This window comes from Miscanthus floridulus, chromosome 6, assembly GCF_019320115.1.
Source record: "Miscanthus floridulus cultivar M001 chromosome 6, ASM1932011v1, whole genome shotgun sequence".
Lineage (NCBI taxonomy): Eukaryota > Viridiplantae > Streptophyta > Magnoliopsida > Poales > Poaceae > Miscanthus > Miscanthus floridulus.
The window spans coordinates 136,843,938-136,916,026 of NC_089585.1; the positions used below are offsets into that span (position 1 = coordinate 136,843,938).

Sequence of the window (72,089 nt, forward strand, 5' to 3'; positions counted from 1 at the left end):
ACATTGCCGGATGATCTGGCAGCTCTGCGGCTAGGAAAGTCTCCCACCAGGCACCTGTGGACCCCAAAAGCTGCTGGGACGCAAAGTGCACCTTCTACTCGTTGGCCACTCCAAGCAGCCGAAACTTCTGCTCCAGCGTGCGAAGCCAGTGCTCCGCCTCCAACGGATCGTCCAATGGTGTGAACGTGGGCGGGTGGGTCTTGAGGAAGTCTTGGTAAGAGGACTGTCCCTCAGGACGACGAGCACCACCCCCATTCCCACCGTTGCCTCCGGGGCCTCCACGGGCGAGACCCACGATGGCCTGTGCCATAAACTCCAAGGCACGAGCAGTCTCCTGTCGAGCAGTGGCTGACTCCCGACAAGCAGCCAACAACTCCACCATGACCTCCGCGGCGGACAGCGGCGGAGGCGGTGGTGGCGGCGGGAAAGGATGAGGAACCAAAGGTGGAACCTCCCGAGCTCCCTCGTTGTCACGCTCAAAAGCCCGCGCACTGTCACCATGGCCCTCGTTGGCCGCTCCCGAACTGGTGCTCCCACGTCCAGACCTCAGATTCATCTGTAAGAGAGACGAACCATCCATTAGGACACCCTCCCGATTAGAATCTAGGGATTAAAGAGATGGCAGCACATTTATTAAGGCATTCATTAAGTTAGTCCTACCAATTTACTACTTTCATTATACGTGAAGGGGGACTCCTAGTTCAATAAGATGCTATTATATGATGCATGCTTCGACCTATACGTTCACTCAAGCCAGAATATAGCGGCGTTCGTAAAATTTTCGGCACACCGCACACTCGCTTTCCGTATACTAAGCCGATTTCTTACGCAACGTAAGTCAGTGTACCTGTAGAAAACTGATTAGGTAAAACCAGTGCCGCTATCCTAGATATACCATATAGCTAGGGCTTATACTTATATAACGTACTTAATCGCATCCTACTTTTCGCAAAACTTTTGTTGGTCAACTTTTAGTTTTGTAAAAGAGTGAGGAACTCATGACCATTATTGGCTCTAGTACGAACTGTGGCAGAACCACCCGAAATAGCGTACTTACAGAGGCGCTCGTCTTCCACCAGACAATAAGCACCCCGAAAGCCACTACCGCGAGCGGTATCCGTCGGACACACCCAGAGGGAGAGCCTGAAAGATCCACATTTTTCCCCAAGGATCCAATAATGAAAACGAGTTACAACACCAGTCCATCTCATACATTGGAGTTTCTGAAAAGTACATTATTACAATACCAAATACAGAGTTCGAAATGATAAACAGCGGAATATTAAAAGATAACATCTAGCGATAAGATAACGAGGATTTCGTCTGAGCCCACCAGAAGAATCCTCCACACAAGGTACTCCTCAAGCATCTCCTGCAACAGGGGTAAGTAAACCCTGAGTACACAATGTACTCGCAAGACTTATCCAATAGTGGGAATACTTTCCCGACTCCAAGGAATATGCTAGGCTTTATGGTTGCTGGTTCTCCTTTAGCCAAAAGTAGTACTAATAGTGAGTCCTTATTTATATATTATTATCATCAGCCGTATTAAGTTTTTATCTAGTCAAGCTATATAAGCACCTGTGCTACTTTCAAGCAAGAGTTGAGCAATCGATATTGTTCCTTCTCCTTTTCCACTTCCAGTTCTTACTACGGTGCTAAACCGCAGACAAGCCGTACCGGATAACCCAGCGATTCGCGAATCAATGTGCCCAGCTGGGTGCTTCGAAGACACACGCCCCGCTTGTACCCCGGGCACAAGCGGAACTAACCCACCACTCTCCTGTCCCGGGTGTCCAGGTCCCCATCCAAACTTGGACTCCAAGCCCCCACCTCTGAATCCCGGACTCAGTGCGGCGCAAGGACCTCCACCACCTCCTCTTCCCATCAGTCGGTCCGGAAAGAGCCGGATCCGCGACAAGAGAGCGGCAAGTCTTCCCTGCGCCCATATCCAAGTATGTGCTCGGGACAAAAGTCTGTGACTTGCCTAGAGTCATATGCAACGACCGGTCCTTAACCGACACAGACAGGGAAAAAGTGTAACCGAGCTATGCCCTGTTGGCCGCAGGACACAACCCCTCACACCCACTAGTACCAAATCCACATCCCTGTCTGGTCACCATTTTCCCTTTCATTAATTCATCATGATATCATAGTGTAATCCCTATTTGCGAGTAACGTCAGGTTACTCACGCTACCGATATCCTGAGCATAGCAGCTACTCGACCTACACTAGTAGGACTCAGGGTGGATATATCTATGCATGTAGTTTCCATAAAGTGCCTATAACGTAAATGCACATCAAATAAATATATTCAGTGATCATTTAAAAATAGGGGTTATGCACTGGGGCTTGCCTTGGGCAGGTGTCGGGTCAGCAAGGTCAGTACCAACACGCTCTTGGGCTCCCTCCTGTGTGAAAAGCTCCTCCTCGTACTCCTCGATCATCTCGTCGTACTTCGGATCACCGACGGGTACGAAGTCTACCTGTTCGTGATCTACATGAAATGACGATGCAATGATTACACTATGGCAACAGCAATTCTCAATGCAAAAGTACCTCCATTACATTACTAAGTGAGGTCTACCTATTAAAGTCTCAGCCACATACCAGTACTACTAACAAGTATGACCGTGTCCTACATTCTTACGATGACTACGGATATTCATACTCCTAATGTCAGTTTATGATAAATCAAGGATAACAACTACATCATCCAACGACTCGTTCTATGATTACCATTTGTACAGCAAGTATATAAATGCCTAAGGAACCTACGGTAACGATTTCAAAGCTAAAGTTATCGTTGGTTCACCACAACAATTCTTGCAATTAAAGATCGATATACCGCTAAGCCCTCTACTTCAAGCTTATGGGCCTACCATCCTAACCACTAATGGGGAACCAATTGTAATAACAGGTAGTCGACATTTTTGCGAACCTAACAAACTTTGTTTCGCTATTTTTGGACAACCATGCAATTTACTACTAATTATTGAAGTTCAGCTCATAACCTAAATAGATAAACAATTTCTAATACAATGAAATAGAGAAACCGAAATGTTCTTGGCCGGCCCATGACGCGCGGCCCGATCCAACTCGTCATCCCGCCCGCACACGACAGCAGTCAGGCGCGCGGCCCACGCGGAGGCGCGGCCCAGATGGCCAACGGCCCCGCGAAGGGGATGGCCTGCGCGCGGCGGTAAAAATGCATGAACACCCCCGACGAACTCAGCATTTACCATGAGCTCAACGGTACTGTTTCGCTAGTCTACCGTTTTACACCAGCACCCTCCCACTTCATCTTCTTCACCGCGAGGAGGTCCCTGGCCATCTAGAGCACGCACCGGCACGACGGCGCGGCACTGGACGCCTACGCCGGCCACCCCGGTCCTCTCCATACCAAAATAAAGGGCCGATACTCACCTACGTGCGAACGCAACCCACCCGGCGGAGACACAGGCGCCGAGACGTCGCAGCGAGCACGGACCACGACGGTGGGCAACCTGCAAGGACGGCGATGCTGTTCCGGTGAACAACAGCACTGCCGGGACAAAACAAGGAGTGGACGAGTACCAGCGACTCACCACAGAACTGGAAGACGGGAAGAAGCGATCGGAGATGGCTCAGGCCAAGCCGGCCACGTGCGCGCGATGAGAGCAGCAGAGCACGGCAATGGCACGGCCGCGCCACGGGATGCACTACGGCGGTAGGGTCTAGGATAGGGCGAGCATGGTGACAACCGACAGAAGGGGAGGCTAGTGGCGCGAGGAATTTGGCCGAGCAGCTATGGGGGCGATGAAAACCGACGACGCAGCACCTCGGGTCTTAATGGCCCGAGAGCTCGGCCCTTCAAAATTGGCGCACAGGACAGCGCTATAGGCTGCCATGAGGGGCGGGAAGGGTTACCGGCTGCCCAACGGAGCTACGGGCAAGACCAATTGGAACGTGGTGCAACCGCATCGGTGAATTGGAAAGAAACGTGACGGCGGCAAGGGGACAGCGGAGACAGAGGAACACCCGGCGCGGCATGGCTTGTCTACGATCGTCAACGCGAGGTACAGCCGTGCTTGGCCAAGGGGAACCCCAGGGCGTGCTCCTGACAGCCGTCCACACGGCCGCTGCAGTAAACAACGAGCCTTGGCATGGCATGTCTGCGGCCGGCGTCAGGCAAGGACACGGCGGACGCGACACCGAGGCGACAGCGCAGCGGCAATTTTCTAAACGCGCAAGCGGCCAAAGGGTCAACTGAGCGGTGCCGAGCGCAGCCACTAGCGACGCGGACGCGGGACCCCGCCCGACCACGGCCACAGCGGGGGCAGGGCAAGGCAGGCAGAGCACGCCCGGCGTCCGAGCGCGACGCGTCGGTTGGCGAGGCGAGCAGCAGCGAGGCAGAGCGCGTAGGCGGCAGCAGCGAGTAGGTGGTCAGGACGCGTGGTTCGTGCGCGTGGACGGCATCATGAGCGCAGCCGAGCGCGGCAGTGGCTCAGGCCCGCGCGACAGAGCGCGCTGGCAAGCCACCCGAGGTGGTGACCACGCCCAGCGCTCAGCCAGATGGCGTGCACGATTTTTAAAGCAGCTAGAAATTTCGTACGCCATGTTCCAAACGCTAATCTAATTACTCGATGCGAATAGGAGTACACCTAGCCATCACCATCAGTCGCGACATTGCTCTCCTTCTTAGACCAATTGTTCTACAACTAATGCCGAAGATGGCTTCGTCGACCACTTCAAACACTTACGCGGAGGACGTCGATTTGAAAGGTTTCGCGTCGAATCCCCAAACCCGACCCCCGGAACGTACGCGCTAGCCATCCATGTCATCGGCCGCAACCTTTTTATCGTCATTCACGAAACGTTTTATAACATTTAGCGTTAACAATAATTTAATTAAGGTAATAAACGCGTTATGTGACACGAAACATAACCTTATGCTTTCCCGTTTCGTAAAAATGTTTCCAAGCCAAACATGGATTATAAAATCTATCATACACCAATGCACATAAATCAGATGCTTACGAAATGTTTCAGCAAAATGTTACAATGTAACACTAGGGTGTTACATTAGCACTGCTGGGTAAATACCGAACACGTCCGGTATTGCCAGACTAGCAAAAATAAAGTTAGCTCTTTTGTCGCTCAAATACTCAAAACTCATATGGGTTGGCTTGAGCACTTATGAAACATTATCTATCAACATGATGCATCCCTCTTAATAGTACGGTATACCTATTAAACTCAAGATAAAAGAAAAAATGAATTTATACCACTTGAGTTGATCTATTTTGAATTGATGCCGTCTCTTTCAATCTTCATCAAATAGGAGTGCTAACATGTTGATAATGATCTTTTCACTCGAGCATACCCATCTTGAGCACGTGACTTGATTCCATTCATCAAATTTGAATAATCACAAATATATCAAGTCACTTCCATCAAACACTTCAATAATGATTTGATCCTCCACATAAACGTGGCCATCATAGCTTTATTAGTACCTCAACTAAATACAAGTACTTCCTTCTTCACCCTAGCTTGGTTCTTCGGCCGCCAAGCCATCGCTTGCCCTTCACCCTTGCTTAGTACCTCAAAGCCTTTCCTTGCTATTTTCACCATCTCAAGCCATCAAGGCACATCTTGTGTTGAATCATCCATTCATGTATTGTTATCTTTTTCATTTCAATTTAGCAAGCTTCAAATATGAGACCAATCCATATGCAATCCCTTATGTCTCATTAATTAATTCTTATAAGCTTGCTTTCACATAGAATATGAAAAATCCCACAATAAATAAGCCTTTGCATAAATACCATTTGCATTGTTGTCTTGTGCTTGAACTAGATTGTTTACATAACAACACATCATTTTGGCTTTCATTAAATACATGTGAGATAACCTATTACCTATCCACACTTAGCACATGGGTTAGTCCTTTAATCGTGTTGTCATTTAATCATCCAAAACCCACTAAAGAGCTAGATGCACTTTCACTAATACTTTTTGATAAGTTAAAAAACTCTATAATTTTGGGAAGAAAATATTGGAAACTCTTAGAGATGCTGTACATAGAGTTCTATCAGGATAATTGATAATCCAGTTGAAGGATTAACATCTACCATCCATTTTTTTAACCATGAAAGGGCTCTAACCTTTTTCATGCTAGTAATATAAACACCCTGTTCGTTTTGGCTTGTTTGGCTTATAAGTCATACTTCACCAAATCAGCCAACAGTATTTTCAGCTATAGCTTATCAACCAAACAAGCCCAAACAAATAGGGCGTTTATCTTCCAACAAATAGTAGCTTCAAACTTTAATTATATATATTAATATATACACCGAGACCATATACCCATTTTGTATATCTGTTGTAGGCCCCCTTTGATGTAGCTCCGGGCGGCTCCGGCTCCTCCTCTCATTTCCTATGACATCACTGTTTGTCACTATAGCAAGGAGCCATTTCGCTTCTTAAGAAAAAAAAATAAACTACAAAAGAAAAAGGCCAGAGTTGCAAGGAGCTGTGTCAAACAACCCCGTAGTCTATGCTACCCACGTCACCAAGGAACTAATCTCTCGCTCCAACGCTTGCTTCAATGTCCTTGAGCTTTTAGTCAGACCAGGCCAGTGTTGCTTCTGCAGGCCACTAGCTCAAATGACGTGAATACCCGGGCCCAGGTGGAGCTTGTGGCAGTACGCCCCGTTGGCGCGTTAGACAAGGGCTAGAATTGATACTTTTTTTGGAAAAAGAATTGACGCATTTGTTAAAGGTGGCAATCAGCGTTAGTTTTAACGCCGGCTTTTGCCCGGCACCGGCCAACGAAAAGCAGCACACCAGATTTCTATATATCAGGGCAAAAATGAAAAGCCTTAGAGCAACTTCAACACTCGGGTAAAAAATCTTACTCTAACGGGACCCTTACTACGGACCTCAAATTTGTGGGGGCATCAAAATTCTCCCACCGGCCCCAATCGCTATTGGCCCAACAAACCAGCCCCCATCCTGCTCGCGCGTACGGAACTGCGGTTCCCTTCCTCCGCCACCGACCTCCACCGCCCCCGATCTCCATCGGTGTGCTGCCTCCCTCCACCGGCGGCTTCACGTGCTCCCTTCCTCCGCCGCCACCGACAATCGGATGGGCACGCTCGCCTCCGTGCGGGCACGCAGGAGCGGCGCCGGCCTCACGTGCTCCCTCTGCTGCCCCGCGAGCTCCTTCCCCGCGGGCTCCCTTCCCAGCGGCCGCACGATATCGATGCCGCTCCTTCTTCCCCGCAGTCCTCTCCTCGGGCACCACTTAGAGGAGGCAAGCGGATGGAATCCGTCCACTAGTCCTCTCTCTCCTTCGGCGGCCACATGCTCCCTCTCTCCTCCGACGCACCCGCATGCTCCCTCTCCCCTCCGACAGCGCGACACGGAGTTCCAGCAGGCGGATTCGCGAAGGACAGTGACGGCGCCCTCCATTGCCGGTCAAAACGTGAAGAAAAGAAAGGAGCCGGTCAAAACGCGAAGAAAAGAAAGGAGTGATAGTCTCAATGATAGACAGGTCCCATGTGTCAGTGACTATTGGAAGAAATTTAGGGGTCTTTTTTTTTTGGATGCTACTGCTAGAGTGGAAAGAGAAATTTAGGTCAATAAAAATAAGGTTGGACATTTAAATAAAAAATAGAGGTTAAGATTTGAGGCTATCGCTGGAGTTGCTTTTAAAACGTGGAACGGAAAGCCAAAAGATGAGGTCCCTGTTTTGCCGTCTCGAAGTGTCAACCTCTTGCCCTCGTCCAACGTGGCAACGGTAGCAACATCGAACAAAGTCGGCGGCGCCCTCGTCCCTTCGCCCGCGTCTCTTCTCGTCAAAAAGGCTATCAAAGCGATCGCGCTGCGCCTCAGCCCCCGGACGCGCTGAAGGTGAACCGAGCGCTGACCGACCCGCCCCGGCCGCGCCCACGCCCACGGGCCACCACGACGCGTCGACGCGGCGGCCTCCGTCCCAAGAGCCAAACCGCCTCTTTTTCCAAAGGCCAAACCACCACCCGTCCACCCCCCATTATCTCTCTTTCCTTTCTCACCCCCGTGACCCGTCTCGCCCTTTCTCGCCTCGCCGCCGCCGCCGCAGCCGATGGGCTCCGGGGAGGAGCCGTCGCAGATGCGGAGGGCGCTGGTGGACTCGCTCGCGGGCGCCATCTCCGGCGGCATCTCCCGCACCGTCACCTCCCCCCTCGACGTCATCAAAATCCGCTTCCAGGTCCTCCCCCCTCCCCCTAACCTCTCCTCTCCTCCCATGGTACATTTTGCGGCCGGGCTGTCGCGGTGCTGCTTGCTGGGGCACCACCCGCTGTTTGTTCGCAAGCTAGGTATCGTAAGATTGCGCGGTTGGGATCACCTGGGGGAGTTTTTGAGGGTCTTGGCGTGCCTCTGGAGAGGCGGTAGGTTCGGTGTTTGTATACTGGAAGCTGTTTACCTCGTCTGATTCGCGCCTGCATTGCGTATCTGCAGGAATTCGGGGTAATTGAGTGCCTGCGGCTGCGTTTGTGTCTGTTTTTTTTTTTAATCGTGGGATAGATACTGGTTCGATCAATTCGGAAATGGATTAGGTATATGTAGTATTTGAAGTCACGAGGTACACATGGATTAACTGATTAACTGCATGGTTTGGGAGCGGTTTCGTCTCTGCGCTAACTGCTAGGCATGCTGTCTATTGATTTAGGATGATGTTGCCAGTTTTAGCTTATTTCCTTGTTGTGGTAGCTTGTCTGGGCATTACCTTATATGGTCACCGTACATTTAGCAGAAATGTTGATGAGTTCTACTGTTTTATGAAAGTAAGGGCGGGGATTGCTGTTTAATCAATTAATTAACTTTGCAACCTCACCGGAACTGCATTGTAATAAGCTTACCAAATGCTAATATTCATTTGGAAACATGCTTTTATTATGTGTAACCTTGATAAGAATCTCTGGATGTATGATTGATTATGGTTTTGAGGGCCCTGTTTGTCAGATAATGAACCGTTAATATCACTTGCTTAGTTTGCGCAAATTGGAGGTCTTCATTTTCTGCAAATATACCAAGAAATAATTAAAATTTATTTGACTAGGAGACAGTAAGATAGGAGTATCGGACTATTATGTGACAGAATAATTTTGTACCTGTACCTTTTACTCGATATTATTGCTTTCCCACTAAAATTTCATGATAGTATTTTTTTACTCGATATTATTCCTTTCCCACTAAAATTACATGATAGTAATGAAAACAGCACAGATGCCATCGGGCGAAACGAAACTTTGCCCTTTTAGTACATTGTAATCTTTTACATATTCTATTGGTCAAGGCATATCCGTTTTGGATGTTCAGAGGCTTCTTCATTATTCTCTGCAGGTTCAGTTAGAACCCACAACCTCGTGGGGCATTCTTCGAAGGGATGTATATGGACCTTCCAAATACACTGGGTTTCTGCAAGCAACCAAAGATATTCTCAGAGAGGAAGGTTTACCGGTATCTGCCTTGCCTTGAACACTTCTTGGCTTATGCCATATTGAGCTATTGAGAAACAGACTAGTACAGATACTGTTGCTCTTGCACTTGCATGCCTCTATATAATAGGGCGTACCCAGTGCAGAGAGCTCCCGCTCTGTGCGGGGTCTGGGGAAGGGTGTTAGTGGCGAGCCTTACCCTCACCTGTGCAATGCGAGGAGACCGCGACTCGAACCCGGGACCTTCCGGTCACAGGCGGTAAGACTCTACTGCTTGCACCAGGCCCGCCCTTCCATGCCTCTATATAATAGGTTAAACTAGACAACATTGCACAGGATATTGGTACTGTTGCACTCTAACTGTGTCTTACTAGGTAGAGTCCTGCCCTATAGTCTGGAATTGGAAGAATTCTGATTTTCCTTTTAGCAATCCATGTCTATTTGAGCTTTGTTTGGACAGAAATGTGTTTGGATTTTCCACAACTTCCAGTCTTTCACATTCCCATCTACTTGTTAGATACTGTCAGGTGGCTTTTCATCTAGACATGGACATATCGATATCTCACAACTCAATGAAGCTTGCTTGGCTCTCAACAAGCAAATCGTCTAAGTTGTGGCAGTAAAAACGGGGTCATGACTTATTTATGTTCTGATGTAGAATACCAATGTTTTCAAATAGTCTAATCGACCGTAGTCGCCATGGCACCGATCAGCCCGACTAATCGTGACTAATTATGACTATGCCATGGCACCGATAAGGCCGACTAGTCGCAGGTAGTCGGACGACTTGATAACCTTGCAGAATACATACTCACCATGTCCTTGTCACACCTATAATGATATTTACGTTTTACTCCTGAAATCAATGATACTAAAACCATGATGTGATATTTTTGCCTGTAAAGAATATGTTAATATATCGCATGCAAAATAAGTGAGGTGTTACTCAAGAAGGAAAGAAAGCATAGCTGAGGTCACCGGTCACCCTATGCCACACTATAGCTTTGCATCCACCCAGTCTTTGTTCTGTTTCTTGCCTTTCTTGTGATCTGTGATAAGTGAGGTGTTTCTTGCCTTTCTCACTATTAGTATATTAATCTGCATATATGTTCTTACTGTGCAAGATTGTTACATTTCAGGGATTTTGGAGAGGAAATGTACCGGCTCTGTTGATGTATATGCCATATACAGCTATACAATTCACTGTTCTACACAAACTAAAAACATTTGCTTCTGGTTCATCTAGAACAGGTATCTTGTCTGCATAAGGCCCCTATACAACTTCATTTGTTGCTTTATACTGTATTAGTTGCAAGTTGCAACAGTCATTCCCCACACCTTATGATAAGGCTTGCAGTAGTTTTCTTTCTTCTAGTGACTGTGTTCTGTGGCAAAACATGCTAAATCTTATTACCTGCGCATTATATCACTCGAGCTAGAACGTGTGCCACCATAGAGGAAAAAAGTACACCTAAGCTTAACCATGGTGCTCCTTTGACATTCAGTTGCTCCCATCACTTCAGTTTCAATGAATGTGCCATTTTTTTCATTCTAGGTGTTCTCAGGGATCCTATTTTCAATTTTTTTGTTTTCTTCTGACAAAATGGCAGTTACAGTTCCATTAAAACTAGATTTTTTTTCAGTTCTCTCGTGGCATTCTCTTGGATTGTCCCATATTCCACCTTTTGGATCTTTGACGATTTCTTTATTTATGTATGATTAAACCATGGATTATTTTGTAGTATACAACTAACTTTGGAATTGTTGGCTCATGTATCAAACTATTGACTTCCATAGGAGTAGTGTTTTGATGTGGTTTCGTCCATTATAGAAGTTGACGATGCCATGACCATAACCTATTTTAACTTGAATGGCAGTTGTTCAGATCAGTGGTGTGCACAATTTGGTGTTAGTTGAATGATTTGAACATTTCCCCAATCTCTTCTCTTTATAACCGATGCTTTTTGAATATGGTACCTTCAAAGTTAGTTAGCTGCTGTAACTCATCTCACTGCCATATTAAAAAATCATATATATTGTTCAAAATTAAAGAACTGTTATGAGTATATGCATCTCTAAATCTTATTTGATCTATTGGTCTTTTTCTCTATCAGAGGATCATTTGCATCTGAGCCCTTACTTATCCTATGTAAGTGGAGCTCTAGCAGGATGTGCAGCAACTATAGGGTCATATCCATTTGACCTTCTGAGGACTATTCTTGCATCGCAGGGTGAACCAAAGGTAAGTCTGATATTACCTTTGGTCTACATTTTTTTTTGGGGAACACTTGTGGCATGTTTAGTTGTGTGTAATTGATTGGAGTGATGAGGACTTTAGGGTTAGAGACAAGTGTGTGTCTGCGGGATTTCAACAGGAAGGGAATCGGGAAATTTGTAGGTCCAACACCCACTATTTCAAAATTCAAACCTATAGGGAGTCCAAAGGTTTTAGACTTAGTAGAACTAAAACTGAGTATATGAGATGTGACTTCGGCACTACTACTCGGGAGGAGGAAGATGTTAGTTTGGAAGGTCAAGTAGTGCCTAGGAAGGATACCTTTCGATATTTAGGATCAATGCTACAGAGGGACGGGGATATTGATGAAGATGTTAGCCATAGAATCAAAGCAGGGTGGATGAAGTGGCGGCAAGCGTCTGGTGTCCTATGTGACAAAAGGGTACCACAGAAGCTAAAAGGCAAGTTTTATAGGACGGCGATTAGACCTGCTATGTTGTATGGTGCAGAATGTTGGCCTACGAAAAGACGACATATTCAACAGCTAAGTGTCGCGGAAATGCGTATGTTGCGTTGGATTTGCGGTCATACAAGAAGGGATCGAGTTCGGAACGATGATATACGTGAGAGATTAGGGGTAGCGCCAATTGAAGAAAAGCTTGTCCAACACCGGTTGAGATGGTTTGGACATGTGCAACGGAGACCTCCAGATGCACCGGTGCGTAGTGGAATCCTAAGTCAGGATAGTAACGTGAAGAGAGGCAGAGGAAGACCAAAGTTGACTTGGGTAGAGGCAATAAAAGGAGACTTGAAAGGATGGAATATACCCAAAGACTTAGCCTTAGATAGGAGTGCTTGGAAGACAGCTATTCATGTGCCTGAACCTTGATTGCTTCTGTTGGGTTTCAACTCTAGCCTACCCCAACTTGTTTGGGACTTAAAGGCTTTGTTGTTGTTGTTGTATTGCTGTCTGAAGATGAATGGATGCATCCCGACTGTCGGTGTTTCGTACAAGCACCGGCAAGTGAATTTATAGTAATGCGCGTTAGGCTCGGATGATGCGCTAAAGGACACAGAATTTATACTGGTTCGGGCGGAACGTCCCTACGTCCAGTTTGTTGCTGCTTGTGTTATTAGCACCGTGAACGGTCTGTAGTAAGGGATACAAACTGGTGAGAGAGGGACTGGTCCCAAGTCTCCGATCGAAGGATTGGAAGGTAGTCAAGAGCTTCGTAGCTGCTTGAATGTGTGTATGAGTGCGTACTATTGTTTTTTCGTCCCTTTGATGGAGGATGCGCATCCCCTTTTATAGATGAAGGGGCTGGCTTTACAAGGGTGAGGACTCCAGGATGCGTATTCTACTTAGTCTTGTGGCTTACGTCTATCCGATCAGGTCCTTCATCCTTATGAGTGCGAAGGAAGATAAGTGCTTACGATATTGTCGATGTCTCTGTAGGATGTCTGATTAGTCACAGCACGCTGCCCCCAGGGTATGGGTTGTAGTACAGTGGTTTTGACTTAGGAGCCTCCCCCCAGCCTTGCTCCACACGCCTTCTGGTTCCCATGATTCTTGTTGGGAGAATTCGGGGTCGGGGTCCGGTGTAGCGCCGTGGCCAAGGCTCTCTGACTGGGGGGACCTGAGGGGTCGGGAAAGGGCCCCCCGCTCCCTCGGGTCCACAGCGCGGTGACGGAGTATCCGTCGTACGTGGAGATAGCAAATCCGTTCTTGGAGCGTAGCGGTTGTCGTATATCTTCGTTGGGTTCCGTGTCCCAGAGCTGAAGGCGGCGCCTACAACTCTACAGAGTGAGGTGCACGCACCTGTAATACCTTTTGGGCTCTGCGGCGCCCGGAAGGGTCTAAAGCATCAGTCCTGTCGTTCCCTGGCAGTTCTCTTCCTGTCAGGGCGCAGGGTATGGTCGTTGGAGCCATGGTTGACCCGAACGTCTTGTCTCGTCCTGTACCCATCGTTATGAGGGATAGATATCGATCAGGGCGAGGCTCGTTCTGGGCCGTCGGGTGAGACGGAGGCCAATCCCTATCTCTTGGGCGAGACTAACCCTATCCCTCCGGGGTCGGGTGAGGCGGAATCTATCCCTTAGCCTTCGGGCGAGACCGAGCCCGCCCTATAGGCGTCGGGCGAGACGGAGATTAGCCTTGAGCCTTTGGGGCGAGGCAGGGTTATCCCACAAAGGCGTCGGGTGAGGCTGACCCCACCCCTCCGGGATCGGGCGAGACGGAACTCATCCCTCAGCCCTCGGGCGAGACCGAGCCCGTCCTCAAGGCGTCGGGCGAGACGGAGTTTATCCCTCGGCCCTCGGGCGAGACCGAGCCCGTCCCGAAGGTGTTGGGCGAGGCGGAACCGAACTCCTGTCACTCGAACAAGGGATGACGTGGCGCCCTTATGCGTCCAGAAGTTTTTTACATTTGGTGGTTATTGGTTTCACCTCCTGGGGTACCCTGGTATTAGGTCCCCGACACCGACCCTTCATAATTACTTAAACAGCTAAACTAGTGTCTTATCAATTTCCCGTCCCCTTTGCCAAACAAGGTGCTGGGCTTTAAATTGAACTTTCTACGCCCTGTCTCACGAATAAATCATAAACTTGTTCTTTAGTTATGATTCTGTTAGCTTGGTTTCGGAACTGCTCATATTCTTTAGGACCTGATATTTTAATTTTGAGGCCGATGTAGTTCCTGGAGAATTTTTGTCCTGTCATTGCAAATATTTGAAAATATTATGTATTAATTTGCTTCTTATTAATGGATGCCATTATGCATGCAATTCTTTGTTGAGATTTTCTTCTACCATTTCAATGTCAATGTTTTCGGCACTTCTGATGCCACACAGGGTTTGCTGATTCAGAGAGCTGTACTTTTCTCTGTAGGTTTACCCCAACATGAGGTCTGCATTTGTTGATATAATTAAAACTCGTGGTGTTCAAGGGCTTTATTCTGGTCTATCTCCAACTCTTGTTGAAATCATACCATATGCCGGTTTGCAGTTCGGTTCATACGACACTTTCAAACGTTCGATGATGGTAATGACATTAAACTCACAGTTTTTGCATATTCCATAAGTAGAGAGTTCCTTCTATGTTGAATACATGCTTGTCAAGAATACCAAATACTTCTATGAATGCTGGTGAAATTTAGTCTTCCTGACTGTATTTTCTGCCATGCAGACATGGAACAGATATAAATATTCACATCTTAACTTAGGAAGCGAGGATGATTCAGTATCAAGTTTCCAGCTATTTCTTTGTGGGTTTGCAGCTGGGACATTTTCAAAGGCTGCATGCCACCCACTTGATGTTGTAAAGAAAAGGTTCCAGGTGATTTTCTTGTCTTGAAAGCAACTGATTCCTCCAGTTGCTTTGTGGTATTTAGATATAGGCAAATAACTTGATACTGCATAGCTTTGAGGCAGTCATTGTGGTTTATCATTCTATGGTTGTCTGTCTGTTGTAACTACTTAGGAGTATAAGATATATAACATTAGCAGAGTCCTTTTCTATATGCACCCATGTACTGTATATTGCCCCCATGGGGGGCTATTATTCAACACAAGTGCTAAAAAAGGACTCTACGTAATAAAGGACTCTATACTCCTAACACACACCATGGTCCACCAGGCCAGTTACCATTTCCTAATTAACTATAAAGGCAGCTGCAGGATATACCGTTTCTTTACTAAATTAATTAGGGATAATACCGTTTCTTTACTAAAATAGTTAGTCCTTTCTGGCTTAAAACAAAACAAAAACTTTTCATGCACCCTCCAAATTAGATAAACTCATTACTGGTATTTGGATCTTCTCTCTTGGTCATGCCAAACATTGCAACTTCAACTTTGACACAGGCTGAAGTTGGACCACTTTTTTTTTAATTGCTCGCGCGAATGTGTGTATGCTATAAACTATGGTCTTGTCCTTCAGTCATATCACACTGTGAAATTTATTTGTATAGAATATCTGCACCCATTCGAGTTAATAATAGTAGCCTCTTTTGTTCACTGGGCATGTTTTGTGTCAGTATGTTTCTGCTGACTTACTGAAGACATTTATTTCCATACCGTTATATTTGCTTGTTGCCACTTGCCAGTATGACAGTATGTGGTATACTGGTATACCACTTCATTGAGGAATGAGTTGACCTTAGTGCCTCTTAGGCGCAAATGCCTATTTAGGTTGGCAATGAATTACTTGAGAATGAGTCATGGATCATAATAGATTTCTTCATGCCTTATGTTATACTCTGTATTTATCTTGAGATTGCTAGCGATGGGATGATCAGGTTTCCTCGGTCATAATGCAGATTGAAGGACTAAAACGCCATCCAAGGTATGGAGCTCGAATTGAGAGCAGCACATACAAGGGCATGTACCATGCCTTAAAGGAGATTGTCGCAAAGGAGGGATTTGGAGGCCTTTATAAGGGCCTTTTCCCCTCTTTGGTGAAATCGGCCCCTGCTGGTGCTGTGACATTTGTGGCATATGAATACATCTCAGACTGGTTAGAGTCGATACTGATGTGAAAATCTTCAATGCAGTAATACTTTATCCCCATTTTTTTTTTCTGTTGCTGTCTATATTCTTTCTCCATGCTGTTGTACACTTGTGTCTGGAAGAGGCTGCAGTTCCATTGGATCTTGCAGTCCATACGAGGTTTGGGAGCCTGCTAAAATCAACTGGATGATTCATGCTCGTAAGCTCCTCTCATGGGTTTTGGCAAATCATTAGACGTTACACAAATTGGCAATCGAGTTGATCACTGAAGATTTGCATTTCTAGATTTCTGCGCACTGAGGCCTACCTTTTCTGCAAACCTGAAGTTTTATGTTTTTTGTTGTTGTTGTGTGCATGCTAGTTCACCTTCAAAGCAGTGATAGAACCTGAAACTGATTTGCAGGATAGGGAGCAAGGCAGGAGTTGAGTGAGTTCTTGTTGGATCATGGAGCTGTCAGGATACCATGACGAAAACTTTTTGCACACTCTGGACATGGAGGGTGTCCAGGTCAATCGTGAAGTGCATACAATTCCTAGAGATCTGATACATGTAAAACCTTACATAGAAAAGAGCTATTTTGTCGTTTCTTATTCTTTTCCCCAATTGCCTAATGTGGTGGTAGGGCATTCATTGGCGTGTAAAACAAGGCTGAGTAAAACTAACATAGTGATCGTGACACATAACTCATGACGAAAGTCAAAAGCAGCCGGCAGTTTTGTTGGGATCGTCGTACGAATCTTTTTTCGGCTGTAGACATGCTATATCTACTCCAGCTAGTAGAGTAACAATGTATGCCACTCAGATGGCTCATGCTTAATGGCAGTCGTAATTCATCCAACCATTTGTTGCCGGACTGGTGATATAGGTGGCAGTTGCATTGTATGCTATACGCTTTCTGAAGGCATTGCTATTTTATTTGTGCTGGCAAACCCCTGATGGTTGCTGAACCGAGCTTTTCCTTTTCTGGGGGACAGCATGCAGCCTGGTCGTTTTGGCTAAATTGGCTTATAAATCATGGCTTAAAGTATCGTTGACTGGTTTGGTGTGAGAGAAAAACACTGCTTAAGCCGTGGATTATAAGCCAGATACTGGCGAATAAGCTGAAATGAACATGCTGATGTTCTTATCCAGCAGATCGTACTTGTCTACTTGCGTCTTTTTGTTTGACTTATAAGCCATACTTTTCAGTCAACGAACAATATTTTTCTCTCAGAATAAATAGCCAACAGTATTTTCAGCCATGGCTTATCAGCCAAACGAACTGAGCATTGAGCTATGGATGATCATGTCTTTTCAGCTTTCATGGAGTATTAAATATAGATTAAAAAATAACTAAGGCCTTGTTTAGTTCTTCCCCCCAAAGTTTAGTTCCTATCATATCGGATATTTGGACACATGTATAAAGTATTAAATATAGACTAAAAAAATAACTAATTACACAGATTATGATTAATTTACGAGATGATTTTTTTAAGTCTAATTAGTTCATGATTTGACAATGTGGTGCTACCGTAAACATATGTTAATGATGGATTAATTAGACTTAATAAATTCGTCTCGTGGATTACTTATGACTTCTGTAATTTATTTTATTATTACTATTTAAACACCCTGACGTGACACCTTAAACTTTAGCCAATAAATTTAAACACCACCTTATTATTATTGTTACGCACGTGTCGAGCGGTAGACATTTCTTCTGCAGTCTGGCTAATCTTACGTCAGATATCGTCCGAGGTGAAACAGTGTGTTGCCTTTGCCTTGCCTGCGTACTGCGCAAGGCAGAAGCAATGAACGTGAGTTCGCCGCAAATGTTACATGGCCGTATCTCTTTGGACCTTAATAAGATTTCACAGCAAGAAATCTTGCTTTTCTGATAATTTTAACTCGCTGCTTCGGTGCTGGTAATCTTTACCTCTCGAATCCAGGGTTCAAGCTCGGGCACCCGATTAATCCACGTCGTCCGTTAGCCAACAACCGTAGGATCTGGCGAAAATACAATATTGACCGTTCGATCGGCCTCGTAGCGGGTCTCCTCCATTAAGGCACGAACCCGGAAGGTCAGGAATGCTCGCGAACCGACCCGTCACCTCCGCGCCGTGTCTCCCTCCTCCCGGTTGCTCCACTGTCCCCCGCACCTCTTCCCTTCTCCTCCCCAGGCACGGCGCGAAGCGCGCAAATGCCGGCCGCACTTGGCGCGGGCGAATCGAGTTGGGCGCGAGGTGAGGCAGGTCACGACCGGCGTGGGGCAGCGGCGCTGGTGGAAGGGCGGCGCAAGACACGGCGACCTCGCCCCCCGCTCCGCCCACCGTGTGCTCTACCTTCCACGCCGCTGCATCCGCAAGGACGCACCCTTCTTGTCTGCCCCAGCGCCTTTTGCCTAGCCGCGGGATGTAGGCCGAGGAAACACAAGCGACGCGCTAGGAGGCGGCACGCATCCGACTTCATAGCGCGCTTCTGTGCGTGGCTGCCGCCACCGTAGCCCGACTGCCGTGGGTCATGTTGTGTAGCATGCCTGCATTGGCGCACGGACGTGGTTGGCTTTGCGCCACACCTATCGACGGCAGTTCGCAGATGGCCGGGGATGGTGCTAGTGCCAGCCACTGTCGTGCACACTGCCTGCTTGATGAAATGCCATGGTGCGACGTCACGGGGCTTCGCGGGCTTCATTTGCAGGATTGGCCATGCTGCCATCGCACCATGTCGCAGGCATGCACACCTGTGGTCCTTCACCTGATAGATATGGACAACAACGAGGACGAGGAGAGCAGTGACGCTAACTACGTCTTGTTCGACCTTGAGACCTTCCCCAGCTGGTGGCGGACAACGACAATCCCTCTGAACAACACCTATAGGCGTCTCTATAACACAGGTACGCAAACAACTGAAGCAAATAAATGCATTAGAGTTAGCTCAAACACTTCTGTTACTTCAATTCCAACATGTATATAACAATAAACTTCCTTGATTATATTTTTGTTTAATTTACATGATATGGATTTAAGAAGCGCAAAATCAAAATGCTGGAGTGAATGATAAATTTTTAGGCCAATCATACACAGAGAAGGAGCTCGTCGATAAGATTTGTAGTTAATTCCATGATAGTCTGCATATCTCAGTTTGTAAATTTCATCAACATCAATGTGCTATTCACTAAAAATTGTATCTTTTCACATGAATTGTGCGGCTGCTTCTGATTCAATTGTCAGGCTATCCAATACATTAATCACATTAATCTTATATTATAATTATAATATCAAAATACATGTTGCTTTCAAGTTACTTTTCTCTGCTGTATATGCTGAGCTGCCGCTTGTGCGTGGCTGCCGCCACCGTAGCCCGACTGCCGTGGGTCATGTCGTGTAGCAAGCCTGCGTTGTCGCACGGACGTGGTTGGCTTTGCGCCACGCCTATCGACGGCAGTTCGCAGATGGCCGGGGATGGTGCCAGTGCCAGCCACTGTCGTGCACACTGCCTGCTTGATGAAATGCCATGGTGCGACGTCACGGGGCTTCGCGGGCTTCATTTGCAGGATTGGCCACGCTGCCATCGCACCATGTCGCAGGCATGCACACCTGTGGTCCTTCACCTGATAGATATGGACAACAACGAGGACGAGGAGAGCAGTGATGCCAACTACGTCTTGTTTGACCTTGAGACCTTCCCCAGCTGGTGGCGGACAACGACAATCCCTCTGAACAACACCTATAGGCATCTCTATAACACAGGTACGCAAACAACTGAAGCAAATAAATGCATCAGAGTTAGCTCAAACACTTCTGTTACTTGAATTCCAACATGTATATAACAATAAACTTCCTTGATTACATTTTTGTTTATTTACATGATATGGATTTAAGAAGCGTAAAATCAAAATGCTGGAGTGAATGATAAATTTTTAGGCCAATCATACACAGAGAAGGAGCTCGTTGATAAGATTCGTAGTTAATTCCATGATAGTTTGCATATCTCAGTTTGTAAATTTCATCAACATCAATGTGCTATTCACTAAAAATTGTATCTTTTCACATGAATTGTGCGGCTGCTTCTGATTCAATTGTCAGGCTGTCCAATACATTAATCACATTAATCTTATATTATAATTATAATATCAAAATACATGTTGCTTTCAAGTTACTTTTCTCTGCTGTATATGCTGAGCTGCCGCTTGCTCCACACATCAAGTATAGTCTTGGCTCTTAATTGTTTCAACTGCATTGTTTTAAAATCCTAAATTCTGTACTATAAACATGCTTGTGTGATAGCAAGTTCTACAGTAGATGGTCATTGCAGAGTCCTCCCTCCTAATTTTAATTCCATGACCCTCTCGGCCTCTCCGTTTCGTTATTGCACTTGCAGAATTTTACATGTATTTTGTAAGATAGAACAACAAGTGCAAGGCGAGATTAGAATCCTAATCCTGAGCCCATCATCATTGACCGACACCCTTAATCCACCACCAGTTTTGATGCAATCGAGTTGACAACGGCATTATCATCGGCCGCCGTCCTTAAGCCCGATTGCTGGTTTCAAAGGCTCCCATGGGTGAGACAAGAGTGCAGGAACCAGAAGGTAAACAATCCTCATTCAACTCCTACTCTTGATCTATGTACTTGGGTTTGTAAATAAACCAGATTCCAGTTGTTTTAAATCATCTAGATCCCCTTTGTTCTTAATTCACTTGGCTGGATCATCTAATTTGAGCACTGAAAATCACTACCAATAGTTGCAAATCATCTGCCTCCTCTCTATTCTTAAATTACTCGGCTAGAGCATCTAAATTTAGTCCCGAACAAAACTAAATAAATAGTGAGCACCAGTATGAAAAAGTGGATAAAAGGAAAAGGAGGTGGGGTGACACCATTGCTAACTTCTATACTACACAAGCAGCATTTATCTATCATTCCCTCTTAAATTGTCATACAATTTAGCTTTCTGTTCAGGTTACATAGTTGTTATGAATAGTATACTACTGTCATATCGCTTTTGGCAAAAATTGTGTGAATCGAATCGAACTGGTATCTATTAACGAGAACTACTAAATCATTAGATAAATATATTCATCGGAAGTGCACCAAACAAAGAAAAAAATATAGACCTGAAAAAGTAGCCAATATTGAATTCTTTGCTTCATTTTTAGACTAGTAGTGATCCTTGATTCAGATCTTTTGGCATTACATAGGAATAATTTGCATCAAAGAGTCCCTTACAACTTAATCTAAAATACTTCTATTGTTCATGTGGAGAGTGACCATGGTGAAACGGGTGGACCTGTAATTGTTGGAAGCAGGTGGACCTCTAATCGTTTGAAGCTGATGTTGAAGCTCTGGTTTATGAGGGTGCTAACATTAACAGCTTTGTATTGTTTGAATAGCCTAATCACTTAATCGTTACGACCAAATTTGTACTGAAAAACATATTGTAGCCACTCAGACATTCAAAGCAGAACTACCCAAAGCTTTATATTTACCTATAACATTCACACGTAATTATGTAAAATAAATTGAGATGGACTCAAATAGTAACCATACAATATTTGTAGTTCAAACTTTCGTACAGGAATTCTTATAGGTATATATTGTAATACATTGATAGCTCTGTTAAAGTGTTAACTATACAAGCTCAATCTAGGAAGGGCGCGGCAAAGCCGCGCCTGGTTTTCTAGTGTTTGTTTCCTATTGTGGTATTCTTCAGATATGCGCCCTGTTCGCTTGGCTTATAAGCCGTACTTTTTCAGCCAACGAACAATATTTTTCTCTCTAAACAAATCAGCCAACCGTACTTTCAGCCATGGCGTATCAGCCAAGTGAACAGGGCAATGGATCCTGGAAGTTGACTTCTAAAAGCGTTAGACATGAGTTGTGCTGAGATAAACAAGTATTAATAATAAAATTCCCATAATGTCCTCACTCTTTGTTTTCTTTTGCTTTGCTATGGGAAAAGAGAGGCATAATAGTCTTTTGATGTATAGAAGCTAGTTCCTCAGCTTACAGCTTATGGAATTTAGGGGTCTCTTGATTTCAAAAGGAGCCATACCTAGATTCTAGAAGCTAGCTTCTACAATCTTTATGAACCCAAACAAACATATGTAGTACTACCTCTGTCCAGAAAAAGAAAGCAATTCTAGGTGTATTCTTGGTTAAAGTGCCCAAACTTTGACTAAATATATAAATTTTTATGATGCCAAATAAGAGTATTATGGACAAAGGAAAATATATCTCACGTGTTCGTTCAAAAAAATATTTTAATGATACTTATTTGATATTATAGCTATTTATACTTTTCTATATATAGTTAGTTAAACTCGAGATATTTTAACATGGTACAGTCTAAAGAAAGAAGCTAGCAAAATCTTGATTACATTTGGATCCTATTAAAATTAAACCTAGTCACTAATCCAAGTTTAGTCTTTATCCCTGGATGATACCGACTTCTGATTGGTTCTTAACAAGTCCCACCCAAACGTCTCATGGCCAATCCACGTCTCTGCTTCGAGCTCGCCCGTGAAAAGCGAGATTTCAACTATAGAGAGACGAAACATGAGGCATGGTCCTAAGCTAGCGTCTGGCTTGACGCGATGCACTCTGTGTTAGAGTATCTCAAAAAAAACTTTCTTAAACTCATTTTCTAAATTATCATTTAGAGAGTAATTTGAATAAAAAATGTTCTCTATTAGAATACAACTTCTCTATATTTTATGTGCACTTTAGAGAGCCAGCCCTGCTGTCTATATTTGACTAGCGATAAATTTGAATAAATGATGGCTATATTTGAAGATCTAATTGAAGAAGCTGTTAGAGGAAAAAATTTCACCAAAATCTCTATTACCAAAATTTTCACCAAATCTCTATGACTTCGCGACTTAGACATGTTAAACATTATCATAACACTTTGTCATTTTATCAATTGTATTGAAAGAACCGAGTCCGAGAGAATCCCAAGAAATCAGAGACGAAGAAATCCACGTGACTATCCCCTTTCTAAAAGCCAAATACCAAAGGGATTAAAAACCCAACGCTAGCTTCAAATTATAATACACTTTATTTTGTTCTAAACCAAATTTATTTAATTTAACTAGTATTTTCAAAAAATATATTAACATCTATAAATTCAAATAATTGCATTATAAAGACATATTTATAAGGGTTTATGAAACCAATTTGATATTGTAAGGTCAAAACTTAGTCAACTTAAATTTAGAGAAGTTTGACTTAACACAAAGTTAAAGCGATGTTAGCATAGCATTTTAAAAAAGATAGCACTGACATCGTGGCCCCCACTGCTCAGTAACAGGCGATGACCCCCTAGAACTGTTAATTAACAGCCCACTAACTAATAACGGAAGCGAACGAGGGGGAAAAAGAAAAAAAAGAAACGAAAAACCTCTCCGTCTCCCACCTCAACTCTTCGAGGCTTTTACATGTATGCCATTAAAAAAGTTTGTAATTACATATAAGTCATTAAAAAATTGACCGCACACAGGTGCCATCGCTCTAAACTTCTTTGCCTTACAAGCATTTCGTCCGTGTTCTGTTTATTTTTCGCCGTTTGGTGTGGGACCGGCTAGTGAAATTGTCTATATTACCCGTGGCGGTGGAAACCGACTACGATTCACCACCTTAGTTTTCTTTCTCTCTGTGTTCCTCCTTGTCTTCTTCCCCTTGCGCGTCGTTAGCGCCGTGCCCCGTGGCCCGGCCCTACGCCCCCGGCACCTCCAGGCCTCGGCGCCCTGCACCCTCGGCTACGACGCCCTGGAGCTAGCGGCCACGCGCGGGTATGGCTACGGCAGACGGCAACGGCAGCGCGCGGCTGACGAGGAGCGCAGTGGCAGATCTGGTGAAGGAAACGACGACGACGGGCGTGCGGTGGGGCAGCTACGAGCTCGGCCGCGTTGACGGTGACGGGGCGCAACGAGGACGACTAGGAGCTCGGCCGCGCGGACGGTGATGGGATCCAAGCGGGTGAGGAGTAGCCAGGCGCCCTGGATCTGGAGACGTGGCGCGGCGGCGCCCCGGCTCCCCTCTCCACACGACGACCAGCGAGCCTACTGGGTCCGCCACGATGGACGATGGCGTCATGACCACCTGGGAGGTCGTCGGGCCGAGTCGCGAGTCGAGTCGCCGGGGGCGCGGGGCCGGGCCGCCGCCGCCGAGGGTGCAAGGCGGTGCTAGGGGCGGGAGCATGGGGCTAGGCCATCGGGGTCGCAGGGCGGGGGCTGGTGCCGGGAGGTGCTGGGGGCGAAGGGCGGGGCCGAGGCCTGGAGGTGCCGGGGGCGCAGGGCCGGGCCACCGGGCACGGTGCTGACGACACGCAAGGGGAAGAAGACAAGGAGGAACACAAAGAGAAAGAAAACTGAGGTGGTGAATCGTAGTCGGTTTCCACCGCCAAAGATAATATGGACAATTTCACTGGCCGGTCCCACATCAAACGGCGAAAAATAAATAGAACACGGACGAAATGACTTATAAGGCAAAGAAGTTTAGAACAATGACACCTGTGTGCAGTCAATTTTTTTAATAACATAGGTATAATTACCAACTTTTTTAATGGCGTACTCGTAACTCTTTCCATTCCGTCTCGTCTCCCTCGCCTCGCGTCCCCATCTCCTTCCTCATCCTCGCGGCCGACCTCCAAACCCTAGCCCACCGCTGTGCTGACTCCCCTAGCCAGCCACTACGTCGAATAGTGCAGCGGCGGAGGCAGCCTGATGCCCACCCCCCCGTGGGGGCCATGGAGCTCGTCCCCGTCAAGCCCGCGGCCGGAGCTCTCGTCGAGGTGGGCTCCGGGTCCGTGGCCGGCGCGGGCTCTATCCCGGCGATGGTGGCGGCGCAGCAGGAGCTGCTGCACGAACAGGTGGACCAGCTCCAGCGCCTCGTCGTCGCCCAGTGCCGCCTCACCGGCGTCAACCCCCTTGCCCAGGAGATGGTCAGCAACTCCCGTCTTCAATCCTTGCCTTGTTCTATTGAGCTTCTCCCATTTACATAATGTGAGCTGGGCAATTTCTAGTTAAGTAGCATGTGAATTTCTTCGGGGATATATGAGCTGAGTTTGCTGTTCTTATTTTAGGCTGTGCTTCATCATAGTTCCTATATACTGTGGCGCTCCATGGTGGGAACTGGAAAGTTATTTGTGTTCCGAAACTAGGAAAGTTCTTCTAATATTTAGATTATGAATGCTTGTGTTATTATTATTTTTTTCTTTTTTTTTTCTGGAATACGCAGGAGAGCTGCGCATCATTGCATTAAGAAAGGGGATAAAAGGCTTATATAGTCATACAACAGCACACACACCAACTTTACACACCGTCTCTAGGTTACATACGCGCCTGTTAAAACTGTAAAAAGTCGACCTCCCTCAACAGGCGCTGCTAAACCCCAGGTCGAGCAGCGACCAGTTCACTAATGCCTTTAGCGCCTGCCAACCTCCAGAGAGCGGCTTCTTCTTGTGCAAGGAGAAGCACCCGCTCTATCCTAGGCGAGGCACCATTGAACACAATATCATTTCTCTCCTTCCAAAGCATCCAGGCTCCTAGCATGACCAATGAATTGAATCCTCTCTTGGTTCTTTTGTCAAGAGTGCTACCGGCTTGTTGCCACCAGTCAAAGAACCCAGTGGCAGATGGCTGAGGTGCAATATCCGGGAGTGCAAAAGTGCGAAGTAATTGAAACCAGAATTGCCGAGAGAAAACACAGGAACAGAGGAGGTGCTGAATGGTTTCATCCTCTTGGTCGCAGAAGGGGCAGTGCTCAGGATGAGGATAGACCTCTTCTAGCAAGTCTATCAGCTGTCCAACATCGATTATGCGCAACTAACCAAAGGAAGAATTTGCACTTCCTGGGACCCCAATTCTTCCAAATTAGAGTGCTCGGCTCAAACTGGACTGCTCCAAGGAACAAAGCCTCATATGCTGTCTTAGTTGAGAATTGACCTGAAATGTCCAATTTCCACTTATGAACATCCTCAACCTCTGGCAGGAGTAATGTTTCCTGAACCAAGTCCCAAATGTCCAAGAATTCTGATAGGACCTCCACTGAGTGGTGCCCCTGGATATCTTGTACCCAATGATTGTCCATTAGTGCTTCCTGAACTGTATGTTTCTTAACCCGCCTCTTGGGTACAGTTGCAAATAAATTGGGAGCTAATAGCTGAATAGAGGACCCTTGTAACCACCGATCAGTCCAGAACTTGGTGTTCGCCCCATTGCCGACCTCCGTAGTTACAGCAGCATCAAATAGGGCCTGTGCATTCCCATGAACTGTGACCGGGAAGGCTACCCATGGCTTATCATCTTGTGTTATTATGAAATACAACTAAAAAAACCTATTCGTTGACTGCAGCATTGTTGAAAAAAACTTTTCTGATCCTTCCTTAGTGCAATTGTTAAACCATTATTAACTTCATCAAATTGCTGATTGTGTTGTATACAGCGTTGCAATGCTATTGTGTTTGTGTGTTATGGATTATGAACATCGAAAGAACAAACTTTTGAGTGGATGCTGGATATTTAGGTTGAAGATTCCCGGAAAACAGTTTTTCTGCTTCCATGTTTTGCTTGCTCGCCCTCTTTCTGTGTTATTAGCTTTCTATAGCGTTCAAACACACTGCATGTCCATGAGCCATCATCACCGTTTTCAGATAAATTATTTTGATTCATCCGTTGACTTATGTTGCACTTGGTTGGTTCTTGCAGGCTGCCGGTGCATTGTCTATCAAGATAGGTCAGTTTGTCCACATCAATTGAATTCACATTGGCACAGCATGTGTGGTGGATGTCTTAAAATGACATGGACACCATGATGTAGCGTAGCTAACATACGGCAATATGCTGTTTTTTGAACCTGATTGCTGAAAAACGTCATGAGCTTGCACTTGAATTCTCCCATAATCTAAAGTGACACAAGATCTGGTTTTTCTTCAATTATTCCATAATTTTTTTAATTATTGCATGTTGTTCTAACTTCTAAGCACTATTTAATGTTAGTTAAAGCTTTGCAGGTAAGAGGCCAAGGGATCTGTTGAATCCAAAAGCAGTTAAGTACATGCAGTCACTTTTTGCCTTGAAGGACACTCTTGGCAAAAAAGAAACCCGAGAAATTAGTTTACTCTGTGGGGTCACTGTTACACAGGTCTGCTCCACATCTCAGATGGGATACTTTTCTGTACTTTGATTTGATGTATTATGTTTTTTTTGTATGCCCTCATAGACCTGTTTATAACACTAAAAAAAATGTTGTCAAAACAATTGGACAGAATTCGTAGAACTGGTTTCAACAGGACTAGGCTTATTTTTTATTTGTAGTCTAGTAAGTAGACTGTATTTTTCTTTCTTCTTTTCCCCTACATTCAAATTAATCACACTGGTTGCTTTTATTCTTACTGTCTGTTACGCGAACGGGGCTCTAGTTGAGTTGGTTAGGTGGCTCTAGTAGCACTCCTGGTCCTGGGTTCGACTCCTTGTGGGAGCGAATTTCAGGCTGGGTTTAAAAAAAAACCCCCTCGTCTGTCCACACGCCAAAGCACAGATCTAAGGTCTGGCCCAAGGTCGTGGTCGTTCTCACATGGGCTACGGTGCCTCTGTGTATGGATGGAGCAGGGGTTTGGGGGTTTTCTCGACGTGTGTGAGAAGGTCTTCTTAGCAAAATGCCAGGCGGGGTTGAGTTTTTTATACCTTGTTTTTTCCCAATTTTTTAATGTACATTTTTCATGTAATGACCTGCACATTAATAAATGTTAGGTTAGGGAATTCTTTACAATTCAAAAATCGCGAGTGAGGAAATTTGTTCGTCTGTCTCAAGAAAAAGCGCTGAGAGTAGAAACACCCAAGGAGCAGGACAATGCATACTCCGTAAACAGTGAGCAGATACCATTGGACATAGAGGCACAAGCTGAAGTTATCGAACCTCTGAGCACTTTAGAACCAGTGGTCCTACATAGCTCTTTGCAACCAACAGATGCCCCTCAGGTCTCTTTGCAATCAATGGAGCTCCAACAAAGCGATCTGCAGCATATGGAAGTCTTCCAAAACTCTTTGCAACAAACAGAGGCCCAACAGAACTTTGCAGCTCCTATGATGCCATCTGGAACAATGGTTATGCAACCAACTGATGCTAAGATTAGCTCAGACTCTGTTCGAAAGGAAATTAAGCAAGAGGAAGTTCATCCTGGTGTTGAGTCAGAAGATAAGAAGTTCTTGGAAAGTATATTTGCTCTAATGCAGAAGGAGGAAACATTCTCTGGGCAGGTCAAATTAATGGAATGGATTCTGCAAATAAATAATGTTACAGTTCTTAGTAGGTAAGATATCAGCTCTTTAGTACCAACTGAGCTTTCAATCAATGATCATATTTATACTTGGCTTCACCTTTCCAATAACTATTCAGGTTCGTAATGATGGGTGGTTTGACCATTATGTCAACATGGTTGAGTCAAGCAGCAATTGAAGAGCAAACATCGGTTATCCATGTTATTTTCAAGGTTCTTATATTTTTCTTTGGTGAACATGTAATGTACTTATCTGGGTCATGTATTTTTTTTTGACTCATATTACTGATGTAGGTGCTGCTCCACCTTCCGTTACATAAGGCTTTACCAGTCCACATGTCGGTTGTTCTGCAAACAATTAATAGGTTGCGGTTTTATAGAACACAAGGTGTGTATAACTCACCACAAGGCTTCTCTATTTTGCGCATACTTATTGGATGGTGGCATTTTACTTTACTATTATTTGGAAACTTGATCTTCTAAGATAAAATGCTGTTGATTTGCACCCTTTGCGATGATATTTTGAATTAGTGATTTGGAATCTTTGATCCCATTGAGAAGATGAAATAGGAACTCTGCTGAGACTGAGAGCACCTTAAGGTTGTGATAGTTGGGTCTTTTGATTATAATAAAGTGCAAAAAGCTCAATGTTTTGATTGCTTTGTTATGATTCACTTCTCCAGTTTGGTATCGATGAGATGCCATTGCCCATCATAATTCTATCTGATGCATCTGTTCTAGCATTTGTTTCCATTTCATATTCCACACTAATGTTTTATTAAGATATGCACATATAGATGTTCCTTTTTCTTTGGCCTGGTTATTAGAACTTATCTGATTCCAAAATCAGACATATCGAGCAGGGCTAGGAACCTCTTATCCAGATTGAGCAAAGTGCTTGTAAGGATTCAGGCATTGAAGAAACCTCAGAAGGACTTGATATGTAAACAAAGGTGAATTTTCCTTTCTAACACTGACACTGCAGTGCTGTCACTCCCTGTTGTTTATTTCTACCTTTTGTTTGAAGGAGCAAATTATAGTTTTATATTTTCTTTTGCAGGATAAGTGAAATTCTCCGTGATGAGTCTTGGAAATCTGAAGTTGATATTACCGTAAGCATCTAAGTGATACCATGTATGTCAGCAGAGTATCTTTACTTTGCAATTTTAACTTTTGTGCTCTTACCAGGAGGAGATACTTGCCTTGACTGATGGTGCTAATGAGAGCAGGTACTTTTCCTATATGGTCTCTGCATTGAGCATGATTGAATTGCAGTAGAGTGAAATGATGTACCTAACGTCCATTTGACTAGTATAATTGTAGTTTGACCTTGTTTCTGTGTCATTGTGCAGAAAGCCTGAGCCCAGAAAAACACCAATGCTTCTCACTGCTTCTGCTGATGAGTCAAATAAAAGGAGTTCTGTGCAGAAAAGTATCCTTTACCTAAATATATATTCACCTCTATACATAATTTTGTTTCTCTCTCTTTTTTTTTTTGTGAAATATGGTCAGCTAATACCATTCCATGTATATAGGCTATTAAAGAATATATTTATTATTTTATTTCATCTACAGCTTCCAAGCATGTACAATTCTCTATGTCTTTATGGTAGTTATCTGAAGCAAATAACTTTCATCTGTATTATTCTGTACTAATATCTTTGGTGGATTTTAACAGTAGCTTGGCAGTGACTTTCACCTTTTATACAAAAGAACTATTTAGGTAAATAGCATTGCTTAAAAGTTTGTTCTGAGATGTTTGTGTTTAGTCAATAAGAATTTTGCTAAATTTAATGATTGTCTATTCTGTAAGGTTTTCTAGGTCAGGCTATGTATTTTTTAGTTATTATTAATTGCTTGTGAAGAATGGTAAAAAGCCTGTTGATTTGTTCATTCATTATTTCTCTTGGTACTTACTGTAGCTCAAACTGCCTGAGCGTATTTCCTTATCTGATCTCCAGACTCCAAACAAAAAAGGAAAGTTCAACTTGTGGAACATCCAAATAAGAAAGCTGTGGGGAAGAATGCTAATTCTGTCAGGAACACATCCACAAACAATAGCAGGCCATTATCCGCAGATGATATTCAAAAAGCAAAGATGCGTGCCATGTTCATGCAGGAGAAGTATGGCAAGATTGACACAAATAAAGCGAGTGATAAACCACAAGCAATGGATACGCAAAAAACAGCTGGATTAGTAAATTCAAATGCATCACCTATGCCCATAAGCCCCCATACATCAGCTGCACGACCTGTTGACCCAAGCCCATCTACTTCTAAACAAAGCACATATTCTTCTCAGCCTGATAATACAGAAATCTCAGGTGGTTTGAAGTTAAACATAGGTTCCAAAAATAATGTCATAGAGAAGTTGGATTCCAAGAGAGTTCTTTGGCAAATACCACCAGGTATATTTTTGCTTTGTGCTCCTCGATTTCCCATTATTTTGAATGTTGTTCTGAGCTGCTTATTGGACAATGAAAATCAGCAAAAGTTGTGCAGAAGTTCAAGAACTAAGCATGCTGTCACCAGTGCAAGCCTCTGAAGTATTTACATTAGGCATCGTTCTCCAAATCAGTGTGCTTCTGTGATCCAGCTTCAGTCAAAATGGAAAAAATACCCCCCAATCCTGCACTTGTGTTGTATATTCCCTAATTCCATAAACAACTCGACTAAGAAATTTAGTGGCTCTCCTGCGTCGTTCGAGAAAGAAAATATTGACATTTAACTCATGTATCTGACCCTAAAAAAATAGTAATGAAACAGTTTTTCTGAAGGGACGGTTGGCTGTAGGAAGCCATCCTTATTTTGTGTGCACTCAACTTATTCAGAATGTAACACTTCATTTGGACCTATGAGTTCGCTGCCTTAACTTTTGAACGAGCAGTGGACTGCAGTGCAGTTTTCTGAAATGGCACGAGAGATTAGCAACCATGGTTATGCACTTGTGTACTGTATCCTGAAACAAGGATCTATCCTGTGTCTCGAATCAGTTTATTGCTATTGTTGTCAAGTTGGAAGGTTTGCAAGCCCATAGCTATTGTGCACTGTCCAATGCTAAATGGTGTTTTCCCCCTGCATTTGCAGATATGCATATAAGCATAAAAATTACTTAACACTTGTACTCCCTCCTTTTCTTTTTGTAAGGTGTGGTTTGACCTGGCAGGCTGGCACAGTCTCTAACGTCACATTTTGACCATTGACATCTTATCTATCGTTATGCTCATGATTATGAATTTAAAATCATATGAAAGCAGTGTTAAATATGAATTCAGTGGTACCAAATTTGCTTGGTATGATCTACAAATTCTTAGATTAAGTGTTAGTCAGAAGGTTAACAAGTTTGAATCTTACAAAAATAAAAGGAAGGAGGACCTTTTTATTATAGATAAATGGTTCAATCAAATAGCACCTAATATTCCTCCATGTACACCCAACCTTTTAGCGTCTTCGATAAATTTTATTAGTAAAAAGATGAAATACTAATCCGATAAATTTTTATTCACCAAAGAACACCTGCTATTTCCACACGAACATCACACCATTTTAATTTCATTTGCTCAAAAAACCTTGACGAGCTGGGCTCTGCTTGATTACTTCACATAAAATGAGTTCCTGAGAATTGTGTTCAAATTCATTTTCTGGGAGTTAGCAGATGGAAAGGTCTGCCATCCTTACTACTTATATTAGATGCTGAGTACATCGGAGATATGTTGCGTACCAAATGTTGTAATTACTAGTGGGCAAATTCAATGTTGATTCCATGGATTGCCATATTTCCTTGTTTCTTACATAGTATCAGTGTGCCTGTAGTTATCTGACCTGGGGCTATAGTAGCATAATTTGTGGTAGGCCTATTTATTTATAACATCTGAAGCAGCCACTGATCTTCCTGGGATCCTCGTTCATTACTAGTGAAGCTCTGTGATGTCTGCCACTGTTGATTCGACTATCAGTGAGACGTGCCGTAATTTCGAAATACAGAACTTGCAAAGCCCATTACAGAGAAGCTAAGAATCTTTGTTATACAAAACCAGCTTGAGAAAGCTATTTGCTAACTATTGTGATCATGAGAACGCTAGTATGTTACCTATTGCAGTATTTTTTAAAGTTTTAGCTTTTGTAACTTGCTATGTTCTTTTAGGAGATTTGCTAAAAGGTTGACTTCCACAACATTGGCTTATTTGATCATTATTTGAAATCTATTGCCTCTTGTTGCAGCGGTATGGATAGACCCCTCATGGAGTGTAGGAGCTGGTGACAACAGCAAGGAGGTCGAGGTTCAAACACACAGAAACCGGCGTGAAAAGGAAACCTTTTATGCAAGTCAGAAGGATATCCCAATGAATCCAAAGGATCCATGGGATCTGGAAATGGACTTTGATGACAGCCTGACCCCAGAAATTCCAATTGACCAGGTGCCAGATGTTGACGCTATGGAAACGGATAGTGTTTGCGCAGCACCTAATGCTGTGGCTCCTGTTAAGGACAAGCAGATTGAATCTACATCATCAGCATCAGGTGCGGTTGCTGATGGTGCAGGTGCTGATACTGATTATGAATTGCTTACGGTGCTACTCAAGAATCCGGAGCTTGTTTTTGCATTAACATCTAATAACAAAGGGGAGAACATGCCTAACAAACAGACCATTGCACTTCTGGATACACTGAAGCAGACTGGCCTTAGCCTTTCAGAGCTTGTTAACAGTCTGGGGAATGGTGCTGGGTTTCCGAAAGAGGCAGAACCTCCTCCTGCTTCGCTTCCATCACCAACTCCACCAGACCGTACATCAACGGTTTGTCTGCTTGCTTTTCCATGTTATCCAGTGTTTATTCCAGTCTTCTGTTATTCATGTGATATTTCTTTCGCAGGCTGTCTGGAGACCAGAAAACGCAATGCAGGTGAGGGCTCCAAACTTGCAGCAGCCATGTTTGTCAAGCAGGGGGGATACAGCTCCTATTGCAAATGCCATGCAGCAAAGCTTCTCAAATGTTGTCAGTTCGTTACCCTCACAACCTTATGCTTCAGTTTCGGTTTTGCCGGCACAGATTCAAGCTAACACCCCATCACTACCACAGTTGGCTGTCTCTGTAAATCCGCCAATTCAACATGTTTCCCCTGTGAATAACCATCCGAATAGAGCTTTAGTAAATCAGCATAACCAGCAATACGCTTTGTTACCAGATCCTGTTGCCACGCCCTTGCATCAGCAAGCAGCGGTGAGCAAATCAACCCATGGACTCCAGAGCATCCCGAGCCCTGCTGTAGCACGTTCGTCGTTGCCTGAGCCTAATGCATCTTACACAACACTCCCTTGGCAATCTAGTGCTGCTGACATAACCCACACTGGACGAAATGCTGCGGCTGATCCATGGGCAGCCCGCACAACGAACTCATATAATACTGCATCAGCAAACACAGTGCCGTTTGCTAACCAGAATGCTTACAGTGATCAAAGCTCGCACAGTGCATACAGTTCGTATGGTCCTGCGCCAGTCTCGTCCCATTCTGTTCTACCAGGGCACGGACATGACAGAAATGGTTACAGCCGACCTCCAGTGGCAGAGTACCAATCGATGGTGCAGGACAGCCACCGGAGACACTCAAGGTCACCTGATCCTGGCGTGGTCCGGGACTATGGCGGCGCGCAAGGTTATAATCAGCAGTCCCGAACACATTGGAGTGCAGGGCAAGGGCAACAGAGCTACAATCCTGACCCCTCAAGGCAATGGAGTTCTTCCCAGGCACACCAGGGCTACACACCTGCCGAGTCCTCAAGGCAGTGGAGCACTTCGCGCCAGAGCTACGCTCCTGAGCCGTCGAGGCAGTGGAGCTCTGAACGTCAGGGCTACAGTGTTGAGCCCTCGAGACCTTGGAGTTCCGGCCAGCAGGGCCAGAACCCGGAGGCATCCAGACAATGGAACCGGGAAAAGCAAGATCCTTACTACATTCCGAGTGATGGTCGAAGATCATACGATCAGCACCGGAGGAGATAACAAAAGCTGTACACTACATTAGCTAGATCCTGGAGGGAGGCGGTCGGTTCTTGGGAGGTTTTCTTTCATTTGATTTGATGCGAGGCCGGTTATTCGTTACATTGGGCTTTGTGATTGCACAAGGGCCATTGAGAAAAGCTATAGATCATGTATCAATCTAGTTTTGTCTCAAAATGAAAAAAAATGTATCCATCGAGCTGGAGAGGGGAGAGAAGAAAAATGAATGAATAGCACAGAAAGAGATAAGAGGCGCCGGTTCGAATTAATTGCAGGCTTGAGTGCTGAATCGAATGATTGGTCAAATTTCGTCCGTACTCGTGTTGTCATCCCAAGGTCTTTTAATTCTAGGCGTGTTTGTGCAAAATAGTAGCGAACTCTATCTAGGGCTGCCACTTGCTCTTTGCAGCCGACGGATTGCATCGCCTTTCGTTTTGTCCAGAAAAAAAAAAATGGAGCAGAAATATCGTCGAAAAACTTGAGAGTTGGGTCCGTGTTGCTTTCTGCCAGATGCTATCACGTGAAAAATCTTGCTCATTTAAGGGAAAACCTCCCAACCTGATTGAAATAATAGCCTGATCAGTTGAGATTGCTGTAGCAGCGCTGCAGCTGCACAGCACCACCCAACCAACTCCAACAGCACTACCGAGGCATGTTCGCTTGAATTTATCGACCGGTTTATCAGCTAGAATCTACAATATTTTTGTTCTCATAATAAAACAGCTTCAGTCAACTTATCAACCGGCTTTAATAAAGGGCGCAGCTGCGGCTGCAGCCACAACCTATCAGCCTGACTGCTACTCCACGTGCTAGGCCGTTAAAAATTGACCGGTATGCATAGAGGATCTCCGGCCCCTGCTCCCTCTTAAACCAACAGCCTGTTCGGTAGGCTGGCTAGTGCTGGGGCTGGACCAGCCAGCCAATTCCAGCCTCCAGCCAACAGCATATTTTTAAAAGTTCAAACAATGACGCCAACAACTACTTTTTGCACCAATAGTAGCTCATGTTGATTTTAAAATTTCAAATTCAAACTTCCAGCCAGGTCATGATCATGCTGAGTTTGAAATTACAGCCAACAACAAGTTCAACCATGAATTTACAGTCCGTATGTTACATCCACACAACACATACAACATTTGTTCCATCCATTCACAATAACTTGTACAACATCTTGCAGTTTCATTCACCAAGTGTGGATACTCAACAAGTCCACGACATCTCACAAAGCAGTATAGTACCCATGATTTGTTAACATAATTATGCAGCTTTGCTTACGACCACCCTTAGGAGTTTCTTTCACCAAGCGTGGATACTCAACTTGGAAACTGGAAGTATCAAAATAAGATCATACAATTCATATTAGGTCCTCTTGGGGGCAGCCTTCCTGGAGATTGCAGACAGCTTGCTGAAGATCTCAAAGCACCAAGCCGTGCATCAGCTGTGTCCATACCCTGCATCAGCAAGGTGAAAAATGAGGCAAATTCTCATGCATGACTAAGGATCCAAAGGGTTCAGTACGAACATTTCCTCGAAGGCCAGCAGTTGATCCAGCAAAAAGAAGGCAGATTACGCTTTTGCACAAATAAAGGCTGCATGTTCAAGGTGATGCCTGTCATAGATAAACAGTTTCCCCTTGTGTATGTGTTCCACAGGTCCTTGCTTCCCCTAATTTGATAAAATATGGATGTAAATACAATAAAGATAAGAGATACACATGAGTCAAAACAACCAGCTAAAATCATAACAAACAGAACTGGGACACACCTTGCATGCTCCTTCAATAACCCTTACGACTTCCTTTGCAGAGATAATACTATTACAAGGATCTTTAGCTGATGAGCGTCTATCAATTTTGCATTTTATTTCACTTAACTTCACGAGCACAACTACAGGTCTATCTGGCACTCCTTTCAGAACCTAAATATGCACCTTAGTAAGTATAGTGTGAAGTACAATCACCCTTATTAGAATAATATTATTACCTGAAATGCTTAAGCTTCCACCCTAATAATTACTCCAAATGACAAGTTGCTGAAAATGGGTTGACGAGTACAGGTAAGTAATAAAAATGAACGAGGTATGATTACTGTACATTTGAAGAGTACACTTACTCTAAAAAACATGATCATGCAGTTCATAATCACCAATTCTGGTGATTCCTGTGGTAATTTCAGAGCTTTCGGCGACATGATCAGCAAACACACGGATCTGTGTCATCCAATAAGAGCACATTTAGACAAAATTATGCCAAATAGATCAGCTTAAATCTTTCTTCATAATCTTGATAAGACAATTACTCACATGTTCTTTAGTTATGTCAGACAAAATTATCAAGACAAATCCTTCCACTATAACAACCATGCCAGTAGCACCTTCTGGTCCAACTAAAGCAGTGCTTAAAACTGATGAGGACCAATCATAGTAAGTAAATTACAGGCTCATTACTTATTTTTATGTACGAAGATGCACAGTTAATACCTGTGGAAGCTGTCGCAAGGCATCAAAGGCACCAATTCCTAGACCTGGAACCACACCAGGATTGTCCCCACCACTTGGAACACCCTTTTCAGAAATTTAGTATCACAAAAGGTAAGAACTAATATTACAGAAAGGGAACACTGCTTTCAGGACAAACATGGATAAATATCATGTAACTACAACTGGAACTTGCAAGGATAAGATGCATTGTGCCATGGATATCATAACCTTTGCAATCGGAAGCACAGCTTGAGAAGCACGAAGCACGAAGCACGTCTTCTTCCGTCAACTGGAAGCTTCTCTTATTCTGCACCTGCAGCCTGCCCAGTTGCAAACTCATATTACCTCTGGTTCAATCATCCATATGAACAAAAACAGAACAAATATGATGAAATCAAACCTCTGAGGAATAGAAGCCTTGAAGAAAGCCAAGCCTAAGCTGTATCTGCTCCACTGCTTCCCATGGTGAATCATAGAAATAGTGTAGCAACTATAGAACTTGGCACTTGTAATTTTGACACTAAAAGTCTGCATACACCAATGAACACAATATGATAGTCCCATAAAACATTTTTTTTAAATGACATAGTCTCACAAACCCTTACACATGCACGAGACAAGACTGCCTTGGAACTGTACCTAAAGCTACTAGTTTCTAAAACAAAAGCCTCGACCCAAACCACATACAAATAATCGCATGGCATCAATACTTGCTACAAATATAGGAACTGCAGTGAATGTCGGATCATCTGAATGCGGTCAATCCAGCTCCCATGAGCTGCAGTTAACCAAACTAAACCCTCCACTTTCCTAAATCATACACCACTCCACAAAACCATAGATATTAACTCCCTAACTCCAGAGATAGGGGTTCCCCGATTTAGCTCAACCCACTCCGACAGCTCATAAGAGGGTGGATCTGCGCCGTACTTATGCATCCATAAAAAAAATATCTAAAGCAAAGTATGAAATGATTATCATAGCCTGCTTCATCCTACAGTAGTACGACACCCCGTCCAAAATCTGCCACCGTTCTTTCAACACCCTAAACCTCCTTTCAATTACATTTCGCAACTTCACATGAAAGTAGTTGAATTTCTCCTCCCTCTGCAACTTCTGGAAATATATGCCCCTAAAATCATTTATGTGATACCTTATGTTTCTGTAGAGGGTCATGTAACCTGGCATCTTCCTGTAACCCGCGTCCGCCAGGTAGTACCGGCCTACAAGCGATGAAAGCAGCGAGAGATCAAATTGCAAATTATGTAAGCAGACAATATACAACCATCAACTGTCATAGCAAATGGTGGATGTATGCTTCAATAGATCTACTACAAGCAAACAATTAAGAAATATGAACATCAAGGCATCACGAACCTGCTGGGGGATGTGGGAACGAATCGTCGTCCTGACAGTCTTTCAACATCGCCATGTCATGGCATGCCCCCGCCTTCCTGGCCCCCACGTATGTGAAACGACCATCCATATCCACGATGGCACAAACATTAATTGTTGTTTCACCTTTCCTATTGTAGAAATCAGCCTTTGCTTCATGGTTAACCTCAACCTTTATGTGCGTGCCATCTATAGCACCTATGCATCCATCAAATCATGGTGCATATGCAGTAAGTTTTTGGCTCTGTTGACACCGTTTTTTGCACGTGTTAAAATGTTCGGAGTGGACTAATCGGCAAGGGGAAAGTTACTGTATACTTTGATAGCTGATGAAAGCCAGCTTGTAAAGATGGTTGCCGATAGCTGGTGATGCCGATGAAGGGAGGCTTGAAGACTACTACCGATGAAACAGGGAGTATGCCGATGAAGGGAGATTTGAGGACTACTGCCAATGAAACAAGGAGTATGCTAATGAGGGAAGACTTGAAGACTATTGCCGATGAAACAGGGGGTATGCCGATGGGAAGAAGGACAGTGAGATTTCCATCATAATTAAGGCGGACAGGGAAATAGATAGGAGTTGATTTCCTTTTCTATATTTGTTAGAGTATGATTCATGTAAGAGTCACGTGTTTCCTTAGATATGGGCTTGGTGTCCTAGTTGTGTTTGGTTGTGTCTCTTTAGATCAGGGTATAAATATGGAGTGAGGGGCAATGTAAATAGATATATCAATCAATATCAAAACCAATTTTTACTCCTATTTGCATCTACTTACTTTTCGGCGACTTTGTCAATTTGCATTATTTTCTCTTTACGAGTTCTCATTGATTCGGCGAGCTGCATCGCTTCAGTGCGACCTTCGGCGATCCTCGAGTTCCGCGTGAGTACCTCTTGGCCGTGACTTCCAGGCGTATCGCTGTTGTTAGGACCAAAGTGCTCGTATCTTCATCCTTGTCGATTAACAGGTCAAATCGACTGGCACACTTTGGATACCGATTCAGGTATTAGCCCTTTGTGTTTGCAGATCCACTTTTGCATCAACACATCTTTTGGCACGCCTGGTGGGACCAATCAATCCGATCAATATGTTCAATTCCGAGATCGATGCGGGGAACATTATCGCGGTATCAGAAGAAGATCTTAAGGAAGAACAGAGGCAGGCTATGGAAAAGGCCATAGAAGAATACAGGCAGCTTTGTTTGAAATCGTTTAGCCTGAACAAGAGTGGACAAGTTATCCAAAAGCAAGATTTGCCGTTGCCTCGGCAGGTTACCTTTGACTCCAACCCTGGTAAACTTCAAGAGATGGTTAATTCTGCAGTAAATCATGCTTTGATTAATCATTCCAATGTGTTGTCCAATACTGTTCATAATGCTGTGGTTCAAACTCTCAAAGAAGGACAAGCGTCACCACATTATGTTGGGCCTGCCTATCACCAACCAGAGCTGGCATCTGTCAATACTCCATCGGCTCCCTCGGCCGTTGTGGGTATAGAAGTTACTTCTTCTCCAGTATCGGCAGGCTTACCTAATATTCAATCTACACCGATACGATCAGATCCGGTACTACCAGGAGGATGAATTCAGCTTAGTACAGATCTATCGGCATCAGCTATGTCAGGCCCTGTGTCTCAGAATAGCCAGATTCCTACTAATTGGTGGGGATATGGTATGCCTCCGGGGTCATCTGCTTTCAATCCTGGATTACCTCAAGTGTTTGACGCAGTAGGAAAAGCTCCTGTACCATTGGCTGTTTCGCTGATGGCCCAAGTGCCTCAATATGCTACAACAACTACTGTGCAACCAACTCCAGGGGGTTTCCAGATGCCTTCGGTTCAAACGCCCAGTTCAAATCCATCAGTAAGCTTACTGCCGATACAGCAGAAAGCCCCTATTATGAGTCAAACTGGGGTTCAGTTTATGCCTCAAGCTGGTTATAATTATCCAACAATGTCAGCAAATTACCAGCCATCGATGAGTTTTGTACCGATGGGTTCTAATAATGGTTGGTTAGGACAGTTACCTGTTCAACACACAGTTCAGCAAAATCAACAGATTGCAGGGATTCAACAAGGTTATATGCAAGCTGGTGTTCAGAATCAAGCATCGGCAGCTCAGCCGATGAATCCTTTCCAATAGGTTAATGGACCACAAGTAACGGCAAATATGCTGATTGCTGGAGATCGTGGGCCACAAAGATATGTGGAAGGATATCAGCAGGTACCTCCTGTAGAAATTCAGCCAGTTCGTCAGCAGGAAGCTGATGCTTTTTGGGCCGATAGGATAGCAGAAATTATGAAGGATCAGTTTGGGATAAAGCCCAAGGTTAATACTTATTCTTATCGGACTCCATATCCTCCTGCATATGATTTAATTCCTCTCCCAAATCGGTACAAGGTACCAGATTTCACTAAATTCTCTGGGCAGGATGATACATCAACAATGAAACACGTCAATCGCTTCATTATTCAATGTGGAGAGGCAGCTAGCAGAGATGAATTAAGAGTTCGATTATTTTCATCATCTTTGTCTGGATCGGCATTTACGTGGTTCATTTCATTACCACCAAATTCTATTATTACCTGGGCTGATCTAGAAAAACAATTTCATAAGTATTTCTTTGCTGGAATCTATGAAAAGAAGCTTACCGATTTAGTAAAATTGAGACAGCGCAATGATGAATCGGTAGAGAGCTTTGTGCAAAGACTACGAGATGTAAAAAATAAGTGCTACAGTCTGGTGCTGGATGATCGGCAGCTTGCCGATCTAGCTTTCCAAGGGTTATTACCACATCTTAAAGACAGATATGCTTCTCAGGAATTTGAAAGCCTCAGTCATCTTGTGCAAAGGATCTCCGATCAAGATACTAGGGTTTTTGAACCTAAAAAGAATTAGAGTAAAAAGGTATCATTTATTGAAGAAGTAGGAGATTCTGATTCTGATGAAGAACCAGTTATCGGCTTAGCTGAGTGGGTTAAGAATAAAAAGCCGATATCTTGTCCCTTTGGTCAAAAAGAGCCAGAAAAGTTTACCTTTGATATCACCAAGGCTGACAAAATATTTGATCTTCTACTTCAAGAGGGCCAAATTAAGCTATCACCTAATCATGTGATCCCATCAGTAGAAGAGTTGAAGAAGATCTTGTACTACAAATGGCACAATGCAACTTCACACAGTACAAATAAGTGCAAGGTGTTCAGGCAACAGTTACAATCGGCTATTGAATCTAGGAGAATTAAGTTTGGTACTTCTAATACCCAAAGGCCGATGAAAATTGATCAACACCCCTTTCCAGCAAATACGTTGGAGGCCAAAGGGAAGACCAAGGTATTGACGTCCGAGGCTGCTGAGAAAAACGCATCAGTGGATCCCCAACATCGGATAACTACCGATGATGCAAGAAGTAAGGGGTTGCTGGGAGAAAGCAGTAGTTCCAAAAACCTCCTCGACCTGGCATTGTGATTACTCATCGAAGGCAGCAGGAGGGTTGGCGTCAGCGTAATGATCGATATCGACAACAGCAAGAAGAAAGACGTCGGGAAGAGTGGCATCGGCATAAAGATCATTGGAGGTGCCCGTTTTTTATCCATTGCTGGGAGGAAGGTATTAAATTGCCAACTGTTGAAAATTGCCCTGAGTGCAATGGTTATTATGGGGTCAATCGGTCAGAAAGAAGATTTCAACCTGGCAATCGGGGTTTATTTATCAATGAGCCGATTAGAAGCAGAGCATCAGTACATGATCGACTGGGGGGCAGACTTAGTGTACATGAAAGGCTTGGTAAACGCGCTGGATGTTTTCCGAGGAATCAAGAGGAGCTTGAGGAAATAGCAAATGCAAGAGTTCCCGATGAGGAAATATTCTACAGGGACCCTAATATACACCGTGTGGAATCGACTAGGACCTGTTATCAGCCGGTTTGGAAAACCAAGTTTCCTCGATGGTGCCCGAAGGGTCTAACAAAGACACAGAGAAGGAGGATACAACGTGAGCGTCAGGAGAATTTATACCAAGAGGAAAATTCCTCCAATGAGAAGTCCGGTCATCAGCAGTGGCAGGTAAAACACAAAAATAAGAGTCCATCGGCAGATGTTAATATGGTATTCATGTTGCCGATGGAATTTTTGGCACTATCTGATAATGAGGAAGAAGTTGTTCTCTCTGATCAAGTAGCTCAGTTGACACTAGATCCAATGATGGCTGTTTTTGAGAAACCTACCGATGACGAGAGACAGCATCTTAAGGCTTTGTTTGTGAAGGGCAGAGTTGATGGGCAGCCTGTGTCTAAGGTACTTATTTATGGAGGGGCTGCGATTAATATTATGCCTTATGTGATGTATCAGAAACTTGGTAAGGGAAATCAAGACTTGACCAAAACCGATATGATGCTGAAAGATTTTGAAGGCAATGTGTCACCGGCTAAAGGGGCAGTATGCGTTGAATTGACCATCGGCAGCAAAACCTTACCGACGACGTTCTTTGTTATTAACGACAAGGGTGCATATAATCTGCTTCTAGGGAGGGATTGGATTCATGCTAATTGTTGTGTTCCTTCTACAATGCATCAATGCCTCGTACAGTGGATTGGGGATAAGATTGAGGTTGTCCCTGGTGATTCTTCTTATATCATCGCATCGGCAGAATCAGATACTTATGAGCGAACTAAATGCATATCAGGAGAAGTTTGGGAAAAAGAGTTCCTTAGAGTTGCTGATTATGAAATTCCACCGATCCAAGTAGTCGGTTCTGAAGAAGAATTTTAATGGATAGGTTTGCCGATGATGGGAAATTAGGTCAAGGGTTCACATCGGCAGATGGTTTAGTAGAAGTAGATATCGGTAATGGCGATAGGCCAAGACCTACTTTTATTAGTGCTAAGTTAGATTCCAAGTATAAGCAGCAAATAATTGATGTGTTAAAGGAGTATAAAGATTGTTTTGCTTGGGATTATACTGAGATGCCTGGATTAGACCGATCGGTAGTTGAACATCGGTTACCTATCAAATCTGGATTTCGGCCACATCAGCAGCCAGCGCGCCGATGCAACCCTAATATACTCCCTGATATTAAGGCCGAAATAACTAAATTAATTGAGGCAAAGTTTATTCGGCAGTGTCGATATGCAGAGTGGATCTCTAATGTGGTTCCTGTTTATAAGAAAAATGGAAAACTTCGTGTTTGTATTGATTTCAGGAATCTCAACAAAGCCACACCGATGGATGGCTATCCAATGCCGATTGCTGATTTATTGATTGATGCTGCAGCCGGACATCAGATTATCAGCTTTATGGATGGTAATGCAGGCTACAATCAAATATTCATGGCTGAAGAAGATATTCCCAAGACTGCTTTCAGATGTCCAGGTCATGTAGGGTTGTTTGAGTGGGTAGTCATGACGTTTGGCTTGAAAAATGCCGGTGCTACTTATCAGAGAGCTATGAACTTTATTTTTCATGAATACATCGGCACATTAGTGGAGATCTACATTGATGATGTGGTGATTAAGTCTGGAGATATCACAAAACATCTAGCCGATCTGCGAAAGATACTAGAGTGTACAAGGAAGCATGGATTGAAGATGAATCCTAATAAATATGCATTTGGCGTATCGACAGGTCAATTCTTGGGTTTTATGGTGCATCAGCGGGGCATCGAAATCAGTAGGAAGTCTATTGATGCAATTAACAAGGTGGTTGCTCCTGCCAATAAGACTGAATTGTAATCTTTGATCGGTAAGATTAATTTCATTAGAAGATTCATATCTAATCTGTTGGGTAAGATCAAGGCTTTCAGTCCATTACTTAAATTGAAAGCCGATCAGGAATTTGTATGGGGAGCTGAGCAGCAGTTAGCCCTCGGTGAAATTAAGAAATATTTAACAAATCCTCCAGTGCTAGTTCCACCTCAACACGAGAAGCCTTTCAGGTTGTATTTGTCAGCTGATGATACTGTTATTGGTTCAGCTCTTATTCAAAAATTCGAAGGGAAAGAACGTGTTATTTATTATCTGAGCAGAAGGTTAGTGGATGCTGAGACAAGGTATTCGGCCATCGAAAAATTATGTCTATGTTTATACTTTTCTTGTGTCAAATTGAGACATTATTTATTATCTGCCGAATGTACAGTTATATGCAAAGACGACGTAGTCAAGTACATGCTGTCAATGCCAATATTAAGTGGTAGAATTGGCAAGTAGATTTTAGCATTATCAGAATTTGAACTACGTTATGAATCGACCAAGGCAGTTAAGGGGCAAGTTATGGTTGATTTCGTTATTCAGCATTGTAATACAGTGGACTCTCTGGAGATTGCCCCTTGGACACTTTTCTTTGATGGTTCCATATGCGGTGAAGGAGTAGGTATCGGCATTGTGTTGATTTCACCTCAAGGAAGGAAATATGAGTTTTCATTGCCGATTATTGCTACATCGACAAACAATCAGGCTGAATACCAAGCCTTGATCAAAGGGTTAGAATTACTGAAGGAGATACGTGCCGATGCTGTTGAAATCTTTGGTGATTCTATGCTAGTTATAAATCAATTGGCTGGAATTTATGAATGCCGAAGTGAAGCTTTGATTCCATATTATGAAAGATGTTTGCAGTTGTTGAAAGGATTTAGAGATTTTCGTCTTGAACATATCTCTCGGTTGCATAATGAGGAAGCTAATCGACTAGCTCAGCATGCTTCAGGATATCAGCCTATTCAGGAAGTGCTAACGTCGGCAGTTGATACCGATGACTGGAGAAAGGAGGTTGTCGATTATTTAAAGGATCCATATAGAAAGGTTGAGAGACGTATAAGGTTCCAAGCTACTAAGTATGTGCTCCTCGATGATGAATTATATTATCGAACTATAGATGGAGTTTTACTCAGATGTGTTGGCAGTGATGAATCAAAAACTTTGATGGGTGAAATTCATGAAGGAGTGTGTGGTGCACATCAATCGGCTTTCAAGATGAAGTGGATGATCAGAAGGAATGGATACTATTGGCTGACTATTCTTGAAGATTGTTTTAAATATTTTAAAGGATGTCAGGGATGTCAAAAGTTTGGTAATATTCAAAGAGTGCCTGCATCGGCTATGAACCCTATAATCAAACCATGGCCGTTCCAGGGATGGGCTATTGATCTCATTGGTCAGATTTATCCGCTATCGAGTAAGGGACATAAATTTATTCTGGTTGCTACTGATTATTTCACAAAATGGGTTGAGGCAATTCCTTTGAAAAACGCGACATCGGTTAATATGATTGATTTTGTGAAAGAGCATATTGTTTACCGATTTGGTATTCCTCAGACTATCACTACCGATCAGGGCACTATGTTTACATCAGGAGAATTTGATGAGTTTGCTGTAGGTATGGGAATTAAAGTTTTAAATTCTTCTCCATATTATGCTCAAGCTAATGGTCAAGCTGAGGCTTCTAACAAAGGGATCATCAAACTCATTAAGCGCAAAATTGAAGAAAATCCTAGGAGGTGGCATACAGTATTAAATGAAGCCTTGTGGTCATATCGGATGTCATATCATGGTGCAACCAAAGTAACGCCTTATCAGTTAGTATATGGACACGATGCAGTATTGCCTTGGGAAATTAAAGTTGGCTCTAGGCGAATACATTCTCAAGATCAGCTGACAGCCGATGATTATAATACTCTTATGAAGGATGAGTTGGAAGATGTGGCGGGTCATCGGTTAAGGGCTTTAGTTAGCATCGAAGAAAATAAGAAAAGAGTAGCCAGATGGTATGACAAGAAGGTGAAGATAAAGGAGTTTGCCGATGGAGATCTGGTCTGGAAACTGGTTTTACCGATTGGGACTAAAAGTTCAAAGTTTGGAAAGTGGTCTCCTAATTGGGAAGGTCCATATCGGATAAATCAGTTTGTTCCTGGTAACGCATATATTCTAGAAACCCTCGAAGGGGTTGTGTTTCCTAGAGCATTAAATGGAAAATATTTAAAGAAATATTACTCTAGTATCTGGATGGATGCATAAAAGTATAAGTACCGATAACAGTCCTATCGGCTAGAATTATGCAAGGATGTCAATGTCTCATAAAGTGCCGATACAATAAACAAGATTACAAGTTCAACAAGGATTGGATAGCTAATATCGCACGCAGGTGAATCTACTTGGCTTCCTCCATTTCTTTGATATCGTCATCGGCAGTACCCTCCACGGGCTTGAGTTTTTTCTTCATGGCCAAAGCTTTGCGAGCCTGGATATCTCTTTCTTGCTGAAGGGTCTTGATGGCATTGGGTAGCTGGCTTTCTTCTTGTTGAACATGAGTTAAAGCTGCCTCGATTTCCTTTAATTCAGCCAATAGAGCCATTTTTCTTGCTGATAAATCCAAGATTTTCTGCTTAAGTTCAGCACCCGAAGTCTGCAAGTTGCCGATGCCCTTGTGCTTCTCATCGGCAATTTGTTTCAGTTGTAGCATCTCTTCCTTGAGTTGAGCCTGAGCTGCTCTATCGGCAATACGTTGGGCAGCCCGTTGATATTGTAGTTGGCGACTCTCTAAATGGGCTGCTGGGAAGAGTACTTCTTCAACATCGGCAGGGACCTAGCCACGGATTGTTTTGAAAATTGCCTTTGCGGGGTCCGAGTCATCTACAAGTTGGGCGGTATCCTGCTGTAGCAAGTTCAGGAGAGCTTCCAACCTGGACTTAGTTTCTGCCGATATTGTTCCCAGTACAAGGGAAGAACTTGTTTCCTCTCCATCATCGTTAGAGATGTCAATAGCAAAGGAGAATAGGCTGTTTGGGGAGTCTTGTTCCTGAGAAAAAGAAAAGGAGGTCAGTTAAGGGTAAGTATGAATATTGTAAATCAGCTAGGTTAATCGGTTTACCTGTTTCAAGGCAATTTCCTATGCTTGACTGGAAGAAACAACCTGGAGTGTGTCGTGTGAGGGATCGGCTGAGCTTGTCGATGGGATGTCCTCTGTGACTTCATCAGTGGTTGGCTCTTGAGGTATGATGACCGATGACATTGGGGCAGATGTAGGGATCGGCATGGACCTTTGTCATTTTGGCTGTGCCTCGGCATCTGTGAAAGCTTTGCGCTTTGCTTGGGCATCGGCAACGATTGGCTGGGGGGCATTGGCACTTGTTGGTTGTGAAGCTTGGACATCTGGTATGCTTGCCAATGTACCCAATTGTTGCTGCAAAACAAGTGTAAGGTATGATATTTAATGGATAAAATGAGAAGTCAAGAGAATACCTCTGAAGGTTTGTCAAAAGAAGTGGTGCTTGATATCGGAGGAATTGCCGATGACGATCCAGTGGCAGCTCTTACCCCCTGGTGATTAATGTTAATACAGTTTATAATCGGTATAAGTAGAAATAAACAAGGTTGTTACCTTGAATGCCTTGACCAAGGTTGTAGCAGCAGCCGATGGAGTGGCCCTAGCTGTAGCCAATCTGGACTTAGAGGTGATGGTCTTGGTACGGATCTTCTGGTGGGTCAAAGCAGTTAAGGTGGGGGCGTTGTAGCCGATCGGTGATATCGGGGAAATAGGCTGAAGATCGAAGGGTTTCCCACTTTTGCTCACCAATGGTGCTGGGTTGTTAACCTGTCATGAGAGAGTCAGTTATTAATATATATAGGGAAAAAGCAAAAAGGAGTTAAAAGAAACTTACTACGTCGTCAGGGATGGCATATTCAGGGTCGATCATGTGCCGATATGTGTGAGCAGAAGTTGCAAACAGTTGTTCCTTCCACTCTCACCACCATTGCTTGTATGACTCGGTGATGAAGGATACTGGCGTCCAGGTGGATATATCAACATCTGTGATATCGGCATCGGGGGAGAGTTGTACCACCTTGTTCCAATCTGTTCCACAGGTGATTGTTTCCCTAGGTTTGATCACATCGGCAAAGCAAAGTTTGATTGGCAGTTGCCCAAAAGCCAATTGATGGGATACTGCCGATGGGTTGTAAAATTCATATGAAATGTTGGTGTTTTTCCCGCTACCAAATGTATTCACTGGAATTGCCCTGGGAGTAATGATGGCCATCATGAGTTCCTTATCCTGATTCAGGGTGTCATCGGCAAAGTTGAAAAGAAGGGGAAATCTGTTGTCCTCGTCAATATAAGGTACCTAGGCCCTATGATCACGAGAAAGACCATTGTAGAAGTTTTGGAAGAATCTGCCGATCTGGTCTTCATTGGCCTCTGTTCCGGGAAGGACAATTATGGCTTCACCAAAATTAAGGGGTGAGCGTGTTGCCGATTCATCATCCCCAAGCACATGGTCTTCAGCAATTTCTCGTGGGAATTGTTGGGCAAAAAAGTCCCATTGCAAGCGTTTGTGCATATGGGCATTCAGCCACATGTTGATAAACCACCACGGGCCTCCTAGGTTGCCGATGGGTTTGCCAAGTAGAAGTTTCTGAGACACTTGATGAAGAAGATGATAAGTGGAGCTCAGAAGGTATCGACCAAGAGGAAACCTTACGCCATTAGCCAAAAGTTCAGCTGCGGGGAGGAAGGCGTTGGTTGGTCCTACTGATCGACCACAGAAAATAAATTTTTCTAACCACATATTCAAGAATGTGGTATGTTCCCTCTGGTTAAGTGTCCCAGTCTTCTGGTATTCTTGAATGTATCCCGTCCAACCGCCGATGTTGCGGGTATTCACCCTATATTCAGATTTTCTACCATAAATGGAGCCTTCATCGGCAGTTGAAATATCCAAGCCAGTGAGCATGTGGACATCGGCAAGTGTAGGAGTAGCTAGGCCATGTCCAAACATAAAAGTGTTTGTTGTGTCTGACCAGAAGTAAGCAGCTGCAATCATCATCGATTCATTCTTCTGCATATCGGCAATAGATAACCTAATGCATTGGTCTAATTTCCGTTCTGCCCAGTATACTTGCATCGATCTATTAACCCTCAAGTATCAATCTTTCCACCCTTTGGTGGTTTTGGGCCAAGATCGGAATGTGTCTTTTCATAAATTCAGAGAGAAATTTTGGGCTCTAAAGGGGATTCTGTTAACCTCTGTATTAATTAGATCGGTTGGATCTAGGTTGCCCATTGGTCCTAGGCATTGGACATGCGGCTGGTCGGTTGGAATAACTAATTTGTTGCACAGTTCCTAAGTTTGAAGGATTCGGAGAACAAAAGAAAGGAAAAATCACCAACTGTATGGATTTGCAAAAACTAGGGGAATCAAAGTAAAGGTAATGGAAGAGGAGCGAACCGTGGGGACGTCGAAGTTGACTGCCATTATCTTGAAGAAGATGAAGGCATGAGCCGGAGACTTGAGGTAACGCTGGAGAAGGGTTCTTGTTGGTTGAGGTTGTGCAGTGGTTCATCGAAGTCGCCACCGGAAAGAGAAAATGTCAAAGATTGGAGTCTGAGGGTAGAAGACAAGTGTTCCGGAGGAATCTATTTATAAGCCACTTGGAGTAGGGGTATTTTGGACTTATCTCTATGCCGCGCGCATATAGGTCGAAGTGGTTCAGATGGATATGGTAACTGTTTGCACGATGATCAGGGGATTGTACAGATGGGTTGATGGCAAGTAATCATGACTTGGAAGAGATATCGGTACAGGATATTTTAATTCTGAAAATGACAGCATTATCATGTTAAGATCTTGCCGATGGGTTATTGTTTCGATATCTAAACCATAATCAAGGCAAGAGTGGTTGGCGATTGTGCGATATTTACTGAAGTGCGTGAATCAGGATTAGATTTGATTGGATTTGATAACAGATTAGGTTTTGGCTTGGAGAATAAGTTACGGTAATCTGGAGTAAATTTCGGAGCATTAATGGTTTTATACTCCGAAATTGGGGGGCATGTGTTGACACCGTTTTTTGCACGTGTTAAAATGTTCAGAGTGGACTAATCGGCAAGGGGAAAGTTACTGTATACTTTGATAGCCGATGAAAGCCAGCTTGTAAAGATGGTTGCCGATAGCTGGTGATGCCGATGAAGGGAGGCTTGAAGACTACTGCCGATGAAACAAGGAGTATGCCGATGAAGGGAGATTTGAGGACTACTGCCGATGAAACAAGGAGTATGCTGATGAGGGAAGACTTGAAGACTATTGCCGATGAAACAGGGGGTATGCCGATGGGAAGAAGGACAGTGAGATTTCCATCATAATTAAGGCGGACAGGGAAATAGATAGGAGTTGATTTCCTTTTCTATATTTGTTAGAGTATGATTCATGTAAGAGTCACGTGTTTCCTTAGATATGGGCTTGGTGTCCTAGTTGTGTTTGGTTGTGTCTCTTTAGATCAGGGTATAAATATGGAGTGAGGGGCAATGTAAATAGATATATCAATCAATATCAAAACCAATTTTTACTCCTATTTGTATCTACTTACTTTTTGGCGACTTCGTCAATTTGCATTATTTTCTCTTTACGAGTTCTCATTGATTCGGCGAGCTGCATCACTTCAGTGCGACCTTCGGCGATCCTCGAGTTCCGCGTGAGTACCTCTTGGCCGTGACTTCCGGGCGTATCGCTGTTATTAGGACCAAAGTGCTCGTATCTTCATCCTTGTCGATTAACAGGTCAAATCGACTGGCACGCCTTGGATACCGATTCGGGTATTAGCCCTTTGTGTTTGTAGATCTACTTTTGCATCAACAGGCTCACGTATGCGTAGTTCCTATCTGCTGGAACTAGGACAATATTTGCCCACCTATACATGACCTCTGCAACTACTGTAAGCTTTCTGCTAACTGTATCTAAAGACCTTTCAAACCTATCCTTGCACTCTCTACTAGCCGATTGGTGGCCACAGGTCCAGATGTACATGCCTAGAGCTTCTACCGAGGTGGACTTATCTATTGCTGGCAGGCCAAACGGCAGTAGGGTTTCATGCAAATGCAGGAAGGCATCATGCGGCATGCGCAAACTGTCTAAACATTTGGTATGGTTGGCAAGGGTAAGCTGCATCCATTGGGCTCCAGAAAGCTTAGAAATGGGACATGGAGGATTTATCTCAGGCCTTTGCTGTGACATAATACCTTTTAGCAGGATGAATGCTACCTTTGCCACGGTCACAGTGCTCGGTCCATCACTAGAAGTGTCATTGTACGACGACTCGTTAGTGCTGCTCATGATGCTACCTACAAATGGGAAGAAATCAGTCAGATTGTAATGTAGATTTTAGGAACAAAACATGTGCAAATAAGTGAACATATAAAGATACCTGAACTAGGTAGCACCATGAAAACAGGTTGCAAATAAGTGATACATGCATAATGTCTTACGACACTCATAGCAGTACACAATTTTTTTATTCAAAACACAAGGCAATGACATGCACTCAACAGATAGGTGATACATGCAAGGTCTTTGGTAATGCAAAAAAAACAAACATAACGAAACAACAAACAGAAGGAACTCAACATGCACATGGTGGATATCCATAAACAGTAGAAAAACAAGAAATGTGCTGATCACTAGGACTTGTTGGAGCACACAAAGTCCCATGTCACATTGATCCAGTTCAGCCAGCCCTCCTTAGATTTCATTTTAAGAAAACCCTGACGACGGAGCCTGTCTCTACAAAGGTTTAGGGCTTGCACGAATACTACATCAGCCTTGCTGATACCATCTTGGATCAGAATGTCCTGGACTTGGGCCAACTCCTGAGCATCGACGTTACGATGGGCCTTCTAGAACCTAGCCTCTCTGAGAAATTGGCCCAGGTCTTCAGTGCACTCTTCTACGGATGGAGTTTGGTTACTCTTCTTGCTGCGAGGACTATTAACTGAATATTCTCTATGGACTCGCTTCGAGAGCTGATGACTACTAGGTGGAACGATTAGCTCGTCCGACAAGGATGGAGGAGTGCAAGGGCTTCCATTACTCGGTGACTTGTCAGGTCGATGGCCCCCAGCCGATACCAACTGGCCCCTGTCATGTGGGGTGCGTCCTAAAATCATGATCAGTTGCTCACAGCATTGGGGCCATTTGAACTTGTTTCTAGCGGGTTGGCTACTTTCCTGCACGTGTACCAGTGATGGCGAAGTTAGTACTGAGTTAGTAGGAACCTAATTGCTACAAAAAAACAAAGAAATGCATGTAGTTAGTACCCCGGGGCTGGCGCCGTACCACTTGGGGTCAGCTGTAACCTCTCTAGTCAATGGGTCATGGCTAAAAGGTCCTAATGGCTAGAGGGGGAGTGAATAGCCTAATAAAAATTTCTACAACAACACTTAACAAAATGGTTAGACAATTATGAGGTGAAGCAAGTGTTGCGCTAGCCTACTCAAAATACAAGCCACCTACCACAATTCTAGTTTAGATAGTATCTATTCACACAATAGCTATGACACTACCCTATGTTAGTGTGCTCTCAAAGGCTAACTAAAGAGCCATACCAACCAAGCAAGCAAACTCTCACAACTAGCTACACTAAAGAGCTTGACAACTAGTTTGCGGTAATATAAAGAGAGTGATCAAGAAGGTTATATCACCGTGTAGATGAAGGAACCAATCAATCACAAGGATGAATAACAATGAAGACCAATCACCTTATAATCAATGATGAACACAATGATTTTTTACCGAGGTTCACTTGCTTGCCGGCAAGGTAGTCCTCGTTGTGGCGATTCACTCACTTAGAGGTTCACGCGCTAATTGGCTTCACACACCAAACCCCCAATAGGGTGCCACACAACCAACACAAGATGATGATCACATAAGCCATGAGCAATCCACTAGAGTACCTTTTGGCTCCCCGCGAGAGAAAGATCAAGAACCCCTCACAATCACCACGATCGGAGCCGAAGACAATCACCAACCTCCACTCGACGATCCTCGCTGCTCTAAGCCGTCTAGGTGGCGGCAACCACCAAGAGTAATAAGCGAATCCCATAGTGAAACACGAACACCAAGTGCCTTTAGATGCAAACACTCAAGCAATGCACTTGGATTCTCTCCTAATCTCACAATGATGATGAATCAATGATGGAGATGAGTGGGAGGACTTTGGCTAAGCTCATAAGGTTGCTATATTAATGTAAATGGCCAAAGGTGTGAGCTTCAACCGGCTATGGGGCTTAAATAGAAGCTCTCACAAAATAGAGCCGTTGTACCCCTTCACTGGACACAACACGGGGTGACTGGATGCTTCGGTCGGATTGACCGAACACTGGCCCTCAGCGTCCGGTCACGTGATTCACGCCACATGTCCTCTGCTTCAAATACTATTTGTCAAATTTCAATGGTCATCTGCTGACCGGACGCTACGCATAAACTGACTGGACACTGAGCCTCCAGCGTCCAGTCGTTTCTAGTAAGGTTCTAGAAACGATATTTCATGACCGGACATGTCTGGTCATGCTCGACCGGACATAGCCAGCGTCCGGTCACTCGTTGACTTCATTCTGCACTGTCCGTTAACACGACCGGACGCTGAACCTCAATGTCCGGTCAGTCCGAGACCCAGCGTCCGATCGATGACCGACGCTGGTGTCTATGCTGCCACACTTGACCAGACGTGCTGGTCCCTCTAAGACCAGCGTCCGGTCACTCAGTGACCAGCAAGACTAACTTCTTTTCATCTCTAACTTCTTTACCCTTGCTCAAATGTGCCAACCACCAAGTGTATCACCTTGTGCACATGTGTTAGCATATTTTCATAAACATTTTCAAGGGTGTTAGCACTCCACTAGATCCTAAATGCATATGCAATGAGTTAGAGCATCTAGCGGCACTTTGATAACCGCATTTCGATACGAGTTTCACCCCTCTTAATAGTACGGCTATCGATCCTAAATGTGATCACACTTACTAAGTGTCTTGATCACCAAAGCAAAATGGCTCCTACCATTTATACCTTTGTCTTGAGCCTTTTGTTTTTCTCTTTCTTCTTTTCAAGTCCAAGCGCTTGATCATCACCATGGCATCGCCATCATCATGTCATGATCTTCATTTGCTTCGCCACTTGGAATGTGCTACCTATGTCATGATCACTTGATAAACTAGGTTAGCACTTAGGGTTTCATCAATTCATCAAAACCAAACTAGAGCTTTTAATCTCTCCCTTTTTGGTAATTGATGACAACCCTTTCATAAAGATATGAATTAAAATTCAATTGAATCCATATTGCTTGCCCAAGCATATTTACCATGTGTAAAAGGATATGGACAAGTTTCATGAACCCCAAATGGTAGCAATTGCTCCCCCTATATATGTGCTAAGAGTTTGGATTGTAGCTTGCACATATGCTTAGATAGAAAATATAGGAAACAATGTCTATCAAATGATGCTAAGGTATAAGAGATGGACCTTTGAAGCGTGATACCAATCGGAGTGCACCATTATACCATCCTTAGCACCATGGTTAGCTCGATACCACTTGGAAACACTTGGAAATAAAATCACTAGATAAACTTATGCATGCTAGATTTTCATTTCATCATTCAAACCTATAACTAGCATACACCACACAAGCATGAATGTTGAAATTTAAAACTTGTGCCATGCAAGCAAACATACGAAATGCACATTCAAATGCATCATACAAGTTCATGAGCTTGCTCCCCCTACTTGTGTGCTCAAAATTTTAATTGTTAATTGATCTTTTTCCTTTGTCATATCTCTCCCCTTATGTCAAGTTCTCCTCCTATCACTTGTATCTTTATTTCTCTCCCCTTTGTGTTGTCTTTTCACTATCTTTGTGCACTATTTCTCCCCCTTTGTCATCAATGACCATAAAGGCTTAACTTATAGATAGGTTGAGATTATCAATGTCAATCAATGGGGTGAGTATCATTTTATCAAATTTGGTCCAATCTAGATCATTTACCAAAGATATTTAACTCGGTTTGATCCAAGGACAAGCTTCTTTACACCTTCAAATAAGGGTTATCTTATACCATGTTGAGTTAAACACTTAGAGCTCATTTTCTAGATCAAACACTAGGTTTACAAGCCCACAAACATGTCATATGCTACCACTAGATAAAAAATAAGCATAGAAGCAATAGTGGTATCATACAATCATCAAATTCATTTGATATTCATGAATGAGCCTATTAAATGTGAAAGGTGCCTAGATGCACTAAATATGTCCTTAGCAAGGATGTATGTCATGTCAATCAACTTTTACCTTGGATTGCTCAAAGGAGAGGTATGTCATATGAGTGGGGGGGTGCATCAACACATATTTGAGAAATCCAATATGTTCAACTCATTCCTTAGCTTGCAAAACCTTTTCTCATCTAATAGCTTGGTGAATATATCGGCAAGTTGATCTTTGGTGCCTACACTCTCAATACAAATGTCCTCTTTTTGTTGGTGATCTCTTATGAAATAGTGGCGGACATCAATGTGCTTTGTTCTTGCATGTTGAACCAGATTGTTGGTCAATTTGATTGCACTCTCATTGTCATATAGCAATGGCACCTTTTTGAACTTGATTCCAAAGTCACTCAAAGTGGCCTTCATCCAAAGTATTTGTGCATAATAACTACCGGCGGATATGTATTCGGCTTTGGCGGTTGACAATGCAACACTATTTTGCTTCTTTGATGTCCATGAAACAAGTGATCTTCCCAACAATTGACATGTGCCCGAGGTGCTCTTCCTTTCAACCTTGCATCCTGCATAATCCGAGTCAGAGTAACCAACTAGCTCAAACTTTGCTCCTTTGGGATACCACAAACCAACATTTGATGTATGCTTCAAGTACCTCAATATTCTCTTTGTAGCCTTCAAATGACTTTTTCTTGATGAGGCTTGAAATCTTGCACACATGCATACACTAAACATGATATCTGGCCTTGATGCGGTCACATAGAGTAAGCTTTCAATCATAGACCGATACATTTTTTGATCCACTATATTTCCACTTGCATCACTATCCAAGTTGCCATTGGTTCCCATTGGTGTGCTAATGGCCTTGCTATCACTCATGCCAAACTTCTTGATCATGTCCTTGATATACTTGCCTTGACTTACAAATGTACCATTCTTCAATTGCTTAATTTGAAGACCAAGGAAGTAACTCAACTCTCCAATTATGGACATCTCAAACTCATTAGCCATCATCTTTCCAAACTCATCATAAAAGTCTTGATTGGTTGATCCAAATATGATGTCATCAACATAGATTTGCAACACAAACAAGTCTTTTCTAATCTTCTTGACAAAAAGAGTGGTGTCAACCTTGCCCATCATGAACCCTTTAGAGAGTAGGAAGTCCCTCAATCTCTCATACCATGCTCTAGGTGCTTGCTTCAAGCCATACAATGTCTTCTTCAACTTGTACATATGGTCGGGCTTCTTGTCATTTTCAAAATCAGGAGGTTGCTCAACATATACTTCTTCATTGATGTAACCATTGAGAAATGTACTCTTAACATCTATTTAATAGAGCTTGATATTGTGGGCACAAGCATAGGCTAGCAAGATTCTAATTGCTTTTAATCTAGCAACCAGGGCATATGTTTCTTCAAAGTCAAGACCTTCAACTTGTGTATAGCCTTATGCTACTAATCTTGCTTTGTTTCTTACTACTATCCCATCTTGATCTTGCTTGTTTCCAAAGACCCATTTGGTTCCAATCATATTGTGTCCCTTTGGTCTTTCTGCCAACTTCCATACTTGATTTCTTATAAAGTTATTCAATTCTTTATGCATAGCATTCACCTAATCAACATCCTTCAATGCTTCATCTATCTTCTTCAGTTCAATGGATGACACAAATGAGAAGTGCTCATAAAATAAAGCTAATCTTGATCTTGTTTGTATACTTTTTGAAATATCACCAATTATAGTGTCCAATGGATGATCCCTTATAATATTGGTTGGTTGGAGGATTAGAACTTGATTGCTTGCACTTGCTTGATCATTGGGTTGAGATGATGTACTAGCCACTTAATCTTGTTCATTATCATGAGAGCCACTTGTACTAGCTTGATTTATATCATCTTGCACATTTGAGTTAGAGAACACTTGCACTTAATCATCTTCATTATCATTCACTTGCCTAGGCCTCAATTCACCAACATCCATGTTCTTCATGGCATTTGAAAGTTGAATGCCTCTAACATCTTCCAAGTTCTCATTCTCTACTTATGAACCCTTGGTTTCATAAAATTCAACATCATAAACTTCTTCAAGAGTACCACTATCTAAATTCCAAACTCTATATGCTTTGCTTGTAGTGGAGTAGCCAAGTAGGAATCTTTCATCATATTTCTTGTCAAACTTGCCCAATCTAGCGCCTTTCTTCAAGATATAGCATTTGTAACCAAATACCTAAAAATATACAATGTTGGGCTTTCTACTATTCAAGAGCTCATATAGTGTCTTCTCTTTCAATGGGTGACAATAGAGGTGGTTGCTACAATAGCAAGCCGTGTTGATAGCTTTGGCCTAAAAGATTGACTAACATTATACTCACTAAGCATAGACCTTGCCATATCAATGAGTGTTCTATTTTCTCTCTCAACAAGGCTATTTGATTATGGAGTATACTTGGCCAAGAATTGATGTCTAATTCCAAATTCATCACACAACTCATTAATTCTAGTGTTCTTAAACTCAATACCATTGTCACTTCTAACTCTCTTGATGGTTGTTTCAAACTCATTGTGAATGCCCTTGACAAATGATTTGAATGTTGCAAACACACCACTTTTGTCCACTAGAAAGAATACCCATGTGTATCTATTGTAATCATCCACTATTACAAAGCCATATTTGTTACCACCAATGCTAGTGTATTGAGTTGGCCCAAACAAATCCATGTGCAATAACTCAAATGCTTTACTAGTGCTCATCATGCTTTTCTTGGGATGGGTGTTTCCAACTTATTTTCCAGCTTGACAAGAGCTACAAAGCTTATCCTTTTCAAACACAATATCTTTCAAGCCTCTAACCAAGTCATGCTTAACCAATCTATTCAATTGTTTCATTCCAACATGACCAAGCCTTCTAGCCATCTACACTTATAATTTCTACATCATCTACCCCAAATATGCATTTGAATCCAAGATTATACAATTGAGCCATGGATAACAAATTGAAGTTCAAGCTCTCTATTAGCAATACATTGGATATGCTCATGTCATTGGATATTGCAATCTTACCAAGCCCTTTGACCTTGCCTTTGCTATTTCACCAAATGTGATACTATCATAACCATCGTTGCCATTGGTGTCGATTGAGTTGAACATTCTTGCATCACCGATCATGTGTTGAGTGCACCCACTATCAAGAACCCAATGTCTTCCTTCGGCTTTGTAATTAACCTACAAAAGAAGATCAATTCTTTTTAGCTACCCAAACTTGCTTGGGTCCTTGAAGGTTAGTCACTAAGCTCTTTGGTACCCAAATGACTTTCTTCTTTGAGCCTATCCATGGTTTACCAATAAACTTAGCCTTCACACCATTTGTACCCTTAGTAAGCATATAGCATGAATCAAGCTTTATGAAGGATACATTAGCTTGTGATTTCTTGTTCATGCATTTTTGCTCTACATGACCAACTTGCTTGCAACTAGTGCAAAACTGACCATTGTTCTTCACAAAACTAGTCTTGTGAGGAGCAAAAGCCGCCTTGCCTTTCTTAGGGGTGTAGCCCAATCCCTCTTTGTAGAGAGAAGCTCTTTGGCTACCCAAGCACATAAGCAAGCGGTCCTTACCACCATAAGCCTTAGCTAAGGTGTGAGTGAGCTTGTTGACCTCCTTCTTAAGATTCTCATTCTCAACCACTAGTGAGGCATCACAAGTGAGACCGTCACTACTAGATGAGGTGGAGGTGGAAGTACTACAAGAAGGGTTAGTGGAAGCAACAATGATAGGCATAGATAATGATTCATCAATTATATCACAAGTTAAGCCTATATTGTAAGTTTCAACATGCTTCTTTTAATTTTGCTTATTAAGCAAAGAAGAATGAGCTTTTTCAAGCTTCTTATGAGCCTTGCCTAGTTTCTCATGGGCTTACTCTAGCCTCTTATGAGTTGCTTTGAGCTCATCAAGGGCTTGTTTAAGGGCTTTTACCTCCTTATTCAAGCTCTTGCATTCTCTTCTCTTAATATCAAAATATTCTTTAGCATCTTCTAGCATGCCAAACAATTCATCTTTGGTAGGCTCATCATCATCATTATCACTATCATTTTCATTTTCATGTTCATTTTCATCATCATGTTCTTCATCACTTTCATCATCACAAGATTGTACCTTAGTGGCCTTAGCCATGAAGCATGATGAAGATTCGAAGAGAGAAGGCTTCTCATTGATAGCAATGCTTGCAAGAACCTTCTTCTTGGTGGTCTTGACATCATCACTATCATCATCATCATCATTTGATGAAGCATCGCTATCCCAAGTGACTACATATGAACCACCCTTCTTCTTCTTGAAGGCCATCTTTTCCTTCTTCTCTTTCTTTTCCTTCTTGTCCTTCTTCTTGTTCTTCTTGTTGTCATCATCATTGTCGCTATTGTATGGACATTGAGCAACAAGATGATCTTTGCTTTCACACTTGAAGCATCTTCTTGACTCTTCTTTGTTCTTGGATGAAGACTTCTTTCTCATAGCATGATATCCCTTCTTCACCATGAACTTGTCAAATCTCTTAATAAGGAGAGCCATCTTCTCATCATCATCATCATCATTATCCCATAAATCATCATCTTCACTTGATGTTTCTTGCTTAGCTTTGCCCTTGGATGATGTGGCTTTGAATGTCATGCTCTTCTTCTTGTCATCCTTCTTCTCATCTTTCTTCTCCTTCTTTTCTTCCTTCTCATCATCATCTCTATATGTATCATCGATCATTATATCCCCTAATACTTGGTTTGGTGTCATGGTGTCCAAACCGTTTCTCACTAGAATGGTGACCAATGTACCAAATCTTGAAGGCAAACATCTCAAGAACTTATATGAGAAGTCCTTGTCCTTCACCTCTTCACCAAGTGCTTAAAGATCATTGACAAGCACTTGAAGCCTATGGAACATCTCTGGCACACTCTCATCTTCCTTCATCTTGAAGCTTGCAAACTTCTCTTTGAGGATGTATGCCTTTGCACCCTTCATGGCTTGAGTGCCCTCAAATGATTCTTCCAACTTCTTCCATACCTCATGAGCCATCTCAATATTCTTGATTTGCTCAAATGTTCTTTCATCAATTGTATCATGAATAGCACTTAGAGCAATGTCATTATTTTAGAGAAGCACTTCTTCGGCCGCGGTGGGATTCTCTAGATCTTCAATCTCAATTTTAGTTTCTACTACCTTCCACACTCTTCTATTGATTGACTTGATATGTGTGGTCATCTTTGATTTCCAATATGGATAATTTGATTTATCAAATTAGGGTGACTTCTTGGTGTTGTTGATTTGAGCCATTTTTACACCTAAGGTTGTTAAGCCTCAAATCACGGTGACCTCGGCTCTGATACCACTTGAAAAGTCCTAATGGCTAGAGGGGGGGAGGTGAATAGCCTAATAAAAATTTCTACAACAACACTTAACAAAATGGTTAGACAATTATGAGGCGAAGCAAGTGTTGCACTAGCCTACTCAAAATGCAAGCCATCTACCACAATTCTAATTTAGATAGTATCTATTCACAAGACAAGTTGGCCTTTGCTCCTCACAAGACAAGTTTTGTGAAGAACAATGGTCGGTTTTGCATTAGTTGCAAGCAAGTTGGTCATAGAGAGCATGAATGCACCAACAAAAGCAAAAATGCTAATGTATCCTCCATTAAGCTTAATTCTTCCTATATGCTTGTTAAGGGTACAAATGGTGTGAAGGCTAAGTTCATTGGCAAACCATGGATGGGCTCAAAGAAGAAAGCCATTTGGGTGCCAAAGAGCTTGGTTACTAACCTTCAAGGACCCAAGCAAGTTTGGGTACCTAAAAAGAATTGATCTTCTTTTGTAGGTCAATTACAAAGCCGGAGGAAGGCATTGGGTTCTTGATAGTGGGTGCACTCAACACATGACCGGTGATGCAAGAATGTTCAACTCAATCAACACCAATGGCAACGATGGCTATGATAGTATCACATTTGGTGACAATGGCAAAGGCAAAGTCAAAGGGCTTGGTAAGATTGCAATATCCAATGACTTGAGCATATCCAATGTGTTGCTAGTAGAGAGCTTGAACTTCAATTTGCTATCCGTGGCTCAATTGTGTGATCTTGGATTCAAATGCATATTTGGGGTAGATGATGTAGAAATCATAAGTGTAGATGGCTCTAACTTGATCTTCAAAGGCTTTAGATATGAGAATCTATACTTGGTTGATTTCAATGCTAGTGAAGCTAGATTGTCCACATGCTTGTTCACTAAGTCTAGCATGGGTTGGTTATGGCATAGAAGGCTTGGTCATGTTGGAATGAAACAATTGAATAGATTGATTAAGCATGACTTAGTTAAAGGCTTGAAAGATGTTGTGTTTGAAAAGGATAAGCTTTGTAGTTCTTGTCAAGCCGGCAAACAAGTTGGAAACACCCATCCTAAGAAAAGCATGATGAGCACTAGTAAAGCATTTGAGTTATTGCACATGGATTTGTTTGGGCCAACACAATATACTAGCATTGGTGGTAACAAATATGGATTTGTGATAGTGGATGATTACACTAGATACACATGGGTATTCTTTCTAGTGGACAAAAGTGATGTATTTGCAACATTCAAATCATTTGTCAAAGGCATTCACAATGAATTTGAAACAACCATCAAGAGAGTTAGAAGTGACAATGGTAGTGAGTTCAAAAACACTAGAATTGATGAGTTGTGTGATGAATTTGGAATTAGACATCAATTCTCGGCCAAGTACACACCTCAATCAAATGGCCTTGTTGAGAGAAAGAATAGAACACTCATTGATATGGCAAGGTCTATGCTTAGTGAGTATAATGTGAGTCAATCTTTTTGGGCCGAAGCTATCAACACGGCTTGCTATTGTAGCAACCGCCTCTATTGTCACCGATTGAAAGAGAAGACACCATATGAGCTCTTGAATGGTAGAAAGCCAAACATTGCATATTTTCGGGTCTTTGGTTGCAAATGCTATATCTTGAAGAAAGGCACAAGATTGAGCAAGTTTGACAAGAAATGTGATGAAGGATTCCTACTTGGCTATTCCACTACAAGCAAAGCATACAGAGTTTGGAATTTGAATAGTGGTACTCTTGAGGAAGTTCATGATGTTGAATTTGATGAAACCAAGGGTTCACAAGAAGAGGATGAAAACTTGGAAGATGTTAGAGGCATTCAACTTTCAAATGCCATGAAGAACATGGATGTTGGTGAATTGAGGCCTAGGCAAGTGAATGATGATGAAAATGATCAAGTGCAAGTGCTCTCTAACTCAAAAGTGCAAGATGATACAAATGAAGCTAGTGCAAGTGACTCTCATGATATTGATCAAGATCAAGTGGCTAGTACATCATCTCAACCCAATGATCTAGCAAGTGCAAGCAATCAAGTTCCATTGCTCCAACCAACAAGTATTGCAAGAGATCATCCTTTGGATACAATCATTGGTGATATTTCAAGAGGTGTACAAACAAGATCAAGATTGGCATCATTTTGTGAACACTTCTCTTTTGTGTCATCCATTGAACCAAAGAAGATAGAAGAAGCTTTGAAGGATGTTGATTGGGTGAATGCTATGCATGAAGAATTGAATAACTTCACAAGAAATCAAGTATGGGAATTGGTAGAAAGACCAAAGGGACACAATGTGATTGGAACCAAATGGGTCTTTAGAAACAAGCAAGATCAAGATGGGATAGTTGTAAGGAACAAAGCAAGATTGGTAGCACAAGGCTATACACAAGTTGAAGGTCTTGACTTTGGAGAAACATATGCCCCGGTTGCTAGATTGGAAGCAATTAGAATCTTGCTAGCCTATGCTTGTGCTCACAACATAAAGCTCTATCAAATGGATGTTAAGAGTGCATTTCTCAATGGCTACATCAATGAAGAAGTATATGTTGAGCAACCTCCCGGTTTTGAAGATGACAAGAAGCCCAACCATGTGTACAAGTTGAAGAAAGCATTGTATGGCTTGAAGCAAGCACCTAGAGCATGGTATGAGAGATTGAGGGACTTCCTACTCTCTAAAGGGTTCACAATGGGCAAGGTTGACACCACTCTTTTCATCAAGAAGATTGGAAAAGATCTATTTGTATTGCAAATCTATGTAGATGACATCATATTTGGATCAACCAATCAAGAATTTTGTGATGAGTTTGGTAAAATGATGGCTAATGAATTTGAGATGTCCATGATTGGAGAGTTGAGTTACTTCCTTGGTCTTCAAATTAAGCAATTGAAGAATGGTACATTTGTGAGTCAAGGCAAGTACATCAAGGACATGATCAAGAAGTTTGGCATGATTGATAGCAAAGTCATTAGCACACCAATAGGAACCAATGGCAACTTGGATAGTGATGCAAGTGGAAACATGGTGGATCAAAAGTTGTATCGGTCTATGATTGGAAGCCTACTCTATGTGACCGCATCAAGGCCGGATGTCATGTTTAGTGTATGCATATGTGCAAGATTTCAAGCCTCACCAAGAGAAAGTCATTTGAAGGCTACAAAGAGGATATTGAGGTACTTGAAGCATACACAAAATATTGGTTTGTGGTATCCCAAAGGAGCAAAGTTTGAGCTAGTTGGTTACTCCGACTCGGATTATGCGGGATGCAAGGTTGAAAGGAAGAGCACATCGGGCACATGTCAATTGTTGGGAAGATCACTTGTTTCATGGTCATCAAAGAAGCAAAATAGTGTTGCATTATCAACCGCCGAAGCCGAATACATATCCGCCGGTAGTTGTTGTGCACAAATACTTTGGATGAAGGCCACTTTGAGTGATTTTGGAATCAAGTTCAAGAATGTGCCATTGCTATGTGACAATGAGAGTGCAATCAAGCTAACCAACAATCCGGTGCAACATGCAAGAACAAAGCACATTGATGTCCGCCACCATTTCATAAGAGATCACCAACAAAAAGGGGACATTTGCATTGAGAGTGTAGGCACCGAAGATCAACTTGCCGATATATTCACCAAGCCATTAGATGAGAAAAGGTTTTGCAAGCTAAGGAATGAGTTGAACATATTGGATTTCTCAAATATGTGTTGATGCACCCCCACTCATATGACATGCCTCTCCTTCGAGCAATCTAAGGTAAAAGTTGATTGGCATGATATACATCCTTGCTAAGGACATGTTTAGTGCATCTAGTCATACTTTCAATCTCATTAGGATCTTGCATATGGTTCTATCTTATTAGGCTCATTCATGAAAATCAAATGAATTTTGATGTCAATATGGTATCACTATTGCTTCTATGCTTGACTTGATCTAGTGATGGCATATGACATGTTTATGGGCTTGCAAACCTAGTGTTTAATCTAGAAAATGAACTATAAGTGTTTAACTCAACATGGTACAAGATAACCCTTATTTGGAGGTGTGAAGAAGCTTGTCCTTGGATCAAACCGAGTTAAATATCTTTGGGAAATAATCTAGAATTGAACCAAATTTGGGAAAATGACCCTCACCCCATTGATTGACATTGATAATCTCGACCCTTCAAGTAATTCTATTTAGAACCTTTGTGGTCATTGATGACAAAGGGGGAGAGAAACAAAGATAAAGGGGATAAGGGGGAGAGAAACAATGGAAAGGGATCAACTAAAATTTTGAGCACACAAGTAGGGGGAGCAAGCTCATGAACTTGTATGGTGCATTTGAACGTGCATTTCATATGTTTGCTTGCATGGTATAAGTTCCATATTTATAATATCCATGCTTGTGTGATGTATGCTAGTTGTAGATTTGAATGATGAAATGCAAACTAGCATGTATAGAATATCTAGTGATTTCACTTCCAAATATTTCTAAGTGGTATTGAGCTAACCATGATGCTAAGGATGGTATATTGGTGCACTCCGATTGGTATCACGCTTCAAAGGTCCATCTTTTATACCTTAGCATCATTTGGTACACATTGACTCCTACATTTCCTATCTAAGCATATGTGCAAGCTTCAATCCAAACTCTTAGCACATATGTAGGGGGAGCAATTGCTACCACTTAGGGTTCATGAAACTTGTCCATATCCTTTTACACATAGTAAATATGCTTGGGCAAGCAACATGGATTCAATTGAATTTCAATTCATATCTTTGTATAAGGGTTGTCATCAATTACCAAAAAGGGGGAGATTGAAAGCTCTAGTTTGGTTTTGGTGAATTGATGAAACCCTAAGTGCTAACCTAGTTTATCAAGTGATCATGACATAGGTAGCACACTTCAAGTAGAAGAAGCTAATGAAGATCATAGCATGACAATGGTGATAGCATGGAGATGATCAAGGGCTTAAACTTGAAGAGAAGAAAGAGAAAAACAAAAAGCTCAAGGCAAAGGTATAAACCATAGGAGCTATTTTGTTTTGGTGATCAAGACACTTAGAGAGTGTGATCACATTTAGGTTTGATAGCCGTACTATTAAGAGGGGTGAAACTCGTATCGGAATGCGGTTATCAAAGTGCCACTAGATGCTCTAACTTATTGCATATGCATTTAGGATCTAGTGGAGTGCTAACACCCTTGATAACATTTGTGAAAATATGCTAACACATGTGCACAAGGTGCTTGCAGGGTTGAGATGGGTTTGGGTCCCTCTCTCCCTCCCGCCGAGCTTGCGAGGCGGGATTCGGCGCTTTTGGAAAAATGAAATGTCTATTTTCTATTGCGCCGGATGCAAAATTCTTGGTGATTGGCTCATTGGAGCAAGGGTGAAAAAGTTAGAAGTGAAAACGAGTTGGTCGCAAAGATGCCAGCGTCGGTCAACTGACCGGACGCTAGATCTGAATGCACCGGACGCTGGCAGGCTGCGTCCGGTCGCGCTGACATACGGTGACACAGTAGCTGGAATGTGACCGGACGCTGGCTTGCGTCCGATCGCATTCGACCGGACGCGTCCGGTCATGCTCGGGAGCTTACTGGAAACGACCGGACGCTGGGCCTTCAGCGTCCGGTCAGTTTATACCGGAGCGTCCGGTCAGGTCCAGTGACCGTTGGAATCAGGACACGTGGTCGTCTACGAGCGACCGGACGCTGGGGTCCAGCGTCCGGTCAACACGACTGGAGCGTCCGGTCAGAACGCGTTTTGCCCAGTGAAGGGGTATAACGGCTCTATTTGATGGGGGCTCTATTTATAGCCCCATGGCCGGCTCAAGGGATAGCTCTTGCACATTTTCATTGACATAGCAACCTTGTGAGCCCAGCCAAAGGACTCCCACTCATCTACATCATTGATTCATCATCATAGTGAGATTGGGAGTGATCCAAGTGCATTGCTTGAGTGATTGCATCTAGAGGCACTTGGTGTTCGTGTTTTGCTGCGGATTTCTCTTGTTACTCTTGGTGGTTGCCGCCACCTAGACGGCTTGGAGCAGCAAGGATCGTCGAGCGGAGGTGGTGATTGTCTCCGGCTCCGATCGTGGTGATTGTGAGGGGTTCTTGACCTTTCCCCGGCGGAGCGCCAAAAGGTACTCTAGTGGATTGCTCGTGGCTTGTGTGATCCTCATCTTGTGTTGGTTGTGCGGCACCCTTTTGAGGGTTTGGCGTGTGAAGCCAATTAGCGCGTGAACCTCCAAGTGAGTGAATCGCCACAACGAGGACTAGCTTGCCGGCAAGCAAGTGAACCTCGGTAAAAAATCATTGTCTTCATCATTGATTCCGAGGTGATTGGTCATCATTGTTATTCATCTTCGTGATTGATTGGTTCATTCATCTACACGGCGGTATAACCCTCTTAATCACTCTCTTTACTTTACCGCAAACTAGTTGACAAGCTCTTTAGTGTAGCTAGTTGTGAGAGCTTGCATGCTTGGTTGGTGTGGCTCTTTAGTTAGCCTTTGAGAGCACACTAACATAGGGTAGTGTCATTGCTCTTGTGTGAATTGACACTATCTAAACTAGAATTGTGGTAGGTGGCTTGCATTTTGAGTAGGCTAGCGCAACACTCGCTTCGCCTCATAATTGTCTAACCATTTGGTTAAGTGGTGTTGTAGAAATTTTTATTAGGCTATTCACCCCCCCTCTAGCCATTAGGACCTTTCAGCTACGCACAAACGGATCGGACACTGAGCCTCCAGCGTCCGGTCGTTTCTAATAAGGTTCCAGAAACGATATTTCACAACCGGACACGTCCGGTCATGCTTGACCGGACATAGCTAGCGATCGGTCACTCGTTGACTTCATTCTGCGCTGTCCGTTAACACGACCGAACACTGGACCTCAGCGTCCGGTCAGTCCAAGACCCAGCGTCCGGTCGATGACCGATGCTAGTGTCTATGCTACCATACTTGATCGGACGCGCCGGTCCCTCTGAGACCAGCGTCTGGTCACTCAGTGACTAGCAAGACTAACTTATTTTCACCTCTAACTTCTTCACCTTTGCTCAAATGTGCCAACCACCAAGTGTATCACCTTGTGCACATGTGTTAGCATATTTTCACAAACATTTTCAAGGGTGTTAGCACTCCACTAGATCCTAAATGCATATGCAATGAGTTAGAGCATCTAGTGGCAATTTGATAACCGCATTTCGATACGAGTTTTACCCCTCTTAATAGTATGGCTATCGATCCTAAATGTGATTACACTCACTAAGTGTCTCGATCACCAAAGCAAAATGGCTCCTACCATTTATACCTTTGCCTTGAGCCTTTTGTTTTTCTCTTTCTTCTTTTTAAGTCCAAGCGCTTGATCATCACCATGGCATCGCCATCATCATATCATGATCTTCATTTGCTTCGCCACTTGGAATGTGCTACCTATGTCATGATCACTTGATAAACTAGGTTAGCACTTAGGGTTTCATCAATTCATCAAAACCAAACTAGAGCTTTCAACGGCTTAGGCCCGTATGGGTCTGTCCGTCGCGCCAATTGAAGTAACAACATTTTAGCTCATTGTACTTGTTCTGGCACACTTTCTTGTTGTACCCAAAGTTCATGACTTCATTGAAGGCATGAACGATATTGGTCCACCCTAGTGAGGTTGGACCATGGGCACCGCTCCAGTGACAGAGGCCTTTCTGCTTGATGATTAGGTCAAGAAGCAAAGAGGTTGTTCTGTCATCCCAGCAAGCACGGTCCTAGCTCATCTGATTCAAGGATCGACAAAGCTATTAGTAATGCAGTAGTACCATAATGTAATCACCAGTTAGGACATTGTATTAGAATCTGCTGGAAACTGGAAACTGGAAACTGAGCCAACACACACAAAAAAGAGAGAGAAATCACAGCCATGTGGCTTATGTCAACATAATGGAGGATGGAACTCCCTGCATATCAAGTTGGCAACTCAGATAATAAGTGGTGGACACCAAAAGGCGAACTGCCAAAAGGGGAAACAACGCGTCTATTGTGAACACATTAAGAAAACAAACTAGATGGTTGACTGTCGTACAGAAGACACACCATACTTGTCAATGGAATGGAAGACATGTCAACCATAATATAGTTTGCCTTGTCTTTTCAATGCTGCAAAGTCCAACCATGTAACAACCTTCCAAAAGCAAATGCCGAAGCAAAGATTGTCCATCAGGGAAAACCAAGGCAACATAGAAGCACAAAGTCCAACCAGTTTCATGGTGAGCATACATACAAAATTTCATGGTGAAAAGCAAGAGATGAGGCAAGCAACTTAACCACAAGAATGACCATGGTGCGTAAGGACCACCATTCACTACCACTGTAATATGACCAAAAGAGAACTAAACCCCAAATCCAAACAGCAAATTAACAAATCATATCCCTAACTTGTCTTTTGTGGTCGTTTGCGGCGGTTTGAGCGGAGGTTGTAGTGGCTGCCAGCAGTTGGAGAGCAAGACGAAGCCGACGACGCTGCCAGTTTGGGCAGCGTTGATCACAACCGAATGAAACGTCCCTTCTTTGTCTGTAGTGCAATCATAGAGCACACTTGTAAGATGAAAAACATAATCTGGAAAATTGAACAATTAAAGGGGTGAAGATCTGTGGACATTGTAAATATCGTGTTCATTGCAATCTTAAATCAAAATTTTGCTATAGATAAGCACATTTTGTAATCTAGAAACCATGGGTATCGCGGTAGATTCCATGCACCAACTAGGTTTTGTTGATTGCATGTAGCTCTGCTGAGGGCTTGACTGGAGCTGAAAAAGAGTTGTAGATTGGCGGGATAGACATAATTGCCTTGAATTGTTGTTTGACATTTAACACAACAATGAATCATTAGACTCGATAACTCGTAGGACATAACCCTATATCGCACAGGAACAAAGTTAATAACAACAGAAATCGACTACTACTCCAAACATGTTACAAATTCAATGCCAGCCAAATCATTCGAACAAAACTGAGAAACTAAGTTAAGGAAAATGCCGTCTTGCAAAATAACTAAACTAACTCAGCGTCTCGATGAAGGCAAATGAGGAAAGCAATACATTAACAACATAAGCTTGCGACGAAGCTTCCATTAAATTGCTCTCAAAGACTTCTTAGCTCCTAATTACCACTTCCAATCGTAATCATCTGTGGCCAAATGTTGACATCGAGGTAGCACAAAATAGATCGATTAACAGGAGTAATTAAAGAGCATTTATGTTATCAGGGGATTAGCCTAACTAAGTAGCTCATGGCCAACCAGTTGCCAAACAAAATTATAGAACATGTGCACCAAACAAATGACATGACATCTTGCAGCTCCACCTCAACACTATACCGAGCGTAACCTTACAAACCGGCCAAACAAGATGAGAACGTTAATAACCATAAATGGTTTGGGAACTATGTTACTAGTAGCAAAAATTGACTGCAAACCCAAACACCGGTTAGCAAAAGGTGATTCGAAGGTTAACTAAGCCATTAAGCATCATCTGCCAAATCTGTTCGGAAAGTATTGAGAAACTTAGTCCTAAAATATGTACGTAGAGCACTTCTGTAATATAGAAACAAGATGTGGGGATTTCTATCGGACACAAAGAGAAGCAGACATGAGTACATGTTGGATCTCAGATCCGGCGGGGTCAAACTACGCCGGCGTCGGGTTCCGAGGGGCTTACCGTTCTGGAAGGAGTCGCCGTTGATGGATCCGGGGAGGGAGGCTGAGACCACTGTCACCGAGGCCGACGAGAGTGAGGGAAACCCTAGTCGCGCGGAGGTCAAACTACAAGACGACCAGCTGCGGCTCAGAGGCGGACAGGTGAGAGGACGGAGGCATGGGATTCGGGTTACCTGCCTAGCCGTAGGCGTCGTCGATGGAGGCGGGGTGGGGGAAGAGGACGACGACATGGTAACCGCAGCCCCCGCGAGGAGGACGGCGTACAGAGGTGGCCGCGCCCGGATCCGGTGGCCACTGACGCCTCCCGTTGACGCGGCGCGGACTACTGCCAGTAAATGCGTGGAGCGATGGCGAGGAGCGGCGCGGCTGCGTGGAACCCTAACCACCAACAGGAGAAAGGGGAGAAAGTGAGAGACGCGACCGAGCATCGGGTATAAGTTCCAGCCGTTCGGCTAATGTGGCTGGTGCTGGGCTGCCGAACGGCTGGGCTGATAAGTCCAACACCAGCCAGCCCAGCCAGCCTACCGAACGGGATGCAAATCTACCATTTATTTACCCTTATTTTTGTATATCATTTACAGCTCCCTCATGCGGCCACGTTGCCAATGTTTATCAGCCACCTGATCCACCATCTACGGCCTGAAAACATCTGTGTCCTGACTGCCTCCAGATATTTCCAGTTCCAGACTTCCAGCCCATGCACACGGTTCTTCCTCCCCCCTTCCGTCCTATGTGCCCCCTAAGAAAAAAGAAACTTCCTCTCTCGAAGATTCCGACGCGCTCAACTCGGCCGCCGCGGTCGCAGCTGCGTCCCAGACGCGCCCTACGCGCCCGCCGCAGTCGTCCCCTCGCGCTCGCCTCCCACGTGCGCCCGCATCGGCCGCCGCCGCCGGCAGCACCCTACCTTCTCCTGTGCTCCCGCCGCACACGCCGCCGTCCTACGGGCTCGCCGCAGCCGCGCCCTAAACGACGACGTCAGGTTTCACACTTTCTCCTATCTGCGATTTAATTTGGTTAACGTACTATATCTGATGCCTCTCTTTTAGTCCAAGTCCTGGAGGCGCAACGCATGGGTTCAGGACTGCCGCCACGTCTTCGCCAGGCATACGTGCAACGCCGAGCAGCGCTGCGCCGTCGTCTTCGCAAGGTCTCGCGGATGAAGGCCTGCATCTCATTTGATGTTCCAATATTCCATACCAACTCTCAAATGCTCTATACTTGCTCCTCTGATCCATGCCGCTCTATAATTTCTCCTCTGATCCATGCCAGTGCTGTACTGTGCAATGCAATTTTTCTAGGTAATACAGATGATTTCAGTTTTGTTTTTGCCAAATGCCAAAATGAATATGTTTGCTCTTTATCAATCAGTAATCTAACGTTTTAATTTTTCTAATGCTCGACTAATGATGCATTATCTGAACTTCTGAGGTTGCTCATTCTGTTGCATAACACATTCGCAGTGCGTTTTTTGGTTCAGGTCATAGTCCAAGAAACATAACCAAACATTACTTTCGGATTTTTTGATTTTTTTTGCAAACAATAGTAAAACAAAGTAACATATTAGCAGTAAGTTATCAATAGAGCGAATGTAATTTAGATAGAGGACTTAGATGCTACTTGGAATATGATCTGTTAGTACTTCAGAGTTTCAGACCATGTGATTGA

General features: G+C 43.4%; 2 protein-coding genes and 1 long non-coding RNA gene across 5 annotated transcripts; all 3 read left to right on the forward strand.

Annotated features, from left to right (window-relative positions):
* The first annotated feature begins 7,986 nt into the window (after positions 1-7,986).
* LOC136457075 (mitochondrial thiamine diphosphate carrier 2-like) lies at positions 7,987-17,085 on the forward strand. Of its 3 annotated transcripts, none has more exons than XM_066457116.1 (8): positions 7,987-8,237; positions 9,374-9,490; positions 10,608-10,719; positions 11,583-11,710; positions 14,591-14,743; positions 14,888-15,037; positions 16,020-16,252; positions 16,613-17,083. In XM_066457116.1, exons 1-7 carry the CDS (start codon positions 8,112-8,114, stop codon positions 16,236-16,238), a joined length of 1,005 nt encoding a protein of 334 aa, XP_066313213.1. In that variant the 5' UTR covers positions 7,987-8,111; the 3' UTR covers positions 16,239-16,252; positions 16,613-17,083. The 3 variants fall into 3 exon arrangements, 2 of the variants coding, with proteins under 2 accessions (XP_066313213.1, XP_066313214.1); XR_010759645.1 differs by having other exon boundaries at positions 7,989-8,237; positions 16,020-16,408; positions 16,613-17,085; XM_066457117.1 differs by having other exon boundaries at positions 8,080-8,237; positions 16,020-16,216; positions 16,613-17,082.
* A 1,226-nt stretch (positions 17,086-18,311) lies between these two features.
* On the forward strand, positions 18,312-21,688 carry LOC136459802 (uncharacterized). The gene is made up of 3 exons (XR_010760273.1): positions 18,312-19,082; positions 19,549-19,938; positions 20,674-21,688. It is a non-coding gene; the product is annotated as an uncharacterized lncRNA (long non-coding RNA).
* Positions 21,689-24,780: 3,092 nt separating this feature from the next.
* Positions 24,781-34,782, forward strand: LOC136457076 (homeobox protein LUMINIDEPENDENS-like). The gene is made up of 13 exons (XM_066457118.1): positions 24,781-25,135; positions 26,901-26,928; positions 27,206-27,336; positions 27,945-28,504; positions 28,591-28,684; positions 28,766-28,859; positions 29,322-29,424; positions 29,532-29,583; positions 29,660-29,700; positions 29,824-29,903; positions 30,433-30,879; positions 32,693-33,267; positions 33,344-34,782. Exons 1-13 carry the CDS (start codon positions 24,941-24,943, stop codon positions 34,466-34,468), a joined length of 3,525 nt encoding a protein of 1,174 aa, XP_066313215.1. The 5' UTR covers positions 24,781-24,940; the 3' UTR covers positions 34,469-34,782.
* The last annotated feature ends 37,307 nt before the right edge of the window (positions 34,783-72,089 follow it).

Coding starts and splice junctions, on each gene's coding strand:
- LOC136457075 (XM_066457117.1), top strand. CDS start 8,112: ATGGGCTCCGGGGAGGAGCCGTCGCAGATGCGGAGGGCGCTGGTGGAC. Junction 8,238..9,373: donor TCATCAAAATCCGCTTCCAG/GTCCTCCCCCCT, acceptor TATTCTCTGCAG/GTTCAGTTAGAACCCACAAC. Junction 11,711..14,590: donor CATCGCAGGGTGAACCAAAG/GTAAGTCTGATA, acceptor TTTTCTCTGTAG/GTTTACCCCAACATGAGGTC.
- LOC136457076 (XM_066457118.1), top strand. CDS start 24,941: ATGGAGCTCGTCCCCGTCAAGCCCGCGGCCGGAGCTCTCGTCGAGGTG. Junction 29,701..29,823: donor GATGGTGCTAATGAGAGCAG/GTACTTTTCCTA, acceptor GTCATTGTGCAG/AAAGCCTGAGCCCAGAAAAA. Junction 30,880..32,692: donor TCTTTGGCAAATACCACCAG/GTATATTTTTGC, acceptor CTCTTGTTGCAG/CGGTATGGATAGACCCCTCA.